The sequence below is a fragment of the Pipistrellus hanaki genome, assembly GCF_964339955.1.
Source record: "Pipistrellus hanaki genome assembly, chromosome: 9".
NCBI lineage: Eukaryota > Metazoa > Chordata > Mammalia > Chiroptera > Vespertilionidae > Pipistrellus > Pipistrellus hanaki.
This window is the reverse complement of record NC_140511.1, coordinates 46,408,032-46,480,120: the sequence shown is the minus strand read 5'-3', so window position 1 is coordinate 46,480,120 and position 72,089 is coordinate 46,408,032. Positions and strand designations below refer to the sequence as shown.

Here is a 72,089-nt window from a genome sequence, read left to right as displayed (position 1 = left end):
GTGGTGAGCTCCACTGCCTCACTACCACCAGGTGTCAGTAAAGAGCTTGGATTTCTCCTCCCAGCCAGCAGTAATAAGGTGCCCTATTTCTTTATGCTAAAGTTATATCAGAAGATGCCTAGTGGAGAGTCAGGACTTTCACCACCATCCAGCAGTAAGAGGCCACCCACAGTGGTGTCAGTACAGGCCACATAATGAGCAGTAATTAAGCACTCTGACTCTCCCCAGGAAGAGCAACAGGGAGCTGGAGTTGATTCCTGCCCAGTTATAATGAGAAGCTCCATGTTTGGATGCCAAATGGAAGGTTAATAATAAACCTAGAGTTCTACCTTCACCTGGCAGTAACCAGGCTGTGGTCCTCCCTTAATATAGGAGAAATATCAAAGAAAATCAGCTAAAGCAGAAGGTTTAAATAACATATAAGTCTCATAAGAGAATATCCAATATATTCTGGTTTCAATAAAAAAATTACCCATCATACCAAGGAAGATCTCAAATTGAATGATAAAAACAACACAGAGATGCCAATATGAGATTATAGAAATGTCACAGTTATGAGTAAATATTTTAAAGGAAACAGCTTAAAGAGAAACTATAAACACACTTAAAATAAAAAAAAGGAAGTCTCAGCAAATAATTAGAACATATAACAAAGATACAAATAAAAATTTTAGAAGTTAAAAACAAAGTAAGAAATTGCCATGGCCAGTTTGGCTCTGTAGTCAGAGCATTGGTTTTTGGACCAAAGGGTCTTGGGTTCAATACCCAGTGAGGGGCACATACCTCAATTACAGTTGCCCTACCCATCCAGTGCCCATGTGGGAGGCAACTAATCGATGTGTCCCTCTCATGTTCATATTTCTCTCTCTTTCCCCATCCTCTATCCCTTCCATCTTTCTCTCCCCTTCTATTATCTCTAGAAATCAATTGAAAAAATGTCCTCCGGTGAGGATTAAAAAATAATAATGATAAGGAAATAAAAAATGTTAAGTTGATGGGCTCAACAGCAGAATGGAGCATACAGAGGAAAGAATAGAGAAAGGAGTTCAATAAGGAGAGGAGCAAGATAGTGGGGCTGAAAAAGTACTCAAAAAGGTAATGTTGGAAAATACCCAAACTTGGCAATAAAACAAAACAAAACAAAACACAGATCTACAGATTCTGGAAACTGAGTGGATCCTAAACAGGATAAGTCCAATGAAACCCAAAAGACATTTCAGAGACAAATTTCTGAAAATTAAAGATAAATTAGAAACCTTGGAGCACAAGTAAGGGGCACACTAGTTTTTAAGCACCAAAGAAAAACAGGCAACTCTGAATCAAATATCCAGTGAAAATATCTTTCAGGAATAAGAAATTTAGCTGTTCTCAGATGAATGGAAAGGGAGAGAATATGTTACCAGAAGACACACTGACAGTTGTCAGAAGGGAGAGAGAAGAGGAGTACTGGATGAAAGTAGGTGAATGGATTAGCCAAAGAACATATATACATAACCCATGGACACAGATAGAGCGTGGTGATGGCCAGAAGGAAGGGGATGGGGAATGGGTGAAGGTGGGTAACGGAGGTAAAAATAGGGACATCTATTAATGCAAGTTAAGCCACAATAAGATACCTCTTCTCTATCAAAAATACTAAAATAAAATAACAGTGAAAATACCAAATGATGGCAAAGATGGGGAGAAACTGTATCACATACATTTGTGGTACTAATGTAAAATATTATATCCACTTTGGGAAAGAGTTTGGCAGTTTCTTTGAAAAACTGAGCATGTAGCCCAGCCAGCATGGCTCAGTGATTGAGTGTCCACCTATGAACCACGAAGTCATGGTTCAATTCCTGATGAGGGCACATGCCCAGGTTCTGGGTTCAATCCCCAGTGTGGAGCACATAGGAGGCAGCTGATCAATGATTCTCTCTTATCACTGATTTTCTATCTCTCTCACTTCCTCTCTCTGAAATCAACAATACTATCCAATAAAAGAGTAATATGCAGATTGACCATCACTCCAACACACAAGATGGCTGCCCCCATGTGGTCAAAGATCCTGCCCCAATATGGTCACAAGATGGCCACCACAAGATGGCCAGCAGGGGAAGGCAGGTGGTGGTGGGGGACCAGGCCTGCAAGGAAGGGCAGTTGTGGGTGGACAAGCAAGCAAGGGAGGCAGTTGGGGGAGATCAACCCTGCGGGGGAGGGCAGTTAGGGTTGACCAGGTCAGCAGAGGAGGGAAATTGGGGATAAACAGGATGGCAGGGAGGCAGTTAGACATCAATCAGGCTGACAAGGGAGTGGTTAGGGGGTAATTAGGCTGGCCCACAGAGACAGTTAGGGGCATTCAGGAAGGCAGGCAGGCGAGCAGTTGGGAGCCAGCAGTCCTGAATTGTGAGAGGGATGTCCCAGATTGGAGAGGGTGCAGGCTTGGCTGAGAGACACCCCTCCCCCATGCAAGAATTTCATGCATTCTGGGAAGGGCCCTGTTTGCACCTGCCTTGGCCGGCCTGGTGTCGCCTACTCTCAGTTCCGCCCTCCACCACTGCTGCCACTGGATGCCTCCCTCTGCAGGGTGACTGGAGGGGTAATCAGGGGGGCCCTGCTGGCAACCGCCTTGGCTGTCCTGGGGCCTGCGGACTGGGGGCAGCTTCTGCATTGAGCGTTTGCACCCTGGTGGTCAGAGCATGTCATAGCGACCAGTCGTTCCTTTATAGATATTCTTTAAGGTCCTTTATAGATATTCTTTTAAGCTCTATCTCTCCTTATTGCTACATAATTTTCTCTGGTGTGGTTACTTCTGCATGACTTCTTAGGTATATTATGTGTATTTTCATTCCTGAAGCACTGAGCTCCTATCATCAGATCAGTGAGGCTTATAAACAGCACAATGATCCAGACAATAATAACTGCCCAATCATACTTATTTAGTTCTGATTATTTAAAATAAGAACTCTTTCTCTACCAATTACTTATGAGAATCCCTCTTAAACTCAGAATATCAAAGATGTCTCTCTTACATCTCCAAATATTCCCACAAATAAATCCTCTCCAGTCTCAATAGATTCATATTCAACAAATATTTCTTGAACATCAGCTAATATTGATTGAGAAATACTCTGTTGCAGATACTGAAATAAGAAACTTTCATCCACATATTCATTCATTCTTTAAACTCTGAGATAGGTATTAGAATTATTCCCATTTTACAGGTAAGAAAACGGAGGCACACAGAGGTTAAATAGTTTTCCCAAGGTTACATGGCTGAACACAAACAGTGTGACTGTGCAGCCCACATTATTAACCTCTACTTACACTGCTTATGGGCTGAGTATGGCGTCAAACCTTTCACAAACTTAATTTTGTTTAATCCTCAAAACACCTGTAATATATTTTATGGAACATAAGCTGATATATAACAAAAACCCTAAATTAAACAAAATACAAATTTCAAACATGGAATTAAAACCCCAAACCCCACCTCTCATTTCAAGTCATTCTTCAATGAAAGCATGGAATTAAGGGATGTTACCCACATGGATTCAGATGATAAAGGAAAAAAATGGTCTAGAATTGTTGAACCCCTATCAGGTTCTAAGCACTATATCTATCTCAGAACATTTACTCCTCTCAGCAATTCTCTGAGGTATATTAATCCTATTTGATAGATTATGAATCTAAGGGTCGAAGAGGTTAAGTAAACTGCCCAAGATTACATGACTGAGCTAGGCTATAACCCATACTGGCCTGGCCCAAAGCCAAAGGCTTCCCTTTGAGCAGGAATGTGGCATGAAGGAAAGAAATGCAGACTAACAAGGAAAGAGAAGGCAAGGGGAGGTCATAAGGACATTGTGACATCTTCTTCTTCGTATAAGTTTCCTAATAAACTTCTATTTCCTAAATGTCCCAAACATGCCCTTTCCCAAAGACTCTGCCCAGTCTTTTTCTCTTTTCTGTTGTATCTCTTTTGGTCTCTTGGGCTCCTGCCTCAGAGCCATCCCAAAGCATCAGAAAGAAGGAGGGGGAAATGGGGACTATCGGAGGGAGGTGCAAGATAAAAGAAACTTTCCTGCTTTGGCAGAGTTCTCTGAATATGGAAGGAAGAGGAAGCAAAATCCCTGCAGCACCTTTCTTTGTCCTGATGCTTCAACTTTCTTACATACACTCCCTAAGCCTTTTCTAACCAACCAGGTCATCTCAGGAGGACCCTGAGTCAAAGATATCTGAATAAAGTGAGTAGATCCTGTTATCTGCTGCATTCCTCTTCAAGTGGACAAATTTCTCATGTTTACTTTCTGTCCAATACATTCATCTTTCTGTTCCTCTCTACACTCAATAAAACCCAAACCCTATACACACATTTTCACATCTGACCTGGCCTATTGATATGAAGATGGATATCACATTCTTCATGTTTTCTACTTATAAGTGGTTTCATTATTTATTCATATTCTGCCTGTCCTCCCTATACCTTCTATGATCTCCCATTCTTAGTTTGTCCTTTCTATGTTATAGTTACTTTGAGCTAATCTTCCTTCATTGGATCTGTTGATATTTAGCCTACCAAATATCATCCATCTTATCCACAGAAGATCCCTTCTTTCTTCATGGACTAACTGGTCCCCATGATCTACTCACTCTTCTATGTTTGATGTTTCATATATTATCCCAACTTTATTAATATATTATTTCATATATTATTATTTCATATGTTTAATATATATTATTTCATATAATATATTATTTCATATGTTTCATATATTATTCCAACTTTATTAATTTTCTTGTAAACCACTTATTCCTTTTTACATTATGCCTTCTTTATATTCAATTCCCATAATCTATTAATCTATTCTGCCCATAATGTATCTTTCTCTGTTTTTCATTTCTATATGTGTCATAAAACTATTATAGTACCTTTATTAATCAGTTATTAAAGCAGACCCTATAACAAGTACTATTGTGAAAAGGAGAAATACCAGTAACTAACCCCTATCTGTAGAAATATATAGAAAGAGCATATTTATATATAGAACTCACCAACAATGAAGAAGAAGGAAAGAAAGAAGAACAGCTACTGTCTTTATAAGTAGATGCCACATGAGCCAAGATGTTAAGACCAACTAGGGGTTAGTCATGCTCATGGAAATTGCAGCATGAGCAAAGTTACAGAGATAATATACATGTTGTATGCTAAGAGCTATGGGGTATAAAATACAATGTAGGCTGTAGTAAGAGGTAAGATTATGGTGATAGCAGTGGCGGGCCATAAAGTACTTATACACCCTGTTTTTATAACTTGAACAATATCATGTAGGCAATGGGGTGCTCTGAAAGGGTTTTAAATAGAGGATTAAAATGGTCAGATTTTATCTTTAGGGGAGAGACTATATAGGAAGTGATACAATTAAGAGTCCAGAAATGAGAGGCTAATCTTTTGTTCAAGTGTGCAGAGCATCAAATGTGAAAGTAGAAAAAATTAGAGGATAAGAAAACAATATGACTATCAAATGCACAATGAATGGAATATAAGGCAGGTATTGAAAGAATCAAGGTTAAGGTATGAATGGCATTGAACTTTTGAGATTGTTATTTATGAAGCTAGTATATAATGTAGGGGTAAGAATGATAGTTTAAACTTTTAAGGATGAGAAAATTAAGATTGTCCTTACCACTAGATTATGAGTTTCCTGAAGACTGAGTATATGTCTTATTTATCTTTTATGTATCACAACTCTTAGCCTGTGGTCTTGAACACAGTTGATCCACCATAAATTTTTAAATAAAGTGTAAGTATATATGGAAAGGATGGAAGTGATAGTAAATGTTAGCCAGGGATATGGGTATTTTGTAGATGCATTGAAGTACTCTAATAAGTGAGATATACTATATTTGTCTTTCTCTGTCTGATTTATTTTACATAGTGGAATGTCCTTAAGATCCACCCATGTCATTACAAATGGCAGGATTTCCTTCCTTTTATGGGTGAATAATATTGCGATATATATAACTTTTAGTTATCGGATGAATAATTTCTGGGGATATAATGTACAGCAGTATAGGTCTTCCCAAATAAGGCAACCATTTAAGCTTTAGCCAGTCACATAATATCCTTGCTTTGCTTCCACATCTTCTCTATAGAAGCCTTACCCCTAACTTCTGCCAGAGGAGGGCACCTAATCACTTTCAGTTTGGCACTGCCTGAGCTGTATTCATGTTTGCTCAAATAAACTCTTGAAAACTCCTAATATAATTTCTAGGTGCATCCCAGATCCTCCTCTTAAATATTATGTTATGTATGACTTTCACTCTAGAGGTGCTGACCTTTCAGAACTTTGTTCCCTTTCAGGAAAGGACCAGCTTCCCTAGCTGAGCCTTAAAGACTCCCTCTCTTGGATATAAATCCAGAGTGTATCTTATAGTTCCTCTTTCTTTCTTTTTAAAAAATATATTTTATTGATTTTTTACAGAGAGGAAAGGAGAGAGATAGAGAGCTAGAAACGTCGATGAGAGAGAAACATCGACCAGCTGCCTCTTGCACACCCCCCACCAGGGATGTGCCCGCAACCAATGTACATGCCCTTGACCGGAATCGAATCTGGGACCTTTCAGTCCGCAGACTGACGCTCTACCACTGAGCCAAACCGGCTTTGGCTATAGTTCCTCTTTCATTTTCCTGAATATTTTGGGAGCTCTGAGGTCCTGACTTCCTGGTTCCACCTCTTACTAGCCGTGTGACCTGGAATAAGTCACTTAACTACGTACTACCTTGAGTTGTGGGGTGCAGCTTAGTATTAAGTGGGGTACAACTCAAGGTTCTTCTGAAGATTAAGTGATTTGCTATCTGCAAAAAATTTAGAGCAATGACTATACTACATAGCAAATACCCAATTGTGTTGCATGTTATTGTTATTCCTCTACATGTAACGTATTTTGTCAAAACAGAGTTGCAATCCAGCTTACAAACTTTTATATTAGGGTATCTCAGACTCTTACTATTCTTGTTTTTATCTATGTTCTCCAGGGATCAGCTAGAGTCATCTTTATCTCGTCCTTATCAATACGTGCTTCTCCACGTGCCAAAACAGACTCCTAGCCTATCCCCAATACAAAGCAATTTATTCTTGTCTGCTTCTGTCCAGATTACAGAAGAGAGCAGCATCCTCAGCTCAGCGATAATTTATACACACCACATGCATTGCATTCTACCAATATAAACCCACCAGGAGAAAGTCTGGGTTCTGCTGATGCCTCCTGAAGACACTCTATTCTCCCTCCTGAAGAACAGTGGGCAAGACCGACCCCATGGACCAGAGGAACCAGAGTGGGAGAGTCAGTGAGTTTGTGTTGCTGGGCTTTCCAGCTCCTGTGCCACTGCGGGCACTATTGTTTGCCTTTTCTCTGCTGACCTACGTGTTGGTGCTGACTGAGAACACACTCATCATTATGGCAATTAGGAACCACCCCACCCTCCACAAACCCATGTACTTCTTTCTGGCTAATATGTCCTTCCTGGAGATCTGGTATGTTACTGTCACTATTCCCAAGATGCTAGCTGGCTTTGTTGGGTCCGAGCAGGGCCACGGACAGCTGATCTCCTTTGAGGGCTGCATGACACAGCTCTACTTTTTCCTGGGTCTGGCCTGCTCTGAGTGTGTCCTTCTTGCTGTTATGGCCTATGATCGCTATGTGGCCATCTGCCATCCTCTCCACTACTTTGTCATTGTCACTGGCCGACTGTGTGTGCAGCTGGCAGCTATCTCCTGGACAGGAGGGTTTGGCATCTCCATGGTCAAAGTTTTTCTCATTTGTCGCCTCTCTTACTGTGGTCCCAACATCATTAACCACTTTTTCTGTGATGTTTCCCCATTGCTCAATCTTTCATGCACAGACACGTCAACAGCAGAGCTTACAGACTTTGTCCTGGCCATTTTTATCCTGCTGGGACCGCTCTCTGTCACTGGGGCCTCCTACATGGCCATCACTGGTGCGGTGATGCGCATCCCCTCGGCTGCTGGGCGCCATAAAGCCTTTTCCACCTGTGCCTCTCACCTGACTGTTGTGGTCATCTTCTATGCAGCCAGTATCTTCATCTATGCCCGGCCAAAGGCACTCTCAGCTTTTGACACCAACAAGCTGGTCTCTGTACTCTATGCTGTCATTGTACCGTTGCTCAACCCTATAATCTACTGCTTGCGCAACCAGGAGGTCAAGAAAGCCCTACGCCATACTCTGCACCTGTACCAGAGCCAGGATACTGAGTCTGGGAAAGCTAATAGAGATGGATAGAAGGGAGATGTTAAGTCTTAGAAAATGTTCTTAAACTTGGGATCTATGTCTTCTATGAAGTCCAGAAGAGATTCTGGGGCTTAGGTTAGTGATTAGAATTTAAAACACACCACCAATGAACTAGTCAAAGAGAAGGTAGATGGATGGTTTGCAAACTAGCAGCTAGAAGGTAGCAGCTGGATTTTTATGTAATTTACATAAAGCAAGATTATGAATTATTCATCCTGGTGGGGTGGGAAGGTTTGACTGAGCAGAAGACATGACTGAATATTAATACAGGGAGTCCCCCTAAAATGTATACATACTTTAACAGCTGATTGCTGTTTTGAAAATAAAATGTATTTTTAATAAATTCTGCCTTTATAATTATTCAACATGTTTGCACACTCTTTTGTGAGACATCCTATATTTAAACGAACAAGCAAATATAGAACTGGCATTTCTCTACATGCCCTTTCCTGGGTTTAGTCTTGGTTTTGGTTCTGAGACAGAAGGTGTAGGAAAGGGAAGCAGAAGGAGGAAGCCACTCAGGGAAGCACAGGCTTCAGAATGGAAAAGCATCATGAGATCTCTTCTAGCCACAGCCTATAAGGTCATGGAGTCCAGGAAGTGATCAACATAGTGTGAATTACAAGTCAAGCAGTCAGGAAACATAGAATTGTGTTGGCAATCTATCGCCTTCTGGGCAACAGGGGTCTAGCTTCCTTTCCTGACTGACTGAGGTCGGAGTACACATTGAACTAGTGGTTGAGTGTAGTTATGTATTTAATCATCTGTCGCCCTAAAGAGATTGTAAGCTCCGTGGAGTGAAGGAACACTTTTTCCTATTCATCATTTTATTACCATGACCCAGCATACTGTTCCAGTGCTTTATGGTTGTGAAGAAACATAATCAATGAATATAATTTGGAGCCACAAAGGAAAGGCACGTGAGTCACACCGACAAATAGGATTGGCAGGTGCAGGAACTAAACCCTTCCAGCTTCACTGGATCATGGGAGGTACAAATTGGCTCAGCTTTGCTGGAAAAAAAATTGGCAAAATATTATCACAAACACTAAAATATTGAAAATATTCTGACTCAGAAAGATTCTTATAGGTAGATAGATATACAATGCATCAGCTGTAAATTATTCAAGCAACTTATCATTTGTAGAAGTTTTGCATATTTCTGTGTTCTCGTTATCATAAAGATAATGCACTGACATGTCCTCTTTGACACCCTTAACTATAGTAGCTTTTTATTCTGAGTGACAAATGTCAGTTTGTTCTTGTCTCCCTGCCCTGTGCATTCTCTTAGTGCAGAAACTAATCTATTCTTGAATCTACATCGGCCAAAGTTCCTGACACTGTAGGCACCTGTGACAGGTTATCCTTTACTTCCCACTCCCCAGTTATCTACTCTCTTCCCTCCTGTACCCCTTTGTGAACCTAATCTCCCAGAGAGTGAGAGCAATTGAACCTATGGACTGTATCTCTCTGGCTCTGTGGGTCTCTGGCTTCCAGTTTGGTTGGGTCAATGGGAGACAGAAAACTAAAGGATGCCAGGAAAGAGGTGACAAGAAATTATTCCCTGCTTCCCTGAGTACTGTGATCTGGCAATGATTACAACTCCTGCAATAGGGCTGCTGCAGGTGTCTCCGGTACCAGCACTGTTAGTCCTTCTGTGGTCTGACACCCTTGTTCGTTATCTTCACCTCACCCAACTTCAGTGAATATTTGTGACATTTAATTCTACTTACAAATTTCAGCCTGGCCGGTATTTCAGTGGTTGAGTGTTGAGCTATGAGATAGATTGCCAACACAAGAGGTCATAGTTGCATTCCCAGTCAGAGCACATGCCTGGGTTGCGGGCTCTATCCCCAGTGTGGGGCATGTGCAGGAGACAATCTGTGATTCTCTCTCAACATTGATGTTTCTATCTCTCACTCCCTCTCCCTTACTCTCTGAAATCAATAAAAATATATTTAAAAAAAATTTTCATCAGAAATTGCCTCATGGTAGTAGGATTCTGATTGTATATGGCCTTTAATAAATATTAGTCAACTTGAAGTAAACCTCAGTAGGAATGCTTATAAGTATGCCGCTTTAAAAACTGACATGGGTTTAGATTTTGAAATAAGTAACATCATCTAAGTAAACCTCATTTTCTACTTAAGTATGATATAGAACATAACTTGAATTAAAATACAAAATCATTTATTCCACATTTAATTTTTCAAGTATTTCTCCATAAATAAATTCCACTTTTCTTCCATCTACATGCCACTGCCATATTGAATTGATTTTGAGATGTCTGAACTAACACACTGAACAAATTTAAACTCAGGTGTTGAAGATATTGTGCCCAGCTTTTCTGCCATTTAATGTAAGACTCTACATGCCACTAGGAAGCCTTAGTTCCTCTCAGAACCAGGGTAAGTTTACTATCTCTTTACTTTTTCCCTATTAGGTTGCATTTATTCCCTATCAGCATAAATCAGGCTATATTTTATGATCTGTAGAATAATTTTCCCAGGGAGTTCTAATCCCCTCACCCATGTGACTATCATCTAATAAATAATATAATCAGACAATTAAATAGTTCACTGTCAAGTGGGAAAATGATGAGAAAGGAGATGTTCTTGGGACACAAATACTTTGCATAAGACTCTGGCATTATTAACTGTTAACTTACTTTTTCATAGGATATTAGAATTTCAGTTTTTTGAGCTTCAGTTTCCAAATTTGTGAAATACCTAACTTCAAATGTTGGTATGAAGGTTAAATGAAAATGAATATATGTGTATGTGTCTGGCATAGCATTTAACACATACAATTCTAAATTATTCAACAAAATACAAGATAAACAGGGTTGATCATAAGATCTTTAAAACTCAATTGGAGTTTCAAGTTTTCCATGATGCTTTTCATTTTTTCCAACCTCCAGCTTGTGCAGATCTTCCCCCTTGCCTATATGGAAGAAGTGATCTCTTGCTGGGCTTAGCTCCTGTTTAGTGTGACAATGATTTAGTTTTAGATATAATACTCTTCCAGACTCCACCTTATATTGATAATTACTCAAATACACACGGCATTTCTCATACTAGATTGTAAGTTTCTCATATCATAGATATGACTTTCATTTACTAAAAATTATTTCTACTTATTATACATTCAATGGTCAATAGATATTTGATGAATAAATCTCTGTCTGAGTGGATGCCATACTTTCAATTGATAGCCATAGTACCCATACCTTCCTAACTCTTTTGGCATAGTTCCCATTTTATTTTATTCTATCTCTTCCACTTTTTAGACTGAGACAAATATGATTAATTTTTAACATCCATTTCAATAATTTCTAACATGCTGAGGCTGGAGAGCTTAGCATTATGATTCTCAGGCTTTCACTTATGCTTAGGTTCCTGTATCATGCACTTTTATGAGACTTTGATTCACACATAAGTCTCAGGTGGAGGAAGGCTGAGTGTGGGATGTTGGTTTAGTTGATGTGGATTATGGCCAAAGTTGGGGAGCCAGCAGATTCTAGTTCATTAGCTCTGAGAGAAAGCAGTAGCCACAGCTGCTTTTTCTATTATTACTGAAACAAGGGGATTTAAGGAATTGTTCCTGGGGTTCAGCCTGAATAAAGCCTCCTACTCCAGCCATCTCTATGATTTTTTAAAAGCCAATGCTCTTTCTGCTTAAACTACGGTGAATTCCATTATTTGAAACAGAACAGACTGATACAATCAGTCTGGGAAATTATTATTCATCCTGAATCACCATTTTTTTTTGTTTAAAAACTGGGAATATTAATAACATTTTATAGAGATGTTGGAAGCATTAAATTAGATAACATGTGAAGTCTTTTACACATAACAGGCATACAACTGATTGTTATTCTCTGTCTTCTGCAAGGAATTGCTCTTATGTATTCACAGTTGTCTTTATGGCATTATGGATGCCAGTCCTCATATTTTTAAAATAGAAATTACCTTAGGCATTTGAATGATTGGGGTGTTTTAGGATAAAAAATTTAAAGTTAATATAATTCAAAGGTTTCAGGCATGAGAGACTGAATGACAGTTTAACTAGTCCTCAAAGTATCTGGAATTAACCTAGAATTCCAGTGTTTCAGCTATACTAATAAAAGGGTAATATGCTAATTAGACCTGATATCTTCAAATGTCCTTCTGGACAAAGCCACAGTGCTGGGGGCCAAAGCAGAGGTGGTTAGGGGCAATCAGACAGGTAGGGGAGCAGTTGGTAGGCAATCAGGCTGGCAGGAGAAAGAGGTTAAGGGCAATCAGGCAGGCAGGCAGGTGAATAGTTAGGAACCAGTGGTCCTGGATTGTGAGAGGGATTGACCTAAACCAGTAGTCAGACATCCCCCAGATTAGAGAGGGTGCAGGCCTGGCTGAGGGACTCCCTCAACCCTGTGCATGAATTTCGTGCACCAGGCCTCTAGTATAATTATAAAATCAGTAAATCTTATTAATATTGAAAAGCAGAGTTCTTTATAAGTGTACATGAAAAAATATCACATAAACCTTTACATTAGATGAATTATGGAAAAACCAGGTAAATATAATAATAACTATTTTTCTGTTGAATTTTATAATTATTTCATCTAATTTTATTTTTAATAAAGGGTATGAATTGAATGAATAAATTGTTGTATTATTTATAACTCTCTTATGTATTTTTATAAAAATAAATTCACAAATAAAAAATTATCTTTGTTCTTACTCATGAATTTTAGTCTAGAAAATAAGTTCACATAAATTCTTTAAAACACCCTACCTATCAATCTTATTTATAAGAGAAAGGTGTTTAATAATTTGTTAATCTTATTTATAATTTGTTAATCTTATTTATAAAAGAAAGGTGTTTAACAGGATACAAAGAAAATCTCCAAATACTGTACAATAACCTTCAGCTGCTGCCACTATACTTGTTGTTTTCAGAAGAAATATATGCAGAAGAGATGTTGCAGGCAAAGACACATTCTGTCACATATTAGATTTGTGTCCTCAGGTCTCTTAATCGGTGAGCAGGCCTGAACCATATTTGAGACACAAGGTCATTTCTTGTTCCACTGGACCAACTCTTTGACTTCTGAAAAATCTGAGCAGTCTCCTTATACTTTCCCCCAACCTACAGTCTAATTATGGCCCTCACAGCCTCATCACTCTGATGATAAAACTCTGATAGGAGACATGGAAAGATTAAATTAGAAGTAAGAGAAGGTTTCAATCTGAGGCTTAGCCATCAGCTACCTCTCCTTTGCCTTGTCTCCTGCCTTCCTTTGCTTTTGATCATTGCGCGTATTTTTTTCTTGGATTGCTAAGCATGAACACTCCTCCTTCTAAACCTCTTTCTCAGGTTATTCTCATCAACTATTTACATGACATGCAAAAGAGAAGAGCCATGCAGAATGACCCAAAAGGAAGAGACAGTTCCCTTAAAAGATAAAAGAGCCAAAATTGACTACATTAAACATTATCAGCCAAAGTTCAATTTCCTAGATTTATGTACAATTGTTTACCTTGGATGCTTAGGATTACTCTTCTCTTGGGTGGAGGGAGTGGAGCGAAAGCTGTGCTTCTTCCTAGAAGTTAGTATGTACTATTAATACTGCTAACTCATCTTTTGTGTATTTTAATCCTCTCACCAGCAACCCCTCTGAATAGCATTAATGCTTTAAAGTAATAGGTTATGAGTTATAGATACTTGTCAAATGACCACAAAGAAGAAGGAAAATCAAGACTTGAGACTAGAATTAAAATCAATCACCAGGGTGATTTGCCATGAGACCATTGCTGTTCTGTTTCTTCATTTGATAATGATATAGTATCATTTCTGTTGACGGTTGGAGATCACTAGGGAAATGTCTCTAACTTCTTTGTCATTGTTGCTATTCAAAATCCTAGAACAAGATCCCCAAGGATGTGTCATTTAAAGAACAGTAGTTGTCTCTACTGAGCAGTGGGCTCATGGCATCTTGGACCTCTCCAGCTCTCTTGTTATTCCTGGTTGAGGACTCTTGTTATTCCTGGTTGAGGACTCTTGTGAGGAGTCAACATAAAATCAGTGGCAGAAAAACAGAGAACGTAAGCAAGAGAGAAGGGAATAGGAAGAGATAACATTAAATAAACACAGAGAAAAAAACTAAAAAAGAAAAGTTTTATCCCATCTTGGGCTTTTATCATCTAAGAGGGGAATCCAACAAGCCAAAAAGTAACTTTTGAATATTGGATTTAATAGTGTAACCATATATATAAATTGAGGTGATGTTTCCTTTAATCAATAGCGAAATAATTTTTCATTTTCCTATAAGCCATCTGGACCCCAGACTTTCCCAGATGATGAGAATCACAAAACCATGGAACTCTTGAGTTTCACAGAGAAGCAATTTTCCAAGACTTAGCTCAGGCTATTTTAATGTCTCTCCTTTCCCTCTTTTCTCTATTGCTTTCTGTCACCTATCTGCAATTCCTTTCAGGTGGAGCTACAAAGACTCATGGGGCAACAAAGGCCATATTCTTCACAACACTCTCCATAGACCTGACCATTGGACAACTGTAACAAGGTCTCTAAGCCAGACTCAACCAAGATGACCTATTTCACTCAGGTGACTAAAGAGAAGTAAAGAGGTGAGACATTTGATATTATTTAAACATCACAAGTAATTTGTTTATTGAGTGCCAACCATGCATCAGGAACTGTACTAGACATTTGATATAAGATAGACAAGCTGAAAACAGGATAAAATTGGTATTGTTCAAGGAATTCACAAATCTAGGAGTGGAGACAGGTAAGCAATGATACATGTTAGCATAATATAGTGCTCCAAGGCCTAAAATTTTATAAGATCAGATAGCCAGGGGTGATAGGCTGGAGAGTGTGCTAATGGGGCTGATTAGAGATAATTTGATAGAGAGGTTACTCTGAGTAGGCATCTGCCAGGTGGCGAGCATTAGAAAGATTTTCAGGTAGGAGACAGAGTATGTGTAAATGCATAGATAGAATCTTGAAGAAAGATGTTATGATGAAGAACTTAAAATTCTTCAGTGTGACTTGAGCTTGGGTTGAGTATCTGACAGGAGAAAAAGATTAGCATGAGGAATGTGATCATGAGGCACCAGCTATGAAATGTAAGTAAGGAGTTTAAATGAACAGTAAACACTGAAGGATTTGAACTGGATACTCAACGGTTCATCTTAATATTTTAGCAAAATCACACAGTCTAGAGACAGGAATAGTATTTCGTATCTCTACTTATTGTCTTAAATTTTAAATGGTCAGCGGGCCTTTTGCCAGTCTCTATACAGGTCCCAGCCTCTTGCAGTGCATGCTTACACTACGAGTATCTTTACTGAGACTTTAGCTTTTGATTTTCCTTTGCATCTTCTTTCTTCCCTAATTACACAAAACCGTTCCCATTATTTGCACTACTCTCTTTGTTCTTTTGAAACTTCCTCTTCCTTCATGATCTCCCTCCAGTAGCATCTTCCGGGGAATACACACAGTTCAGCAGGTGAGCCCCTCCTCTGGCTGAGCCCACAGGCCATAATAAAGACCTTCAGAGGAGTGCCATGGGCAGCACCTGGGTGGAACACACCAGACCAGTGGCGGGATCAGAGGTCAATGTACAGCGGGGAAGGTCATGTAAAGTCAGACTTTAGACACAGACGAGTGTAAAAAGCATCACAAATATCAGGAAGTCTTGACTATAGACTTGGGAAGCAAGTTGCTCCTGGAAAACTAGACAAACCAGGTTTTGGAACTTTAGACTAATCACAAAGGCTCAGGTGGGGTGTAAAGGCTAAATTCAGAAGTGAGGAGTTTGGACATAAGAAGACTGGAATTAAAAGAAAAAATTATTTCAGTATGAGGATGAGAGCCAGGGATCAGGAGAGAAGGCAAGCCAGTAAAGAAACGGAAAGAGCAGACTACGAATACACAGTGGCAATGAGCAGAGAGAGAGGAGGAAAGCAATCCTTAAAGACGGAGGATTATAGCATAGTGAAGACTGACAGTTTTAGGTTATAATACCGTCTCTGCCAATTTTTATTTGTATAAGTATAGCCAAATTATTTATCTTCTTATCTGTAATATGGGACCAATAATATCTGTTTTGATTGTTGTGAGAATTAAGTGAGATAAAGCCAATTCTGCCACATGCTAGGTACTCAGTAAATGATTAATATTTTATTATTGAACAGATTATAGACAAAAGCAGAGATGAGGAGCAAAGATAATAAAGTTACGTAGGAAAACTGGCTAAGTGTTCAAAAGGGAGAAAGTGTAGGACAGTAGTCCTAAGTAGCCCTCAAGTTACAAAGTACTAAGAACTTAAAGTCTGAAGAACAAAAGTATGAATCTTAATGTAAAAGGAAGCGTGGATAAATTAGATAATCCTGTTTTCCACATGTGGTCAGTGTGATAAGAGTAATTGTCAGATATTGCAGGACATATTGTGTTGGAAATGGGAAGAATTGGGAAAAAGTGAGAAGAGGGCTAATTATATAACATCCTTCATCCTTGTCTCGATCCATTCACATCACCCATTCTTTCTAATCAAAATGCAAATCATTCATTCCATCATTACCTTTTATCTCTTTACTGTGTACCTGTGCATTTGCTATTTTCTCTTCTTGATTATTTCTCCCCCTCCAAAACTTGAAATGTTTCATTTCAGTTCAAATGGCACCTCCTTGGTGAAAGGATTCTGGACTACTCTGACAGAAAGAATTATTCTCTACTCTCGGCTTCCGGTACTCAATATTTCCTTTGCAGTGCTTATTATGTTATATTACCCTCCCCCGTACATAAATTTTATGCACTGGGTCTCTAATAAAATATATTAGTTTTAGGTATACAACACAGTCATTCTTAACTTTGTATCTGTTGCAGGTTTATTTTTAGTTCCTGTTCTGACAGCTGATTTTTGTAAAGATCTTGTGGCATCTCGTGACCCCAGAGCCATACCAGAGGACCAGATTATGGCACTAGGGTTAGGTTTAATAATAAAAGACCTGTAGCCTAAGGACTCCTTTCTGCTAATGTTGATCTCACTCTTCAATTTGGTGTTATGTTACTATCAATAACTACTTTGTCTTTTGGTGTTGTAACCATGTGGAAGAAAAACACCACTTCCATTAGTGAGTTCATCCTGCTGGGTTTCCCTACTTCCCTTTGGCTTCAAGTTCTGCTTTTCCTCCTCTTCCTCATCACCTACCTGTTTGTGCTGTTGGAGAATTCAGTCATCATCATCACTGTATGGGTCACTGGAACTCTGCACAAGCCCATGTACTATTTTCTGGGTACCCTGTCCTTTTTGGAGACCTGGTATATATCTGTCACAGTCCCCAAGATGCTTGCTGGATTCCTACTTTGTCCCAATATCATATCCTTCCTGGGATGCATGACCCAGCTCTATTTCTTCATCTCACTTGCCTCTACTGAATGTGTGCTGTTGGCTGCCATGGCCTATGACCGTTTTGTGGCTATACGATGGCCTCTTCGATATCCAGTCCTGATGACCACAGGATTTTGTGTTCAACTAATCATGAGTTCCTGGGTGAGTGGCTTCACCATTTCCATGGTAAAGGTATACTTCATCTCCCAAGTTGCCTTTTGTGGTAATAATACCTTGAACCATTTTTTCTGTGATGTGTCCCCCATCCTCAATCTGGCCTGTGTGGACTTTTCTATGGCTGAGATGGTAGACTTTGTGCTAGCCATAGTCATCCTTGTGTTTCCTCTCTCAGCCACTGTCATTTCTTATGTTTTCATTTTGTCTACCATCCTGCACATTCCCTCAGCCAATGGACAACGAAAAGCCTTCTCCACCTGTGCCTCTCACCTTGCAGTGGTGATCATCTTCTACACAGCTGTGATCTTCATCTATGTTAGACCTCGGGCCATTGCTTCATTCAATTCTAACAAATTGATATCAGCCATATATACAGTCTTCACTCCCATGCTCAACCCTATCATCTACTGCCTGAGGAATAAGGAGGTCAAAGATGCCATCAGAAAAACCATGGCAAATGGTCAAGGCCTTTTCTTGAGAGATTCTCTTTGCTGAAGAGATTCAGATATTCCTCCTCTTCCCGCTGTTTGACTTAACCTCAAAAAACACCTTCAGCCAAAGCCGGTTTGGCTCAGTGGTAGAGCGTCAGTCTGCGGACTGGAAGGTCCCGGGTTCGATTCCGGTCAAGGGCATGTACCTTGGTTGCGGGCACATCCCCAGAAGGGGGTGTGCAAGAGGCAGCTGGTTGATGTTTCTCTCTCATCGACGTTTCTAGCTCTCTATCTCTCTCCCTTCCTCTCTGTAAAAAATCAATAAAATATATTTAAAAAAAAAACAAAAACAAACAAACAAACAAAAAAAAAACCACACCTTCATTTGGTGAAAGTCGGCAATTATAAAAACAGTGATATAGTACAATAATTTAGGGAAATCCCCTTTTCTGCCAGGCCTTAACTAGTGCTTTCTTTTATAACACAGTGAGTAAAATAATCAGAACTCCGAGAGGATTATTAGGTAAATATATATATATATATATCTTATCTAATAAAAGAGAAAGATACAAATTAACCATCATTTTGCTACACCCACAGCCAATCAGAGTGAGTATGCAAATTAACCCAACAAAGATGGAGGTTAATTTGCATATGCAGGAGTGTAGCAGCCTGAAGCCTGCTATGAGGGGAAGGGCAGCTGTGGAGGGAGCTTGGTGTTCCAGACAGAAGCGAGGACTTGCTGGCTCCAGGGCAGTGGGGGAGCAGGGACTTGCTGGCTCCCAGGCAGCTGGGAGGGGAAGCCAGGGGAAGGAAGGCTTATTTTTGCACGAATATCGTGCAACGGGTTATTGATTTATATACCATATTTGATTTGTTTTGACTTTATTTACCTTGTAACTTCATGGTCTTTCCATTTTGTATTGTTTTTATATATGCAGAAGAGATTATTTTAATTTGGCTTTGTATATATTAAGATAATTTACAAAGTGGTAGTTTCCAATTTATCTAAACCTTTTATATCTCCTGGCCTTCACTACTTTTAGCCTAAACACTATGTTTTTAATGATACATAGCATTTTTCTTTAAACAAAAAGTAGTGTTATGGTTTATGACCCTCACATAGGTAAAAATAATACAAATTCTTTTGCATCTTGGGATTTCTATATAAAGATTATTTTTGCAACAAAAGGAAATTGTATTATTTGTACAGTGTCCAAGTGAATAAAGATCATGCCCAAGGCTCAAAACAAATCAACAAAAAATGTTTTACCTTGAATCATGTAATTTCTTACCCCAATGTTATACTTTTCTAGTCTTTTTGTAAAAAATAGCAGTGTTATTAGATATATACTTTGAAACCTTTATTAATCACTAGTGGACAATTAGTTTTTACTATTCAAATGCTTTTTAATTTTAGTTAAGCTGTCTGGAGTCATTTAAAATCAGAACATCAACTATCAACTATATTATAACCTGACAATCTTTTTCTGATTTAAACCATCTGATTTTTAAAAAAATATATATATATTTTAATTTTTTACAGAGAGGAAGGGAGAGAGATAGAGAGTTAGAAACATTGATCAGCTGCCTCCTGCACACCCCTTACTGGGGATGTGCCTGCAACCAAGATACATGCCCTTGACCGGAATCGAACCTGGGACCTTTCAGTTCTCAGGCCGACGCTCTATCCACTGAGCCAAACTGGTTTAGGCAAAACCATCTGATTTTTAATTTTTTTTTTTAATATAGCCATCAAATTGTTTGTTATACAAATCCTCTGAGTCCTACTTACCTTCTATTTTACTAGATAAATTGAAATTCTGAGAGATTTATCTATTGTTTCTATAACCATGCATTTTATCTCTCCTTTTATTGTTATGGGTTTTATTTTTTTTATTTTTAAATACTTTATTGTTTAAAGTATTAGATATGTTTCTTTTATACCCCACTGACCTCTCCCCAGCCACTCCAACCCCCCACCCCCCAGCACATGCCCTTACTCCACTACTGTGTCCATTGATGAGTTCTATTTATGTCTTTTACCTTAATGCTTAAAATATTTTACTTTTAAATGTTTAAAACACACAGAAATGTAGAGGAAAGAGTGTGACAACATTGTCCACAACTCAAATTTTAAAAATTAAAAATTAAAAGCTGTACATAATTCAATTTTATAATTATGTCACATATTTAATATTGTAGTTCAATTATAAGTGTATCATTTTGTTCATAATCAGAGGACTGGCATTCAAGAAGGGAAGATGAAATCACCTATAGATGAATAGAAATCTTTTAAAAAGGAGATGCATAGGTAAAGGTTTTCCTGTACTAGTGGACCAGCAAAAAGTAATAGATAAATTGTCAAAACTGAAAATAGCCTTTGCCAGTTTTTCTCAGTGGTTAGAGCATCGGCCCAAGACTGAAAGGTTGTGGGTTTAATTCTGGTCAAGGCATATATCTTGGTTGCAGACTCTATTTCCGGCCCTGCTAGGATGCATGAGGGAGGCAACCAATAGATGTTTCTGTCTTACAAAGATGTTTCTCTCTCGGTGTGTCTCTCCTCCTCCCTCCCACTCCCTCTAAAAACAAATGGGGGAAAAATATATATCCTTGGGTAAAGGCTAACAAAAAACAAAAAAAACAAAAAAAATTAAAACAACAACAACAACCTGAGAAGTTTCCCAGGTAATTAATTTGGTTAGAAACCATCTTTAGGTAAAATTTACCTTCATATCAGCAAAAAATGTATTGGCTGTATAAGTAAAGATACAACCAGAGAAATGAAGCCTGTTGAATATATATACTGAGTAGCCAGATTATTATGATCTCTGAATGCATAATAATCTGGCCACTCAGTGTATATTCTACATAATAAAAGGCTAATATGCAAATTGTCCTCTCTACTAAGAGTTTGACCAGCAGTCAGGCTGGCCAACCGCCCATGTCCCCTCCCCTTGGCCAGGCTGGCTGGACCGACCCATGCACATTGAGTGGTTTGATTATTATGTGTTCAGAGATCATAATAATCTGGCCACTCAGTGTTTATTAAGAGATTTATTACATGGAACTGGCTTTTGCAATTGTGGGGGTTGGCAAGGTAAATCTGAAATGCATAGGGCTAAACTCTGAATTTCAGAAAGGGTAGCCAAGAACTCTCAGGCATGAACTAAAGCTGCTTCCCACCTGTGGAATTTCTCCTTTCTGAAGGAACCTCAGTTCTGTTGTTAAGATGATAGAATGTTGCCAAGGATAGAATCAGCCTCCTCTGGATTATCTAGATTAATCTCCAATACTTAAAATCAATTTATTAAGGACTTTTATCATGTTGACAATATACCTTCACAGCAACACCTAGATTAGTGTTTCATTGAAAAACTAAGGCTAAAGCCTAGTTGATACATAAAACTGACCATCACTGAGACATGGAAGCATGGAACAGAGTGTGGAATCTTAGAGGGAAGGTGGGTGGAGGGTGGGTGGAAGGTAATCAACCAAAGAACTGTATATGTATATATGCATAACCAATGGACACAAACAATAGGGTGGTGAAGGCCTGGGCCGGGGTAGGGAGTATGGGGGCGGGCTAGAGGGGGTCAATGGGGAAAAAAGGGAAACATATATAATACTTTCAACAATAAAGATTAAAAAAAAAACACAAAAAAACCCAAAAGCACAAAACTGACCATCACAGTCCATCCCTTGACAACTTAATACTTATACACATCTTCAAACATTTTTTGGTAAAAATTTCACTTCATGTCTGTTCTGACATCTTTGTTTTAATGGGAAGTTCTAGGACTAGTCCCTCAATCCTTCTCAGGGATATCAGGCATTTCCCCATGACCCTGCTACCCTCCCCAACTCTTTCTGATCTCCTTCCCTATTAGCTTGGGTCCAGCCATTCTATTCCTCACTTGTTCCTGACATATAGCAATGTAAAGACTTTGAATGGTGTTTCCTGACTGGTTTCAAAGCATTGCACCAGAGAGAGCCTGATTTCCATAGCATGAATGAGCACGAACAATGTTATGCCAGATAAGACACTTTATGCAGGAAGCTATTAGGGCTGCATTTGGTCTCCGTAAAGTGGCCCTCCCTATTTCCACTGTTGGTGGTGTTGCCTAAGTTTGTCCTCATCTCAACTATCTTGGCTCTATGATCATGGGGCTTCATCATGCCTTACTCTTGAGCACTGCTGTCAAGTCTTGATTCTCTGATCCAATGAAGAATTTAGGGAAGGACTCGGATTGTGGCTGTAGTATGATCTAAAATGTTCTCTTAAAATATTCTTACTGCTTGAAAAAAATGATAAAAAATCTCCTGGAAACATAAAAGAAAAGTTAGGTATTGGTTCTGCTTCTTGATGAAAGTGAGTCCGCTGATTGAAAAGTAAACTAGAGCCGAAACCGGTTTGGCTCAGTGGATAGAGCGTCAGCCTGTGGACTGGAAGGTCCCAGGTTCGATTCTGGTCAGGGGCATGTACCTTGGTTGTGGGCACATCCCCAGTGAGGGGTGTGCAGGAGGCAACTGGTCGATGTTTTTCTCTCATCGACGTTTCTAGCTCTCTATCTCTCTCCCTTCCTCTCTGTAAAAAATCAATAAAATATATTTAAAAAAAAAAATAAAAGTGGTCAGAATAGATTTTTTAGTCAGAGAACATATTATGTGAGAAGTAACTCCAGAAGTTGGGTGTTGTTCTGAGGGGTGACATGGCCCTTTTGTTCTTTTCTAATTACCGATATAACCCTTTGTTCTGGTAGAAGCACCACCAGGGACCTACCTGTAGCTTTTCACCAATATTCAGCATATATACTGCCCCTCCCCAACCCCCAATATTTTATTAGTGTTTAGAAATACTACCAATTCCAATTCCTGCTTGCGGGGCCTATAAGCATGAAAAGCATAACTGGGACCATCACTGTCTTGCCCATTTCTGCCCATTTTTCCTAGCAGAAGTCTCATGACACAAATATATTTTATTATTTTGTGCTTCATTACATATATCCCCTGACTTGTCTCACCTCATCTGCCATGGAGCTTTTTGAAGGGATTATGTCATATAAAGATAGTGATGTTTACCACAGCCAAACCCTCCTTCCCCAAAGTGAAAAGAGTATGGGAGCAATTTATTTTTTTCCTGGAACCATCTCAACTTGAAATTCTACTCTTACTTCATGACCTTCTCTTAAGGCATCTGCAAACAGATTGTGGGTGAAGGCATGAGCCAGAGAAAATGAGAAGGCCCCTAGGAAAGTCAGGCTTGCCATGTTGACTTCTGGCTGCTTGTAGCTTCAATGTCCATGGCCTGTTCTGAGGAGCTAATGCTATTAATTCTATGATGATATCCTTGCAAAACTGTATGCCTCATGCATAAGAATGATTCTGCATGGAACTGTGAGCAAAACTAGATTCACTATATACATGTGATGTGTATTGTTTTCAGATTATGTGGACTAGTATGTATCTATACAAGAAAAGAAAAACTGTTCATGCACTAAAGCTTCTTTGAGAAGCTCTATTTTAGACATGCTGCTGCCTCATTGTCACCAGAAAGGGTTCTTTGTGCAGGAAAGATTTCACAACAGCCGTCCAGGCTATTTTGAATAGATGTTTATTAAAGTTGGAGACAGTGAAACAAGGAAGGGCTTAGGAGAGAATCTAAGTGGGGCTGCTTTGGGTTTCTACAAATATTAAGTGAGCTAAGGCAGGGCTGTGGTTAGCTCACTGAGAAGTAAAAGTCACAGTGACAGGAGTGAACCAAGGTGGGACTGTGGTAACCTCATTGAAAAGTCAGAGAAAAGGTTGCCTTGGAGGTTAGCCACAGGTTCAGGAACAAGCTGCTGAGGCCTATTGCTCCCCTGGTTGTAAGTCTCTTGGAGACACTTAGAGTGTAGGAGAAAGTTCACAGGTGGGCTTTCTCCTGAGGCAGCTGTGCTGGTTTTTTTGTGTTTTTGTCTTGAGGCTTTTTTTTTTCTTTTCCTTTTCTCTTTTGCAGATAGAAATCTTAGAGGAAATCTCAGGGGTGGGTTTCAGCAGAATATCCATCAGCTTTCCAGTTTTTTTTATTTATTTTTTGATTTTTTGATTTTTTAAATATTTTATTTTTTTTTTTACAGAGAGGGATAGAGAGTCAGAAACGTTGATGAGAGAGAATCATCGACCAGCTGCCTCTTGCACACTTCCCACTGGGGATGTGCCCGCAACCAAGGTACATGCCCTTGACCGGAGTCGAACCTGGGACCTCTCAGTCCGCAGGCCAACGCTCTATCCACTGAGCCAAACCGGTGCTGGCTCCAGTTTTTTTTAATATGTTGATGTACCAAAATGAGCACATAAAGGAACAAAGGTCATTTTCTGGAAAGCTTTGCCTCTACCTTGCATTTGTTTGGTTCTAATTGTTTTGTTGTTGTTACTTATCTCCCTGACTTCATCCATCCTTCAGTTTGGCTGGCACTAATTGGGTCTCTGTTATATATCTCCCTGACTAAGGTGATTTAAGGAGAAGAGGTGTAAACCTTTTGCTCTTTGGTGTTCTTGGTTGAGGGAGATAAGATCTTGTGATTCACTATCTGGCTGTAAATTGCTTGAATTGTTTGGCCCTATTTGTCTAACCATCTATTTTCCCTTTTCCCACTAGTCAAAAAATTTCCTAACATCTAACTATCCTGTCTCATCACGACAATTCAAACAGAAGCTCACCTTTCCACTTCCTCTTTCCTTGAATTTAAGTAGCAGGGAAGTCATAACACATAATTGGAATGACCTTTGATTTATATAAAAACAATGTAACTGACCTCAATAGGAAAATGGTGGCATCAACAGAGTAAGAAAACCCAGATACTGACAGATATTTGTAAATGACTGGATGCCACACTATATTAATGACTGTGCAGTAGAGGCTAGATGAATTACATCAATAGAGAAACTAACAAGCTCCTGAAGTTACCATATTCTGGGAACAACTTGTTTTCTAAAGCAAATAGTATTCAGTTTTCAAAGGAAATAAATTTTCTTTTTTTTATGCCCAGGTTGTATTACTGTTACTTTGTATTAGATCTACTCATAAGACATTGATTTCAATAGCACAATTTGAGTTCATTTATTAACTAAATATTTACTGGGAACTCTTCTAGATGCTAAATATATATTGCAATGAAAGAAGTTCAAAATTCCTATCCCCGTAGACTTACACTTTAGAAGAAGGTGGTAAATAAATAAATTTATTACATAATATATCTGATAGTAATAAGTGCTATGAGAAAATAAAATCAAGGAAGGGTGGGTTGGCATTTTAAGCAGGTGGTTAGGAAAGTCCTTTCTGCGAAGTTGACATTTAAAGTTGAAAAGAAAGGACCAACCAAGGAGAGCTTTGGGGGAAGAGGGACCAGGCAGAGAGTACAGAGTCTAAATGGCTTGGATCAGAACGAGATTTTTGAGATCAAGATAGAGAAAAGGTCAGATTGGAAGGTGATGAGTGGACTGGGAGAGGGCAATGAATGAGATCACAGAAACAGGCAAAGATCAAAGTGGGATCTTTGCATCCATTTCCTAGGACTGCCATAATAAATTATCACAAACTCTGTGGCTCAAAACAACAGAAATTCATAGTTCTAGATGCCAAAAGTCTAACATCAAGGTATCTGTAGTCTGTGCTCTCTAAGCCTTCCTTGTACCTTCCAGTTTCGTATTCCTTGGCCATGGCAGCACAGTCCAATCTCAACCTCTTTCTTCACAGTGCCTTCTTTCCTCTGTCCTTGTTTCTTCCCCTCATCTTAAAAGGATATCTGTCACTGGGTTGAGGGTCCACCCTCATCCAGGATGATCTTGTCTTGAGATTTCCCTTAATTACATCTCCACAGACCTTTATTCCAAATAAGGTCACATTCTGAGGTTCCAAGTGGACATATATTTTTGGATGATACAATTCAACCTAAGGCTGGAGCCTTAGAAATTCTAAAAAAGAGATTGGTTCTATTTTATGTTCAATAGAAAGCCATTCTGATATTATACTTTTAAAAGGTCACTTTGAGTCATTGTGTGGAGAATGGATAGTAGGTAGAAAAGCATGGAATCAAGAAAAGCAATCAGAAGGTCTCGGTAGTAGCCCAGGGGAGAGATGACCATCTAAACTAGGTAGAGAAGTGGAGAAGCAGAGATGGTAAGACATGTGGGTTGATAGCATGTACAAGATGAAAAAAGAGAGAAAGAAATATTCCTACTAAGTCTTTGAACTGAGCAATTCTGTGGATAATGGGAAAAACTCAAAAAGGGGGTAGTTTGGTGGGAAAATCAAGAATTCTCTTGTGGGCTTGTTCATGTGGCGCTTAGTTCACGCAACACTTAGTATTTGACTCACTACAATAAAGCCCACATTTAAACAGCCCATGTATCTTGAGCAGCATCGTGGATTTCTTGCTTTGTTTGTTTGATTTTCCCCATTAGCAATTAAAGCATTTTGAGTACAATTGCAGACAAGAGTTTTGAAATCCCCTGGCTTCATCCAGGCAATGCAGAATATACTGATGTCAGCTGCCTTTTGTGTTAGCATCATTATTGAAACACTATTTAAAAATTTTTTTTGACAGAGTACCTGGAGACTCCAGAGGTCCTTAGAATGATTTGAGAAATTGTAGTGTAATATCTGGCATCAGGTAACATTCAGGTATTTTAGTTTGTGATAGAAATAAATAAATATTAAAAAAGGCCCCAGGGTATCTCTCATTGTAGAAAGGTTAAGAAAAAGTTAATAGCACTGATTGCCCCAGGGGATTCCCTGTTAACAATGGCTCTTAGGACCTCAGGTTTAAACACTTCCGTCTAGGAAAATCCTCCACCCTGGTTCCTTGGTGAGTGGGGGATTTTAATAAAATGGTGCTCCTTGGCTTGGGATAGACTAAGATTCAGCCCAGGTAATGTCCCAACCATCAGTTTATTTGGTAAACTGTAGTAGAGTTTGCCTATTAGGATATGAATAAGCAAACTGCAGAAACCACACCTTCCTTCATCCATTAACTTACCTCTTCATCACTGACCCCGTGGTACGGTGTTTGTCTCCTGCCAGTCCACCAGGTGAGTGGGTGGGATGATTAGGGGGAATTAATCTTTTGAGAGAGTCTGAAATCTTGATTCCATTAATCTGGAGTAGGCTTTGCCTTTCATTTTCCATTTGGCTTCTATAGAGAATATGTGGGGTTTTATTGTTGTTTGTTTTGTTGCTTCTGAGATAATAGCCTCAGGAATCCTGTTCTGCAGTTCCTCTGGTGAGGATTAAGCTATCGATCAGGGATAGTAGAGTGCCTGCAAGGATTGTGGACACCTATTGCCTTTTCTTTTGCACTAAAAACTAATCTGCCAGATTCTCTTCTGCCTCTTGCTGTTTCAAAGCTCTCCATTCAGGGATTTCTTTCTCATTCCTTTTAGTCACTCGTGTTTGGACACGGAGAATAGGCTGGAATGGATAAAACCTGAACTTTCTGCCCCAGGTTCACAGACATGATCTTCTTGTGGTCAGGAATCCCTGGACGGCCACACAAGGCTGTGTGAGCATGCCAACCTGTGTGATACCAGGCATCTGGCATCTGTCCCCTGTCACACTGAACTCGCCCTTCTTCATTTGGATGCCACTGATAGTCAGATCATTCACTCTCTTTAACCTGGTGATTGATCCTGGGATTTGTTTGTTTGTTAGTTTGTAAGAGATCATTTATTTAGTAAATCACAGAGGTAGAAAAAGTAATTCCCAAAATAAATGGGCTTAGGAAACAAGCTATAGAAGTAAAGGAAAGGCCCTTGGAGCTTGGAAATGAGGAAGCTAATGGTAAGGTGTCTGGGGCAGGGAGGTGGAAGAGAAAGGAGAAGGGAGGGGAAAGGTATGCGCATGCTCCCAGGAGTGAGAGCACCTACAAATAAAGTTTCAATCCTGGGATTTTCTAAACCAAGATCCTTTCAACCTCAGATCAGAATTCATATCTCAATAGCAAACATAGTACCCTTTTCTCACATTTCTCTTGAGAGAATGAATGTGTTGGTGTGAAGTGGTGGCATGAGTCTATTTATTCAACTTACTTGGAAACCCCTTCTATGTGTCAGGTGATATTGCTATACAGATACTAGAGATAAGTGATATACAACTTACTGCCCGAAGAAGCAATTCAATCCAAGGAGACAAATATTTAATCCCATATTTAAAAGACACTGTATTACTTATCACATTTGGTCTTCACATTGAATTTTCCTAGCAACACACTGCTAGTTCCCAAGAATGGACAAAGAGCTAAAGAATGCAAAGGGTAAAAATAGTGAGGATAAGCATTTTCCTAAGCCAAACACAGCAGCCATGTGTTACCATACTTTGTCTTTAACAACTCTTTTCATTATCTTGCTTTTACTTCTAGATCATGATCTCATTATCATATAAAATATTATATAGTATTATGAGCTAGCTTTTCCTGTCCTAAATTCTTTAAGTGGTTTACATTTTATTTAATCTCTAGATAAACACTATAGGAAATGTATTACTTATGTCATTACTTTACAGGTGAGGAAAGCTAGCCATAGAAAAGCTAAGTAATTTGCTGTTGGTTGCCCATTAACTAGAAATCAGGATTCAAGACCTTCAGTTTAGCTGCAGAGTTCCAATCAGTGAGCTATGTATGCTCTCCCCTTATAAATGAGGCAGTCCATGCTCAGTGGACTCTCACTACAGGAGAAATGTCTCTGGAAATACACAGACACTCCAAATACACATGTACACATAAACACCCCCTTCACACTCCATTTAAAAGATTACAGTAACATCACACATAGTCTGATGGTTAGTTTTTCACTTACTAACCTGTCATCAAACTTGATAAGTCATCAAACTTGGGTGAACAGCATTTTAAGTTTCACCTAAAAGGCAAATCAATCTCACTTGTTTTAATGTGCATGTTTTTGTTTCGTGTTTATTATCAGTTTTACTTTTTTTTCTTTTACTTATTTTTTGTGAATTGGATACTTAAATCCTTTGCCCACTTTTTGTAATGTGTTATATGTCTTTCATTATTGATTTTAAGAGGTCTTTATATGTTAGGAATAACTTTTTTTCCTATTAAATATTTTCTTAGATTTATTTCTTTTAATTTTGTTTATGGTGGTATCCACTAAATAGAAGTCTTATTTTTTATTTGTCAATTACTTCATCTTACACCAGATCACATTTCTTATCAGTTATCATAGGCTTGAAATTGGCTCTTTTTAATTTTTAAAAAGATATACAACCAGATTGTCTTCAAATAATCTTTATCACCTTTCTTAATATTTGTTGTTGTTTTTTCTTTTCTCATGGGACAAGACCTCTCAAAAAAGTTTTAAAATATCTGTTAAAATATGCCTGACTGTTATTTTTATGCCTATAGAGAGCTCTGTCATAGCAGATTAGCTTGAAAACCCTTAAAATTGAGAACGTCTTGTCTTCAAGGAGTGAGTGTGGGGAATAAGCATAGAGAATTAGGTGAAAGTTTAACCTCCTCTACAACCAGTTTTTGATTAAGAAAGAAAAAGAATTGCAGGCTACAGAACATGTGAGGAAGGCTTAGAGGAAACAGTTTGAAAATGTCTCCGAGTCTTTGTTTCATCATCTGTATACTGTGAATAATAACTACCTCATATGAACTTAAAGAGGATGTAAAATAAAAAGTAAAGAATGTAAAAATAAATATTAATAACTATTAGCACCAGAAAAGTGTCCAATACATGATATATAGTACTATTATTGCCAAGGGCCTTATACAAGTGTGAAGAATAGATGAGGGCATGTTTAAAAGATGCTACTAAATGCAATGACCAATGAAGCAGTTGTTTTTCTTGATGTTTCTCAGCACCCTCTTCACATTGAAAGCAAATGACAGAATAATTTGGTTAAGGACCGAGATTACAGACTACTATACCTTCCTTTAAATTTTCATTTCTTGCTTAGAGTATTTCTTTAGAATTATTTTGTAAATATGATGAAAAAAAAATCAGCCTCCATAAATGCTATCAGACAGTTTAATGCACAAAAATCTAATTGGCTTAAAGCAACATCCATTTGCGTGACTCTCAAACCTACAAAAAGGAAGGATGCACTGTGAACACATTAGAGTCTTTTCAGGACTATGTGTTAGTCCTACAGCATATGCAGGATAATTTATGCCCCTCTGGTGCTAATAAAAAATTCAGGAAGAGAGAAAATAAAAAATATATTTTAATTGTCATAACAGAGCAAAAAGAGAAGTCTATCTTCTAACATATGATAGCTGTTAAGAATGAAGATCAATAGCCTAGTTTTACATACTGTTTATAAAATATCTAAGTTACACAGATTTTTCAAAAATAACTGAAATGTTTCTTTTCTTGGTGCTTCCTATAAACAGTAATATAAATATTCATGGGAGAAGAAAACCAAACCTATGTGACTGAATTTATCTTCCTGGGCCTTTCACAGGATCCACAGACACAAGTCCTGCTCTTCTGCCTTTTTCTGATCATCTACCTACTGACTGTGCTGGGAAACCTGCTCATCATTGTGCTCACTCACATGGACTCCAGACTCCACACACCCATGTACTTCTTCCTTAGAAACTTGTCTTTTGCTGACCTCTGTTTTTCCACTACTACAGTCCCCCAGGTGCTAATCCACTTCCTGGTAGAGAGGAAAACCATTTCCTTTGTTGGGTGCTCAACACAAATGGCTGTTTTACTTCTGGTTGGGTGTACGGAGTGTGCTCTGCTGGCCGTGATGTCCTATGACCGGTACGTGGCTGTCTGCAAGCCCCTGCACTACTCCACCATCATGACACATTGGATATGTGTCCAGCTGGCTACAGGGTCCTGGGCCAGTGGAGCGTTTGTGTCTCTGGTGGACACCACATTCACATTGCGTCTGCCCTACCGAGGGGACAATATCATCAACCATTTCTTTTGTGAGCCTCCTGCACTCCTGAAGCTGGCTTCAGCAGATACCTACAGCACAGAAATGGCCATCTTTGCAATGGGCGTGGTCATCCTCCTCGCTCCTGTCTCCCTGATCCTTGTCTCCTACTGGCATATCATCTCCACGGTGGTCCAGATGCAGTCTGGGGAGGGGAGGCTCAAGGCTTTCTCTACCTGTGGCTCCCATCTCATTGTTGTTGTCCTATTCTATGGCTCAGCAATATTTGCCTACATGAGGCCAAACTCCAAGATAATGAATGACAGGGATAAAATGATCTCTGTCTTCTATTCTGCAGTGACACCCATGCTGAACCCCATCATTTACAGTCTGAGGAACAAGGATGTCAAAGGGGCTCTCAGGAGAGTGACTGCAAAATAGTCTTTTTGAAGGTAGGGATCTCTGGTTCTGATAACAATTTTAGAAATATGGAGAAAAGTGATTTTGTTGTGAACTTGTCCCATTTCGTTCCATCCCTCCCCTTTTTTTCTCTCTTCTCCTATCTCTTTTTAGATAAATTAAAAAAAAATTACCTATTCAAAACAAGGTGTCTTGATAGACAGGATAAAAAGGGGGGGGGGGAAGAAAGGAAAGGTAGTAAAAAGAAAGGAAGGAAGGAAAAATGGAAAGAAGGAATAAAATGCAGATAAGCAAACAGTCACTCTCTCCAAGCCCATATAAGCTAATGAGCAAATTAAAACAAGCAGACATACAACTATATATAAAAACAAAGCACAAAATAAACAAATAAAAGTATCATAAATATGATAAATGCATTTCTGGCAAATGGAGTCATTTCCTTCATTCTTGCATGAACTTATTAAACATATTTTTAAAAATATATTTTATTGATTTTTTACAGAAAGAAAGGGAGAGAGATAGAGAGCTAGAAACATCAATGAGAGAGAAATATCGACCATCTGCCTCCTATTGGGATGTGCCCACAACCAATGTACATGCCCTTGACTGGAATCGAACCTGGGACCTTTCAGTCCGCAGACTGATGCTTTATCCACTGAGCCAAACCGGTTTTGGCTAAACATATTTTGAATGCTTATTATATACCCCAGCTATATTTCTAGAAACTTGAAATATGAATTAAAAAGTCTTCATGGTATTATGTTTCTAACAACATGCTATTATATTTCAGAAATTTAATAATTTATGAAATTTAAAAGAGAACACATTTAAAGATAGAAAATGGTAGAATTGTTCCAATAGCATAACAATAGGAAAATTGTGAAATACAAGCTGAAAGGGGTTCAATCAAGATGGCAACATAAGTAAATGTGGTGCTCCCATCCTCCCACAACCACATAAAAATTACAACTAAAGTACAAAACAATCATCATTGAGAACTGCATGAAGTCTTATAACTAAAAAATAAAGAAGCAGCCACGTGGAGATTGGTAGGAAGAGCAGAGTTGCAGACTAGGCTGGTCAAATACCCATGTGTAGTAGCTAAAAACTTGGAGGGCTATATCAGTGGTCTAAATGCCCCGTGATAAGCAAGTGGTCCCAGCCCCTCACCGGGCCCCCAGTCCAGGTTTCCAGCCCCTGCAATGAGAAGTCTTCATAACTTCTGGCTGCAAACACCAGCAGAGACTTTTGGCTGAGTGAGACAAAATGCTGCCAGAGTCCCAGGTGTTCCACTTAAAAGGCCCTCACAGACTCATGCACTCTGAGCTCCAGCACTGGGGCAGCAGCTCAAAAGATGCCCAAGTCAGACAGAAAGGAACTGAATTGGGTGGCATCAAAGAGCAAAGTCTGGAGGGATCAGCTTTCTCCCACAGAGAAGTGCTGGTAGAAGCCATTGTTAATTTGCTGAGACCAACCCTGAAGGTACAGGTGGGTGCCATATGCGAGTCTCGATCAACCTGGCTAATGCTGTTTGCCCCATCCTTGGACTGAGACTCCACCCCATTCAATTTTCAGGCCCACCAAAGCTGTTTTCAGTGGCTTTTCCATACAAACAGCCTGTCTTAGCTCATGCTTTGGATTTTCCTAAAATCTCTCAAATAAGCAGCATCTGACCTTTGTGTACCCATACTTCTTGATAAGTGACTCCAGGCTCAGCACTAGTAGTAGCAGCTGGCCTTGGTTCACAGTTTGGCCTCTCCAGGGCACCTCTAAGCCCAGCATAAGTAGAAGTTGCTCTGTAACTAACGGTGGGTGTCCCCAAGCAGGGCACAAGTGGTGGCTGACCTTTGCCTGCACCTCCTGGGAGTGCCCTATTGCTGAAGCACATCCACAAGAAACACACTCAATGGGGAGACATGGTGGGAACCAGAGCCCTGCTAAAGTAAGTCCTGTTCTATGGGGTTGGCCCCCATACAGCAAATCCTTCACAGTTGTCTCTCAGCTGATTGGCCTGGGGATAAATTCATCCCATTGATGCATCAACAACAATTAGGGCTTAACTACTATAGGAGAATGCACACAGCCCATGCCGGTGGAGGCTGGGGGTGCACCTGGAGAACCCAGCTCAAAAGACAGAGCTCTACAGGACACTTACTATATAAGGCCATTCTACCAAGACTGGGAGACATAGCAGCTCTACCTAATATATAGAAACAAATACAAGGGGGCTTCCAAACCGAGGAGCCAAAAAAGAAAACATGTCCCAAATGAAAGAACAGATCAAAACTCTAGGGAAAAAAAAATGGAGATAAGTAATCACCAGGTTGCTTAATGAACTTAGGGGAAGAGTAGATGAAGTACTTCAACAAAGGGCTAGAAAACAGAAACAGAACTAGAAACACACACACACACACACACACACACACACAAAATAGTAAGAAATAAAGAAATGAAATGAAGAATAGATTACAGAGAATCAACAATAGAGTAGATTAACAGAGGATCAAGTCAGCAGTTTGGAAAATAAGGTAGCAGAAAACACTCAATTAGAACATCAAAAGAAAGATAATTTAAGAAAATGAGGATAATATAAGAAGCCTCTATTACAGCATGAAATGTACCAACATTCACATTATGGGGATAGAAGAAGGAGAAGAGAGAGAACAAGGAATTGAAAACCAATTTGCAAAAAATAATGACATATATTTCCCTAACCTGATCAAGGAAATAGATATACAAGTCCCGGAAGTGCAGAGACACAAACAAGATGAGCCCAAAGAGGCCTATACCAGACACATCATAATTACAATGCCAAAGGTTAAAGACAAAGAGAGAATTTCAAAAGTGGCAAGAGAAAAGCAGTTAGTTACCCACAAGGGAGCTCCCATAAGACTGTCAGCTAATTTCTCAACAGTAACTTTGCAGGCCAAAAGGACTGGCAAGAAATAAATTATGAAAAACAAATACCTACAACCAAGATTACTCTATCCGGCAAAGTTATCATTTAGAATAGAAGGGCATATAAAGAGCTTCCCAAATAATAAAAGCTAAAGGAGTTTATCATAATCAAACCAGTATTACAAAAAAATATTAAATGGTTTCTTTAATTACAACAAGAAAAATGATAAAATACATATCTATTAACAATTGCTTTAAATGCAAATGGATTAAATTTTTTGATCAAAAGACATACAGTGGCTGAATGGATAACAAAACACGACCTTTACATATGCTGTCTCCAAGAGACTCACATCAGATTTAAAGAGATACAGACTGAAAGCAAAGGAATGGAAAGAAAACACTTCATGAAAATGAAAACAAGCAAAAAACTCTGGGGTAGCAATACATATATCAGACAAAATAGACTTTAAAATAAAGATTATAACAAGAGACAAAAAAAAAAAAAAAAAAAAAAAAGACCCAGCAATCTCACCTCTGAGTGTTTATCCAAAGAAAGCCAAAAACACTAAAATGAAAGCACACATGCATCCATATGCTCATTGCAATATTGTTTACAATAGCCAGGATATGGAAGCAACCTAAGTGTCAATAGGTGAATGGATAAAGAAGAAGTGGTACATATATACAATGGAATATAACTCAGCCATATAAAAGAATGAAATCTTGCTATCTGCAACAATATGGATAAACTTAGAATGTTTTATGCTGAGTGAGATAAGACAGGCATGAAAAGACAAATGCCATTTGTGGAATATAAAAACAAAACAAAACAGAAAAACAAACAAGCAGAACAGAAACAGTCACATAGGTACAGAGACATACAGTTGCCAGAGAGGAGGGGAATTAGGAGGATGGGTAAAAAAGGTGGAGGGATTAAGAAGTCCAAATCGGTAGTTACAGAATAGTTACGGGGATGGAAAGTATAGCATAGGAAATATAGTAAATAATATTGTAATTACTTGTATGGTGTCAGATAGGCAGTAGACTAATTGAGGTGATCATTTCATAAGGCACATACGTGTCTAATCAATTCGTTGTACACCTGAAACTAATAAAATGGATATTAACTGTAACACAATGCATGCTAACTAATTGAAAAATAAAAAATTATTAACATTTTTAAAAATAAAGCTGAAAAGTCAGAGTCTAAATTGAGAAATGATTTGAATTGAATTCTAAAGAATTGGCCCAGCCTATAATCCTGAAAATGCTGAAGATTGATGAATTTATAGGATAATGATGGAAAATGAGGGGAAATTTTCAGAAAAGGAGGGATGGGACACTGTTTTGTGCTGTAGTAAAGCATTTATGATGTAGACCATAGTTTTGCACACCATGACTTGAAGTGATTCTTGGATTGCTTTGTAGAAAGTATTTCTCAAGACAAGATGGGGTAGGGCAGTTGATCTCAGGAGCCTACATTTGTAACAAGACCCAGATGTTTCTTGAGCACATTAAAAATGTTATACTGCATTTTAGGCAACGGAACGGCTTTTATGTAAACTAATTATGTAATTACCTGCTTAATGTCTGACTCGTCCACTAGACTATAATTCCAAGATGGACTGCTTTGTTGACTTCTGTATTACCACTTGTAGGGAAAGTGCCAGACACTGTTAGAGTTCAAGAAATATAATTTTGAAAAAATGACAAAAACCTAGAGTTTAGAAGAGAGATATTGACTGGAAAAATATATTCAGAAGTTTACTTCAAGTGGAGTTTGACAAACCTAAGGATGCATGCCAAAATTTTTATCCAAGAACTAATTGCATGCATTGCAATCTTGAAAGAATTCTACTAAAAGGCAAGTGCCTCGTCCTGTTGCAGAGCATAAGGGTGGCAAAAATGGAGGAATGAATATGTTTTGTAAAAATATTCTAGGGTAATTCTGAAGTGCAATCCTAGATGAGCTGTGATGTTGGAGAAAGACAATGGGAAAGAATTGATGCCAGAACCTTGGAGTTACGAGTATTTCAAGGTGGATGAAGAGTAGCCAATCAAGGTTGGAGCCGTAAGAATTAGAGAAGCAAAGGAGAACTGAATAAAGATGTGTCAGAGTGGTGAAAGGTGAAGCCTTCCAGGAAAGATTTCTCAAGTGTCTCAGAGTTTTATATATTAATAAAGTGAAGTATGGTAGCAACCATACTTAGGTAAAAACTGCTGTTTGAATTTTAACCCTGCTGTTCTGGCTTGGGCACTTGCTTACTTGCTTAAACAATAGGGTAGTTGCCTCAGCTTCCAGATGGAGACCTAGAGGCTAAGGCAATTTTCCTGTGCCCGTGGACCAGGACCACAGGAGATTGATTCTCACTAACTCAGTTGCTCTAGGAGTTGAAACTGCAGATAACCTTTAGAGATTAAGTTTGCTCAGGTCTGCTTCAGTACTATCTGCTATCGCAAGATAGGTCCACATTCCAACGTCCAGCAGGATGTGGCTGGGAGCCGCCCTGCCGGTTGTTCCCAGCATTTAGAATTTAGAATTTAGAATTTTTTTTTTTTTGGAATTTTTGGAATTTTTTGGAATATTTGGAATTTTTATTTTTTGGAATTTTTAGAATTTTTGGAATTTTTGGAATTTTTAGAATTTTTGGAATCTTTAGAATTTTTGGAATTTTACTTTTTGGAATTTTTGGAATTTTTAGAATTTTTGGAATTTTTATTTTTTGGAATTTTTGGAATTTTTGGAAATTTTATTTTTTGGAATTTTTAGAATTTTTGGAATTTTTATTTTTTGGAATTTTTAGAATTTTTGGAATTTTTATTTTTTGGAATTTTTAGAATTTTTGGAATTTTTGGAATTTTTGGAATTTTTAGAATTTTTATTTTTTGGAATTTTTGAAATTTTTAGAATTTTTGGAATTTTTGGAATTTTTGGAATTTTTAGAATTTTTATTTTTTGGAATTTTTGGAATTTTTAGAATTTTTATTTTTTGCTGTGTTTGAAGCCTGTTTCAGGCAGCCATAACAAAATAACCACTGATGAGGAGGCTTTAACAGACACTTACTTTCTCAGAGTTCTGGGGACTAGAAGTCCAAGATGGCCTCAAGATTGGGTTCTGGTTGAGTTCTGGTGTGCTCACATGGCCTTTCCTCTGTGTGCTTGGAGAGAAAAATACCTCATATGGACACCAGTCCGACTGAGTTAGGACCCCACTTCTGTGACCTTGTTTAATTTTCTCCTACAGGAATTTTTGGAATTTAAAAGTTTTTAGTTTTTGGAATTTTTGGAATTTTTATTTTTTGGAAATTTTTGAATTTTTTGAATTTCTAGAATTTTTAGAATTTTTATTTTTTGGAATTTTTGGAATTTTTACTTTTTGGAATTTTTGGAATTTTTGGAATTTGGAATTTGGAATTTGGAACAAAGGAACATTTTTGTGGTTTGGACCTTTAAAAGGACTGCCTACACCTGAAACTGCGAGGTCCTGTGGACTCCACCTGTGTGTGGTGTTCTCGCAGCCTTCCTGGCCAGTTCAATAAATCCTTACTGATTTTTAAAAATCAATTAGCAGCCTCCGGTGGTCTTATTATTGACTCCAGGGTTCGACCCCACAGCAAAAGGACTATTGAACTTGTCAGCTCAGTTTTTTTTTGGTTTTTTTTACCTTTGCAAAGATTATTACAGCAGAATAATGGAATGACAGTTACAGTCTTTTAGAAAGCATACAGAATGCATTCCTAAGGAAGTGACTTCTGAGTTGAAAACCAAAGGCTGATAGAGCTAACCAGCTAAAGGTGTGCTGGGGTAAGATGCAGGAAAGCAGAGACTAAGCAGGGAGGAATACCAGAGGGTTTTTTTTGTTTGTTTGTTTTACACTAAGAGAGGTTTTCCTCACCCCGACCATAATATATGTTCTCCTATGTTACTTTCTATTTCTAGTTCTCGTTTTCCTTTACATAAGGTAATGCTAGTTGCTATAAAATAGGGATCAGCAAACTTTTTCTTTAAAGGGCCAGGTAATAAATACTTTTGGCTTTGTGGCCATACTGTCTCCATCACAACTACTCATCTCTATCACTGTAGTGGGGAAAATAGCCAGACAATACAAAAATAAGTGTGTTTCAACAAAACTTCATTTGTACAAAAAAAAAAAAAAAAGCATAGCCCCAGGGACATGTTTGCTGACCCTTGCTCTCACAGATAAATCTCAAATCTGGTGGCTTACTCAATCATATAGCCCCACATAAATACAGGGGAACAAGAGGGGCATGAATCTGGAGTAGGGAGCCTGACATTTGGACTTGGTTTTTAACCATTAAAATGTCTGGAATTTATTTTAGGAAATTTTATATACATTTTATATTACATTTCCCCTTAAACATTTAGCTATTCTAATACCATGGCCACTCATTTTCTCCACTAATTTCAAATGATGCACTAATATATATTAAATTTCAATATCATAAAGGCATATTTGTCAATTACATCCCTATTGAAGGATCAGCTTTTTTTTTTTTTTTTTAATATATTTTTTAATTGATTTTTTACAGAGAGGAAGAGAGAGGGATAGAGAGTTAGAAACATCGATGAGAGAGAATCATCGACTGGCTGCCTCTTGCACACCCCCTACCGGGGATGTGCCCGCAACAACGTACATGCCCTTGACCGGAATCGAACCCGGGACCTTTCAGTCCGCAGACGCTCTATCCACTGAGCCAAACCGGTTTCAGTGAGGATCAGCTTTTGATAGACAGTTGTGAAGGGGAGAGCAGGGCATGAATGTGCAGTACATAGAGGGGAGGTTTGAAGAGGTGAAGGTTAGGAGATCGTCTTCTTATTTCCCTTCCTTCCCTCCTCACCATATACTTCACTTTCTATTCCAAGTGAAGCATGGAGCAAGGCCATCAGCTGAGACAAAGGTGTGAATGGTCACTTTAAGAAAGGAACTGAGACTGGATTCAAGAAGTGCAGTAGTGTGCTGTGTTCTGGAAAGCATGGCTGAATATTGGGGGAAAAATGCCCAAATTACACATTAATTTATTATTGTCAAATATATTCACAATCAAATTGCCTGTGAGCTTTTAGGAAGTAGATAATAGAATAAAATATCTTCAGAAAGAGTAAAGAGAAAGGAGCTAGAACTGAATAGCCAAGAAATGTAGCTTAATACTATGTTTATGAGAATATAATATGTGATGAAAGAAATAGAAGAAATTAACAGAAAAGGGGAGGAATATTTTAAAATATTAATAGAAAAGGGACATCTTTGAAAACAAAGTTAAAAACTCACCATATCAAGATAAATGAGAAATTTATTATAAAAGTTAAATGCAAATTGTAAAATGATTAAGAAAAATAAAATATATAAATTGTCATTAAGAGGTAGAATAGAAAATTACATCCTAACAGTAAAATCACTGAAAGAACACAAGATAAGGTGGGTAAGATTTCACAACACAAGCATTTTTAACACTTTTCTGTCCAAAAATCCTTATCATGGAGATACTAAAAATTCAAATAACAAGTAAATTTGAAAAAAGTTTTTACAATAAATATAACAAAGTGTATATGTAAAGAACAACAACTCAATAAGAAATATCTAAATAAATGAATTATGCAAATTAATACAATAGATTTAAATGTTAAACCTAATAAAATAAATGTACTTGTTAAATATAACATGGGAAAGGTGTGGTGGGTTAAAGTACACTTACATATTGCTGGTAAAAATGCAAAAATGTTTAACGTTTTTAAAAAATCAGTATCTTTTTATATTGAGAATATTATATAGATTTGACCTTGATTTGAATAATTCTACTCAAAAATTTATTCTAAGAGGAAAATATTGCTTATACACCTAAGAGATTAACATTGTTTTTATACATACACATACACGCACACCATCACTATTAAATTTGCAATAGTGATGAAATAGCCAATTCTATTATAAAACATCCATATGATGTAATATTTTGTAACTCATGAAAGTGTTCTCAAGGCTATTTATTCATGTAGGAGTTAAGATTTATTAAATGCTCATTATATGCCACATGCAGTTTTATTTTTTTCTATCCTCACCCCGGGATATGTTTTATTGATTTTAGAGAGAGAGGAAAGGGGGGTGGGGAGAGGAGAGAGAGCTGTGAGAGTGCAACATTAACCAGTTGCCTCCTGGATGGGCCCTGTCCAGGATCTAAGCACAATGTAGATACGTGCCCTGACCAGGAATCGAACCTGACACCTTTCGGTGTACAGGACCCCGTCCCAATCAATGAGCCACTCAGCCAGGGCACCAGGTCCAAAAAATGCCTTCCTTTTACGTCTACGAACTTAGTTAACCCTCACAACAACTATGAAGAAGGTCTTACTATTACTGCCCAGTTACAGTATGTAGATGTGCGGACTACGGTCCAGAGAGCTTAAGTAACTTGCTCAAGATTATATTCAGTGTCCCCCCTTATTCTCAGGGGATAGGACCCCTCAGTGGGCGTCTGAAAGTGTGGGTGATACCAAACCCTGCAAATTAGGCACCGCCCGAGATTCACAACAACAACAACAACAATGACCTGTAATGGAAGTTATGTGAATGTGGTCTCTCTTTCCAAACATATTGTGCTGTACTCACCCTGCTTCCTGTGATGATGTGAGAACATAATAAGCCTTACCTGGAGAACGTCCACCTTTTCTCTTAGAGGAAGCAGTTTACAGCTTCTCTTCCGCTTATGCAAACTGCCAGCTCCGCTCCAATGTGCTTTGGGGCCATAACGAATAACATGAGGATTTCTTGAGCACAAGCATCGCGATATCACGAGGTCGATCTGACCACAGGGAGGGCTACTCAGGGAAGAGGTGGTGGAGCCTCTGCAGGAGGCGCTGGGAGAGACTGCGCTGATTTCATCGTGCTCCTCACCGTGGGGTGCCATTTCAAACTGATGAATTGTTCCTGGGGTTTTCCGTTTAAATATTTTTAGGCCAGGATTGACCCTGGGAAACTGAAACCGCAGAAAGCCAAACTGCAGATAAGGGGTGGTGGGGACGGCTGTATAAGTTAAGTGTGGGGTGTATTGAATTCAAAGCTCGGTACTCTGACCTCTGACCTCGGGGTTCTTTGTCACTGCTCTATGCTGCCACCGTATAATGTAGGGGGAGAAATCACTAGATATTAATAAATATCACACACAAATCAACTCAGTAAAATGTATGCCAGCATTAAAAAGGGAAGGAAATGCATCTAAAATATGTGTAGAGATGATCTCTCCGTAAGGAGATTTTAGTTGGCTTTTGCCTACTTCTAGTATTCTTAATGTTATTACTATTTGAAAGAGAACTTCTTTTAGTGTTAAAGATAGACTAATGGTTTACAATTGAAAAAAGAAAATGTTAGCAAATTTGCAAAAAAAAAAAAAATTCTGCCACTCGCAGGAGCCATGTTATTTTGAAGCTTCAAAACAACTCACAGCTTTTGTTTAAATGTTTTCAAACCTATAAACAAATAGTAATAGCAAGCGTACTTAAGCTACTAGGAAATGAATATAAATTCATTATGTTGACCCATTGTTTTTCAGAACAAACACGCAGACACGCCCACACACATTAAGCACATGAGCCCTTTGCAATTGTAGGGACATTTCAAGACAACCTTAAGGAAATGGAAAAGCAGTTTTGTTTTGAGTCTGTGTTAAAGCAAAGTTATTTACCATGGACCTTGCTGATGAGCTGCCTTAACTTTTTATTTTATTCATTTCAGTAATATTTGGATTTAGAACAATATAAGAACATTTCCATGCCAAAAACAAACAAAAAAGGCAAACAAAAATCACCTGTTGGAGGGCCCAGGTGGGGAAGTTTCCATAATAGCTGATGTTTGGAAAAGGGAATGACACGAATCAAATACATACAAACTACTACTAGTTTGGGCATTAAACAAGGCTGCCTACATGGATCTTTAACAAGGTCAGTTAGTCTAAAATTTGCATAAATCCTAAGGTTCCCTCCCCTGATGTATGGGTCTTGCTTAGGCCTCCACTTGAAACTCCCTTTTCTTTGGGGCTAATGTTGGTCTGTTTGGACTCCCAAGGTTAGATGTCACGTCCCAGTTGGCAAAGGCCCCTAGGTCTGTTAAAAGCAGTAGTTAACTGGGAAAACACCGAGTGCATTTTTAATAGGATGTACCTCATACCTTCTAAGTAGCCTCATGGAAAGATTTAAAAGAGCAGTTGATAAGTTATACTCTGCACTCTGGTGTTTCTGTCGTGATTATCTGACTCTCTCAGAAATCTTCTGACTTTGAGGACGAATAAATTTCAGAATCAAGCCATGATCTATCCCTAGAAGGTGGGGTGTGTCCGCAGCGCGTATTTCCCCATGACCCTCCTCAAGGCCCCCATGACCTCCTTGTTCCTCAGGCTGTAGATGAGGGGGTTCAGGGCTGGAGTGACAATTGTGTAGAAAACAGAGATGATGTTGTCCTGCTTGGTGCTGTGCAGGGAACTGGGCAAGACATACATGAACGTGGCAGCTCCATAGAACATCCCGACTACAGTCAGGTGCAAGGAACAGGTGACTAGGGCCTTCTGCCTCCCCTCATTGGAGGGCATGCGGAGTACAGTCCATAGGATTAGTGTGTAGGAGGCAAGGATAGCAACAAGAGGGGGGATCAGGAAGGTCACACCCATCACGTACACCATGAGCTCATAGCTGGAGGTGTCTGCACAGGCCAACTTCAGCAGCGGTGGGATCTCACAGAGCAGGTGCCTGATCGTCCGGGCTTTGCAGAAGGGATAGTGCATGGTGTACATGGTATATACAAAGGCGCTCAGGGATGCAAGGATCCAGGATGTGGCCACCATGAGCCAGCAGACCCTTGTACTCATGAGGACCATGTAGTTCAGAGGATGACAAATGGCCACATACCTGTCATAAGCCATGAAGGCCAGCAGGAGGTCCTCTGCACCACCCAGCGTCAGAGCCAGAAACATCTGAAGGGCACAGCCCCCAAAGGAGATGGTGTTTTCACTGCGAAGAAAATCCGCTAGGGCCTTGGGCGCGACCACGGACGTGAAGAGGAGGTCCATGAGTGAGAGCTGCCCGAGCAGGAGGTACATGGGCAAGTGCAGCCGGGCGTCCACTGTGATGACCAGGAGCAGCAGGCCATTGCTGATCAGAGCCAACAGGTACAGGATTGTGATTAAGGCACAGAGCAGCTCAGGAGACTCACTGTCCTTCAGGATCCCCATCAACATGAAGCCACTTCCCAGGGTGGAGTTCCAGTGCTCCATTCTGTGTTGTTTCTTCCGTTTCCTGGAACCAAATAGATTCGTGGAGAAATTTTGCTAAAATGATTCTTTAGTTTTTTTTGTGCTTTTTGTTTGTTTGTTTGTTTTGTTATTTATCCCTTAGTTTTGTAATATCAAAGGCTTCTTAGATGGCCAACATGAATCCAATGAGATGATACCTTTCCCACTGGTAACTGACTTTACAGCTGGATCTCTCAGTTTCTGGCTCTTTTCATTGTATTTTGATAAAGAACCATCTAATAGGTATAACAGCAATAGCCAAACATTAAGAGATCCCTGCATAAATATATTGTTCAGTCATCAAACATGAACATATATCTTTCCAGAAGGATTAAATCATCTTCCTCTTAATAGAAAGCTATCATATGTTCCCCCATGCCCTGATTATCCTTGGACCTATCTTACAAGGTCAGACTAATGATTGAAGTACCCAGTTAGTGTTCTGTCTAGACCTGCTATGAATATGAAATTCTAAAACAGGTACAAAAATCGGTTTGAATAAAGCACTTTCACTTCTTTTTTGCATATAATTTTGGCAATTTTTGCCCATTTATTTTTATCACTCAGGCTATAGGTACAAACCTCACTGGAAGAGCTAATGTGTTTCTACTTTAGTCACCTCTCCTGACTGAGAGAGAACACTTCAAGATTATCCCAGACTAGGAGATGGTGTGTTTGAGTTGCTGTTGCTTTTAGAGTTAATCCTTTAAGATCAATGCAAGCATAGGTTCTTTTTAAAAACAAGTCATGATATATATATATTTTTTTATATTTTATTGATTTTTTACAGAGAGGAAGGGAGAGGGATAGAGAGCTAGAAATGTCGATGAGAGAGAAATATCGACCAGCTGCCTCTAGCACATCCCCCACTGGGGATGTGCCCGCAACCAATGTACATGCCCTTGACCGGAATTGAACCCGGGACCTTTCAGTCCGCAGACTCGCAACTGGTTTGGCTCTACCACTGAGCCAAACTGGTTGCGGCAAAAACAAGTCATGATAAAAATGTGATCTGGGAGAACTCAGAAATATGATAACAGATGAGGCCCTGCCAAGGAAGATCAGAGTGTTTGTGTTGGAAAAAGCTGGTGAAAGGTATAGGCTATAAGACAGTATGTAATTATTTTGACATTTTGCTTGTTTCTATTGCCTCTTCTGAGTCCACAATATTTTAATGCTTAAAAAGGTGTTTGAGCATATGACAGGCATGTCATCTGCTCTTAGATGGACCTTTGGAGGCATGTGTTATCAGGTAGGTGCAAGTATACCTTATCAGAGGCAAGCAAAGACCATGGGATCTAAAGACAGGTCCTGATACTTTGTCAGGAAACAGATACCCAAGCCTGGCATGTAGCACAGACTCATCATCCCCATTGATTCCACTTCCTGGTTAGAACACCAAGAATAGAGGGTATGGGAAAGGAATACAGAGCCACACACACTAGAGGCCCAGTGCATTTTCAAAGAAAATGAAAGACAGAATAGCTTAGTTCTTGGATTTTGTTTTGCAACAACCTAACTGGAGGCTGCCCCCTTTCCTGAGAAAAGAATCTTTGCTCTTACCTCAGGCTGTGAGAAACCCAGCTGGCTGACCATGCAGACTGCCCTGTGGTTGTTCTAAGGTCAGGAATGTTCCTGTAGAAGTGGGAAAGGAAGAGAGGGATTTTCTGTCAGCATCCAATTGGTTTCATTTTTGCTAAGTTTTCATAAGATCTGAGGAGTCTGACCAATATAAGCATCACCAGGCCTTTCTGTGCCTCCTGTTCCTCGGCAGGTCTTTTCTAGTGACGCAGGAGCCACAGACAGAGAGCTGATACAGTCCTCAAGTAGTTCCTATGGAGCAAGAAGACGGCGTTCCTGCTTTCACATCTGTGGAGAATTAGGAGAAACTGCTTCTGTCATGCAGTTTACCAGGGAGCAGTTGTCAGACTGAGTTCTTGGGTCTAGATGCTCAGATGTTCATTTACTGGTGCTACAATCTGAGAGCAAAGATGAAGGCAGCAGGGATCTGGAGGAAGTACATATTGTGAGCTGCCTAAGGGAGACCCTGCCAGGCCTGGCCTCCTTGTCTCTGGAGCCCACAGGAAGCCTGAGCCCTGTCCTGGGGGAGGCTGCTCTGTCTCCTTACCCCGTGACCCAACCTCCTCTACTCTATTCTACCCCTACCTTCAGAGGGACTTATTTTCTCAGATGAAATGGCCTCCCCTGGAAATGCTGGTCCAGGAAACAGAATATTAATGAATCCTCTTGGGCATGTATCCCTGCACTCTCTTCTCACTAAATTTGTCTTTATCCAAATCACCAATTTATGTGCTTTATCTAAGATATTTAAGATAAAAGTTAATAAAGGATTTTGTAAAGCCTTTGTAAAGTTTAAAACCAAGTTATTTGTATTTAATTATTTTACAGAGGGGTTGAAATGAAGGGCTTAGGGAATATAGCAATAAATGAAAAATATCTTTATGATCTTTGGGCAGAGAAGAATCTTGAACAAGACACAAAAAAACACTAAATTGAAAGGAAAAATTAATGAATTAGACTACATTAACATTTGAATGTTTGTGAAAGTAAGTGAAATGACAAGATATAAACTACAAGAATACATTTGCAACATGTATAATCAACAAAGATTTTGTATAAAAAATGCACATAAAATGCCTGTAAATAGATTTTTAAAAGATACAAAGCAACAGAAAAATGGAGAATAGCATGAAATAGAAATTTTACAGAAAATAGGACCAGATTGGGAATAAAATTATTAAAATTCTTTATAATTAATTAAATAATGTTAAAGTCCTTGGTAAGAGCATTTCTGCTCACCAGATTGGTAAAAATGAAGGTGTTTGATAATAACTACTGGTAGTAAGGATGTGGAGTCTTGGGAATACACAGATACTTGTGATGGGAGTAAAACTTGATGCAACCATGTTGGGAAATATTTTGGCCCCAGTTTCTGAATCTGAACATTTGCATGTCTTATGGGCCAGCAGTTCCACGTCTATTTATATTGATTTAGAGAAACTTTTGCTCATGAGTCCCAAAATAGATAGATAGATAGATAGATAGATAGATATCATAGAAGCATTGAATATAAAAATAAAAACCTGGGAACAAATCCAGTGTCCTTCAACAAGAAAATGTATGTTATAGACTAAATTGTGTCCCAGCAAAATCTGTATGTTGAAGCCTTAACCCTCAATATGTCTATATTTGGAGATAAGGTCCTTAGGAGGATATTATTGTTAAATAAGGTTGTATGGGGCTCTAATCCTGCAGGACTGCTGTCCTTATAAGAAGAGGAAGAGCTATCAGGGTGTGCTTACACAGTCAAAACCCTAGTGAAGGCAGAGAGTGAGAAGCCAGCCATCTGTTTGCCAGGAGGAAAGGTTTCACCAGGAACCAACCCTACTAGCACCTTGATCTTGAACTTCCAGCTTTCAGAACTGTTAGAAGATAAGTTTCTGTTGTTTAAGCACCCTGATCTATTCTATGGTATGTTGTATGGCAACCCAAGCAGACTAATACATAAACCATCTGTGATTATATATATATGTGTGTGTGTGTGTGTGTGTGTGTGTGTGTGTGTGTGTGTGTATTAGTGACCTGTTGCAGGAATATTCCTGCAGGACTTCTGGCGGGCTTCCTTCCCACCACCACCTCTCCCGCCCCCCACCTCTCCTGCTGCAGCTGATAGAGCTGTGCCCATTCTGCCCGCCCCACTGAACCGAAGCCACCACTGCAGTCTCCGCGGCCTCGTGAGCTGCCTCGCGAGGCTGCGAGCCTCGCCCTGCATGCCTGAGCCGCACTCGCTGCATATTGCTACCCTGTTTCCCCGAAAATAAGACAGTGTCTTATATTAATTTTTGCTCCCAAAGATGCACTAGGTCTTATTTTCAGAGGATGTCTTATTTTTCCATGAAGAAGAATACGGTACACATTTATTGTTAAATGAAAATAAAGGAAATTTATTACCTGTATACGGTACGGTAGTACGGTAGTTGTCAACACAAACCAGACAAACTGTGAATCCTACAGTATCAAGAATTTACTCATTTATTCAATGACAATCATGTCATCATCTTCTGGAACATCATCATAACAATCCAATTCCTGAATTTCCTGGTGAATTTCTTGTGACTCCATTTCTTTCAGAATCAGTGGACCAAATCTCTCATGTTTAGCTTGGGGGGGACTTATTTTCGGGGGATGCCTTATATTTCACTCAGAAGGAAACCTGTAAGTAGGTCTTATTTTCAGAGGATGTCTTATTTTGGGGGAAACACGGTATATTATTAGGTAGGATACACACACAAACACACACACACACACACACACACACACACACACACACACTAGAGGCCCAGTGCATGAAATTCATGCACGCAGGGGAAGGAGTAGTCAGGCTTACCTGCCTCTGTAGCTCTGCACAGTGCTGCCAGGATCTGTCTCCCCAATTCTGCATGGTGCCGCCAGGACTTGCCTCTGCCCACTCATGCGTGCCTGCTGCACACACAGCCTCCTGGTGATGAATTGTTAGAATGTGAAGTCATCTTGAAGTGAGGGTGTGACAACTTTTATTAGTATTGATGCAATCAAACATTCTACAGCAACAAAAATGAATAAACAACAACTATATCCCACAAGGGAATGAATCATAAGAAACGTATTTCTTGATAATGTCAAATAAAAAAAGAACTTTATTCACACTATATCGTTTTTATAAATATTAAAAATAAAAGATAATTAACAATGTAGTATTTAGGGACATATGCATATAGGTTAAGACTAATTATTTTTAAGCAAGGGAATAATGAACATATAATTCAGGATAGTGGAATGACTAAAGAATAAGATGAAGACACTCATTAAGAAACAATGGCATTGCTGAGACCAGTTTGGCTCAATGGATAGAGTGTCGGCTTGGGGACTGAAAGGTCCCGGGTTCGATTCCGGTCAAGGGCATGTACCTTGGTTGCGGGCACATCCCCGGTAGGGGGTGTGCAAGAGGCAGCTGATTGATGACTCTCCCTCATCGATGTTTCTAACTCTCTATCTCTCTCCCTTCCTCTCTGTAAAAAATCAATAAAATATATTAAAAAAAAGAAAAAAAGAAAAAGAAACAATGGCATTGTTGCCAAAACTGGTTTGGCTCAGCGGTAGAGCGTCGGTCTACGGACTGAAAGGTCCCAGGTTCCATTCCGATCAAGGGCATGTACCTTGGTTGCAGGCACATCCCCAATGGTGGGTGTGCAGGAGGCAGCTGGTTAATGTTTTTCTCTCATCGATGTTTCTAGCTCTCTAACCCTCTCCTTTCCTCTCTGTCAAAAATCAATAAAATATTTTTAAAAGAAGAAAGAAAGAAAGAAAGAAAGAAAGAAAGAAAGAAAGAAAGAAAGAAAGAAAGAAAGAAACAATGGCCTTGTCAATGTCTAGTTTTTAAGTCAGGTAATGTCCTCTCACTAAATTAGCTCGGAGACCCTACATGTCTAACCCACCTTAGGAGAGGCACTGAGGGCCCATTTCTAAGTTGCTGACAACAAACCAGGTAGCAAGGACCCCTTTCATGATCTGCCCTCTACCCCAGACCTTAAACTAGATTTTGTGGCACCTGTGAACCGTGCTTTCCACCTCCTCCCCTTCCCATGGCCTCCTTTGTGATCCTCTCAGCCTAAACTAGTTCCAGTTTAATATGCCTGCATTCTATGGAGTCTGTAACTACAGGATCTTCCCTTCATTGACCTTTCATAACCCGGTGTGGCCTGTACATGAGTATGGGTTCCTGGTGCTATTGTTGTCCGCCACCAGTGATACTTGAAGAGAGAGTGGACAATTTTATGCGTATTGAGCAGGAAAAAAATAAAAATAAATACACACAATACTGAAGCTTAATGTCAACATTAGAGAAGATATTTTAAATCTTCCTAAGATAAAAGAGAGATTAACCACTAAAAAAGACAATTAGATGTTAGTGGACTTTTCAATGGTAGTAATAAGATAAGAGAAAAAATCTTCTAAAGTGCTGAGGTAATATAATTGCACACCTAGAATTTTATGCACTGGTAATCATCATTAAAAAGTAAGGACAGCCGAAACCGGTTTGGCTCAGCGGTAGAGCATCGGTCTGCGGACTGAAAGGTCCCGGGTTCGATTCCGGTCAAGGGCATGTACGTTGGTTGCGGGCTCATCCCCGGTAGGGGGTGTGCAAGAGGCAGCTGGTTGATGTTTCTCTCCCATCGACGTTTCTAGCTCTCTATCTCTCTCCCTTTCTCTCTGTAAGAAAAATCAATAAAAATATATTTTAAAAGTGAGGACAGCCCTGGGTGTTGTTGTTAAGTGGTTAGAGCGTTGGCCCACACATTGACGGGTCTCAGGTTCGATTCCTAGTCCAGGGCACATACCTGAGTTGCAGGTTCAATCCTGGCCCCAGTTAGGGCATGTGCAGGAGGAAACCAATTGATGTGTCTCTCTCACATCAATGTTTTTTCTTTCTCTCCCTCTTTCTCCTTTCCTTCCACTCTATAAAAATCAGTGGGAAAAAATATCTTCAGGGGAGGAACAACAACAAAAAGTGAGGACACATTAAAAATAAAAACTGAAAGAATTTATTGCTAACAACCCTGGGTAAGTATTTCAGCAAGAAGAAAAGTGATGCCTATGGGATGTATGGGATGTATATTATACAGGGAACAATGATAGAGAAATTGGTTCAGTGAATAAGTTGACAAGTTTAATTGAGAAAGAATAAACATATTTGCATTGTAGAAGATTAAAATTAAATTCTTGACAAAAATAACAAGGTGGAAATGGGATTTTCCTCTGGGTATTTAAAGAAGGCTTCAGAAACAGCATCTTAAAGTCTCCATGCTCATTTATCTAAAATGATCATTTCCTATATTTTTATTATTTATTAAGGTATAATATACCCATATCAAAACCAACTTTTTAAGATTACAGTTCAAGTTATTACAAAAGTATTAAGTCATGTAACCACCACCAAAATCAATATATAGAAGTTCCAACAAAGCCGAAATTTCTCTGGTATCTTTTTGTAATCTTCTCCTGTCTTCAACCAAGAGGATGTTTATTGTCACGGTTATTTTGGTCTTTTCCAGGATGCCATATAAATGGTATCATACATTTTGAGTCTAGCTTATTTCACTTAGAATAATATTTTTTGAGATTCATCCACATTCTGGTGTCTATTAGTAGTCTGTTCCCATTTATTGCTGAGTAGTATCCAATTGTATGAATGTATCGTAGTTTGTTTATCCACTCACCAATTGAAGGACATTTGTGTGTTCTCCAGTTTTTGTTGATTATGAAAAAAGCCATTATAAACATTCATGAGGAAGTTTTTAAGTGAACATAAATTGTCCATTCACTTAGGTAAACACCTCAGAATAGACTTGCTCAGTTGTATGGTAAGTGTATGTTTAATGTGATTGAAATTGCCAAACTTTTCCATAGAGACTAAACCATTTTTCTTTTCCAATTTCATTCTCATTTTGCATTTTATTAAGCTGTAAGATATAGTCTCTTTAAATTCTGATTCAAAATGAATTAGTATTGCCTGAAGCCTTAAGTTTCAAGTCTTCACAATTAGCATTTAAGTAAAGAAGAGGACTTTTGGTAAATGAGCAAGATCATTTATGCAAATAATGAAGGAGGTGCAATTCCAGACAAAATGTCATGTAGGCACATATATGCACTCATGCTAAGAATTGGATACTAAAAATATTAATTACAATTAAATCCTGTCTAGTTAGCAATGCTGAAAGTATTCTCACCAAATTGTTTAAAATATTTTTGAGATGCATGGTTCATAAATATTACTGTATCTCCTATGGAATGCACCAAGAACTTTATGCTCTTTGGTCATCAGAGGCAATGCCATTAAGATTCACATTTGTTATGTTATAAAATATATAAACCATTTTTTTCAGCAAAATAATGTACATTCTCCTAGAAAATTACAAAACCATGGGTGAGCCCACCAAATTCTGTTCCCATTTATTGCTAACTGGCAGACACGAGGATGCATTCCCAGCTCCTCCTCTAAGGAAGCACTTGTGATCCAGTTCATGGGAATGTAGTCAACAACTTCCAACTCTTAGGGTGTGTCTTAGCTGCAGAGAGCATCTCCCCTGGGTCCGTCAGTATCCCATGACCACACTAGGTGATGACATTGTAGAAATTCAGCCTGGTGCATTATAAAAATTCTGACTGACAAATCTCTTTCTAGAGTGTTCCACCAAGTTGGCCATGCTTTGCTGAGCTTACATTGCAATGTTTAATTTTCTATATGCCCAATCCTGTTTCCTCCCCCTTATTAGACAGATATTAATTCCTAATAAACATCTCAAACACACCATAAATCCCATCTCAGTGTGTGCTTCTGGAGAATCAACTTGTAACAAGCTATGTTTCAATATGACTGGCTTGGATTTTGCCACTCAAAAGATCCAGCAAAACTGATGATTACGCCCTAGCCAGTGTGGCTCAATTTGTCAGAGCTTTGACCCATGCATCCAAAGGTCGATTCTCTGTCAGGGCACATGCCCAAGTTATGGGTTTGATCCCCTGTCAGGGTGTGAACAGGAGGCAACTAATCAATGTTTTTTTCTCACATCAAGGTTTCTCTCTCTCCCTCTCTTTCTTTCTCTCTTTCTCAATGGGATTTGTTTTGACACTTAGCAGATGATTCAAAAGTTCATCAGATAAAGTAAACAGATAATCAAAGTTAAGAAAAGGTTGGTGAGAAAAAAGGGGAGAGAAGAGTCCTTATAGACTGGTGGAACTAGAGAACTAGCCCAGAAATACTCCCTATTGCTATAGTTATAAGAACATAGTATATAGTCAAGAAATGTAAAAATAACAATAATAAATAATATAGAAGGATTATTAAGGATTCTAATAGGAAAGTCTGCTATTTGGAAACACAACTTAAAGTCTTAACAGATATATATTATACCATAATAATTTGCAGGGAGATTAACAAGTTATGTTTAAACACTTATTTAAAATTAAATGGCACTTACTGCTAAATGACTAAGCAAATCTAAAATATATATATGTAGATATTTCCTGAACTAAAATGGGAATTATAAGGGTAGAATCACCTGAAAAAATTCAAAGGAAAAGATGGATAGATCTAACTATATAAATATGGAAACACTTTCCTAACCAACAAATCCTATCACATAGCTAATAATAACTGAAAATAAATGTTGCTACATATATAACTGTCAAATTATGTCTCTTGTCTATGAGAGCGACAAAAAATCATTAGGATCAGAAAAAATAAGTAATATAAATGAAAACATCTGTTATATTTTATTAATACATTGATATATTAGCAAATAGAGTTCATAAGATTACTCAGCACTAGAAAGAGTATAGTGAGGCAGGAACAGCCACATACGTTAAAATGTTTTTAACTTTGTGATAAGCAATTTGGCTCTTTATGACAGGATTTTTAAAAAATCTTTTTTTATTTTTTATTCCAGAGAGGACAGGAGAGGGAGAAAGAGATAGAAACATCAATGATAAGAGAGAATCATTGGTCGGCTGCCTCCTGCATGCCCCTTACTGGGGATCAAGCCTGCAATCTAGGCATGTGCCCTTGAGTGGAATCAAACCTGAGACCCTTCAGTCTGCAGGCCAAGGCTCTATCTACTGAGCCAAACCAGCTAGGGCTTGTGACAAGAATTTTAAATTGTGATTATGTTTAACTCATAGGCAAAGAAACTATCAGCAAATTCAGTTCTAGAAATCTAAAATAAAATCAAACACTCGTTTAAGAAAATTGATGGGGTACTAAGTTTAATAAATGCCTAAATATAGTACAGAGAACTCATGTAATGACATATCATGCAGTCGTTTAAAATTGTTCTTTCCTTCCAGTTATAAAATAATGAAATCATGGGAATGTAATGGACAGCAAAGGAACTATAGTTAGTAATAATGTGTTATACAATATATTTGGAGTTGTTAAGAAAGTAAATCTTAAATTCTTATCACAAGAAAAAAATTGTAAATATGTATGGTGATAGAAACTGATTAGACTTACTGTGGTGATCATTTTGTAATATAGACAAATATAGAATCATTATAATATATAATGTTACTAGAGGCCAGATACATGAAATTTGAACACTTGGGGGTGGGGGTGGGGTAGGGGGGGATTCTCAGCCCAGCTGTGCCTTGCAATCCGGAAGCCCTTGGGGTATCTGACTGATGCCTTAGGCCCGCTCTCCAAGGGCAGCGGGCCTAAGCCGTCAGTCAGAAATCCTTAGCGCTGCTGTGGAGGCAGTAGAGGCTCCTGCCACTGCTTCTGCATTTGCCTGCTATGAGCCCGGCTTATGGCGGAGCAGTGTACCCCCTATGGGAGTACAGTGACCACCAGGGGACAGCTTCTGAGTTAAGCATCTGCCCCCTAGTGGTCAGTGCTTGTCATAGTGACTAGTTGTTCCACCATTCGGTCACTTTGTATATTAGCCTTTTATTATATAGGATATGTCGATTATATCTCAACTTTAAAAATTAAGTGTTTAAAACTATTTAGTATTTATTTATATAGTAGTCAGCATGTTTTAAGCATTATTTCCGAGGCTCTCATCTATGCACTTGACATTTATTATCTTACTCAGCTATCCTAAAAACATTATGACATCATCAAGAGTCCTATTATTATCACCACTTTTAAGATGAGCAACTAAAGCACAAAGTTCAGTCTAACATCCAAAGACACACAGATGATAAAGGGGGAGCAGAGATTCACACTCAGCACTCTGGGACACCCGCCCCTCCACTGACTCCCTAACCCAGACTTTAGTGGTTCCTCTTAACAAAGAAAAAGGTTCACCAGATTTTAAATAATAAAAAAGCAAGACTTTAATTAACATGTACATAAAAATTCTGTAAAATACATATATGGATACTCTCTCCTTCCCCACCCCACCCCCACAAAAATAAATAAATAAATAAATAAATAAATAAATAAATAAATAAATAAAAATTAAAAAAAAAACTTTACAGGTGATTTTTGCTTCTGTCTAAATTTCTGAATTTTCTTAGTTTTGATAATGAACTTGGCTTAATTTTATAGAATAGCTTTAGCTTATACATAATGATTTAGCTTTATAGTTTAAGCAATTGAGATGACTTCTGTCAAGAAAAGAGTATTTGAGATTTAACAGAGCTCTGTCTTAACAATGATTCCTACTATGTAAGCCAGGATATTTTGGAGCTTCTGAACAGATTTAAGTCCCCAGCTTTTGTTCTAAAATTTTCAACACCAGTAAATCAAATGGTAAAATAAACCACATGTAAGTGAACTAAAAAATGATTTGCATATCTGACTCCATTCCTGTGGATACAGATTAATACATATACTCACCTCAAGAATATAAAATTCTCTTTAAATTTAATTTTTAGGTTTAGGCAGTATACAAATGGCCCAATTAGCCTTTTTGTCTATTTCAACATAAGTATTACCTATATTTCTAAATTTATGTATTCAATATGTATTCCTACTTAAATCTGGAGTATAAATCTATTATTGTTTCTAATTGCTAAAACAACCATTTACCTAGTAACCAAGAAGCCTATTATATCTTCTTAGAATATTTCTCTTTATTAATTGTCCTAGAATCTAATTCAAAGGAAAGATGTCCTGTGCCAGAGGCTAAAGCACATGTGTCAAACACAAGGCCCGCGGGCCAAATCCAGCCCACCAGGCCTTGCAATGTGGCTCGCACCGCGCTGTCATCACTGCACTCCGCTGTCAGTTTATGACATTGTCAGTTTATGACTGTTCAGTAAACCATTCGGCCCGCAATTTAGGCTGGATTTTAGATTTTGGCCCCTTCTCTGATTGAGTTCGACACCCCTAGGCTAAAGCAAACAGCAGTTAGCTTCAAAAAGAGACACTGGAAGGCCAATGTACTCTGGTATTCAGCAAGGCTGAATATCAGCATAAGTTTTGCTTCTACTGTGATTTTAATGGCTTGAGGCAACTTCCTGGCTTGATAATCCTTACATTGTTTATCAAACTTTACCTTTGATCTGCCTGTATGCATTGCTAAAGGGAAAATGTGTATTCAGAGTGAATTAAAAGCAAATGGGATCCAGTTTCGAAGTGCCTCTTCAGGAAAAGAGGTTTCCACCTGGCCCCTCATGCCTTCCAAACTCATATTTCTTGTATAACATTTTCATTTGGCCCCTCCTTCAGATCCTAAACCTCACCATGCAGGTTGGGGCAGTCCTCCACTGATGTTAACAGGCTATTGGAGTTTAGGCAGCCTAAAACTATTGCTGCTTGTCACTGAATTTAAGACGTAATTCCCTGTCATAAACATGGTTATTATGTCAGAAAAGTCCGACCACCGAGGGAGTCTAGGATATCCCCATCCCATGCTTTTCTTCTTTTACTCCTTGTATGACATGGGCTTCCAAGATCAGGGTACATATCTCATCTGAGTGCAGTTTAAGTTTCTATACTGACCAGTTCTACAGTAGAATGGAAATGAAAAAATATGTTAAATATTTGTATCATCTCACACAGAGTATCATATAGAAACTGGCTGTGTATAAAATTTTGATTTGGAGAAGGTAAGTTCGAGAGACAAGCCTTGATCCCTCTCTAGAAAGTGGGGTGTGTCCGCAGCGCGTATTTCCCCATGACCCTCCTCAAGGCCCCCATGACCTCCTTATTCCTCAGGCTGTAGATGAGGGGGTTCAGGGCTGGAGTGACAATTGTGTAGAAAACAGAGATGATGTTGTCCTGCTTGGTGCTGTGCAGGGAACTGGGCAAGACATACATGAACGTGGCAGCTCCATAGAACATCCCGACCACAGTCAGGTGCGAGGAACAGGTGACTAGGGCCTTCTGCCTCCCCTCATTGGAGGGCATGCGGAGTACAGTCCATAGGATTAGTGTGTAGGAGGCAACAATGGCAGAAAGAGGGAGCAAAAGGAAAGTCACACCTGTCACGTACACCATGAGCTCATAGCTGGAGGTATCTGCACAGGCCAACTTCAGCAAAGGAGGGATCTCACAAAGCAGATGACTTATTTTCCGGGACATGCAGAAGGAGAAGTGCATGGTATACAAGGTATGCCCTAGAGCATTCAGGGATGCAAGGATCCAGGATGTGGCCACCATGAGCCAGCAGACCCTTGTACTCATGAGGACCATGTAGTTCAGAGGATGACAAATGGCCACATACCTGTCATAGGCCATGAAGGCCAGCAGGAGGTCCTCTGCACCACCCAGTGTCAGAGCCAGAAACATCTGAAGGGCACAGCCCCCAAAGGAGATGGTGTTTTCACTGCGAAGAAAATCCGCTAGGGCCTTGGGCGCGACCACGGACGTGAAGAGGAGGTCCATGAGTGAGAGCTGCCCGAGCAGGAGGTACATGGGCAAGTGCAGCCGGGCGTCCACTGTGATGACCAGGAGCAGCAGGCCATTGCTGATCAGAGCCAACGTGTACAGGATTGTGATTAAGACACAGAGCAGCTCAGGAGACTCACTGTCCTTCAGGATCCCCATCAACATGAAGCCACTTCCCAGGGTGGAGTTCCAGTGCTCCATTCTCTTCAGTTGCCTAGAACCAAATGGATTTTCAGTGAAACCTTTTCTCAGGGAGTTCACCCTCATTATCTATGGGGTGGCCAACAGGAATCCCATGACGTGGTACCTCTTCCTCCTCGTACCTATGTTTGCTTTATGACTTCTGACTTTTTGAATCTTATTATTTAATTATGATAAAGCGTGTTGCTAATAGCTGATCATTAAGAATTCCCTTTAGCTGAAACCGGTTTGGCTCAGTGGATAGAGTGTCGGCCTGCGGACTGAAAAGTCCCAGGTTCAATTCCAGTCAAGGGCATGTATCTTGGTTGCAGGCACATCCCTAGTAGGGGATTTGCAGGAGGCAGCTGATCAATGTTTCTCTCTGATTGATGTTTCTAACTCTCTATCCCTCTCTCTTCCTCTCTGTAAAAAAACATCAAAAAATTTATTATATTAAAAGTATTCCCTTTAAATAAGATATCCAAAAGGATGAGCTCAGACAAGCATTCTTTGTAGATAGATAAAAATATATCTGTCTGCATAATAAAGAAATCCAGTGGGCATTGCTTTAAAATCTAGCTGGTTTTCTGCTCAAAATATACTTGGATTCCAATTCAGTGTTGAAGTTTTCTCATTATAAAGCTCTGTGACATCTTCTCCTCACATGTGACATCTACTTTACAGATGTGACATCTGCCTTCCCTTTCCAGTCTCTCTGTCATTGACAGCTTCCTGAACAGAGGACTTTCATCTCTTGGAAAACTTGCTCTCTTGTGTTCTTGAACTGTGCACACTGCTACCTTCTGGAGGAAAAAAAAAATCTGGGCTGAATTGAATGGCCAGGTTGGTATAGATTTTGGAAGGAAATCTGCAGGAAAAGAACAGAAGGTGTTTGCTACTTTGCAGATAGTAACACGATATTTCCCCAGGATGTATCAGGGGAAAATGTAATATATGCTATTTGCAAAGGTGTTTGTGTTTAGGGCATTTGATAGAGGAGGACAGCGATAAAAGAGGCAACTTTTTAGAGAAGGCCCCAAACCTTCCCATCACTTGAGAGTAAAAGCAAGACACTGATCAGGAAAATCAGATTGCTCTATCTTACAAATCTGACTAAATGATGAAGGATGCCAATCCTGCTGAACCCTGAAATATATGATAGTGCTGATGGGTGGGATTAAGGTGGAGAGAAAATGGAGAGAGTGGGGTCTGTGGGTTAGTGTTCACTTAGCTTGCTCTTTATGACTGTAGATCTTTCACACTTGGATGAAGGACTTAGGAGTCACTCTAAAAGAGAAAAACTCAGGACCAAATTCTTCATTTTTCCCTTGTATCATCTGCTCTTAATCTTCTTATCTTCTATTATGTCATCATCCTGATCATCTTAGAGTTGGGACCTTTTTAAGGGATAGAATGATATAATCCTAAAATAAGAAGCCCCAATCTGATATACCTCTTTTTATTCATTCCAAAAATATTTACAAAGGACCTATAATGTATCAGGCACTATAACTGTGAAAAACAGTTATTTAAGCACCAACACACATCCACTGGTAATGACTAATACGTGAAGGAAAAGAAAACATACTCTGAGTCCATATAAGTGAGGTTTCAGGAAAAGATTCCCTGAGGAAGAGGCATATAAACTACAGGCTGGGAATGAATAGGAGGCTGCTAAGAAAGAAAGGGTCAGGGTGTAATAGAGAAAGAGAATAACATTGTAAAGACCAGGACACTGAATCATAATTCAAGAATATCCTGCCTGCCCTTTTACTACAATAAAGTCTGGGCAAGAAGCCCGTCAGAAAAACACCCTCTGTAAATCTGTCCTTTCGTTTCTTTGGATCTGAGATCTTGACTTTGCATCACAAAGCCAAAACGGTAGGTTTAACCTAAGAAACATTGGTTGGACTACTTTCTTTGCCTATTGACATCAACAAAAAGACAAAAATCGAAGATAAGTGCTAGCAATGTTCCTGATAAATATTTGTCTTGAAATACTTTTGCTTTTGTTTAATTAAAAAGATACACAGATAGAGTAATAAAGGGGAAAAAATAATTAGGTAGGCACAATTATCCTTATTTCTGCACCTGGAGTATAGACAGAGTTTTAAAGAGCAGGGGGAAAAAAGGGGCTTAGGTGATGTGGTGATCCTTAGACCTCTGGGTTTTACCTTTCTCCCTTCTTCCCCTTGAATCTGACACCTGCTCCATCTCTCTCCTTTCCTGTTCTCAGGTCCTTTGCTTTAGGGACACCTAAAAATAAAGGCCAGAGGACACGCTCTGGGTCTACAGAGGAAGAGCTCCCTGGAAAACTGCTGGTGGTGTGAACTTCAGATCAGGAAAGTCAGCAAGACTAAGATTAACAGATGGGGAACTATTATACTTCATAGGAAGTGGTCAGACCGAGCCAATTAACCAGACGGAGCTAAGAATTTGTAAGCATATTTTAATGTTATTTTTTATGTATCATAGATCAGTATATTTTTAAATTTTTATTATTTCAATTGGCTTATTTCCCCTGTGACTTTAGACTTTAGTGTCACACAGACATATAGGGAAGAGCCACTTTAAATTATCTTTTTTTTTTTTTTTTTTTTTTTTTTTTTTTTAAGGGCATACCTCAGACTATTAGAGGCCAGGATAATTCAGGTCCAGAAGGAAGTACTAAGACTTTTACCAGGACTCATAGGATCCCAGGTCTGGTCAGTGGGACAGAGAGATTGTGGGTGTACCCACATGGACAGGGTACCTAGGGTGTAGAAGGGAGTGGGTGAGCTATACACCATGTGTGGCTAAAAAGTCTGAGAAGCAAAGCAAGACTTCCAGGCTCCACATAATTTCATTGAAACAGAGACAGAGTCCATACCTGAGAGGAGCAAGGGCTCAGCTGCCAGACCACACCTACTGCCCTGTGACTTACTTGAGGGATGAAGATGTTTTCTAAAAGTCAGAGGAAGAGGAGGTGGTTCTCCTGGCAGAGTGGAGTGCAGGTGTGCATATGGCTGCGTCTGAGATTGAGGTCAGCAATTCTTTAAGTTACCGGTACAGCACATTCTCTCGCAGGGTAGAGATGGATGCAGACAGGAAGCTGAAAACCTAGATTAGCTTCCTGGGGAAGCAAGGAGTGGAGTTGCTGCAGACTTCTCTCATCTACTCTCCCTGCGTGAAAGCCTCACAGCCTTGGTGTGGTTCTGGCTGAGTTCTGGCTTGAGGTTCTCAGATTTTCATGTGTTCCCATTCTGGTGGGGTTCGTAATCAAAGATGAACACAGCAGAGATTTGGTAAAGAGGGCATGGGGAGGAGCTGCCCAAAGGAGGCCCTCTGGTGCCCAGCATCTCTGTCCCTCGGGCAACAGTGAGCTAGGACCCTGTCCGAGGGGAGCCATTTGGCCTCATCCCATCAGCTGACATAACCTTCCCTGAAAATGCTGCTCTAAGAAACAAGATTTTAATGAATTCCCTGGGCAGGTCTCCTGGCCTCCCATGCCTGCAAACGTCACCTGTTAAATGAACTCTGAGGCCTGAAGCCTTGTTTTGTCCCATATGAATTTGCTAAGGCTGTTTCCAAAACCCTAACTATATATACAGACCCAAGAATTGAGCCCCCCACCCCCCAGATAGCCTTATAAAGTATGTCTATGGGTCCTATAAATGCTGCCACTCCCCATGTCACTCTTTGTGCCTCTAGGCTTGGCTATTACCAACTAGAGGGAACTGAACTCTTCAGTGGGTCTATATCAGATCTTCCTTCATTGACCTTTAATTAGCATCAAAGCAGTGACATATTAAACCTTCTATGCTTTTAGGTTAGTTGTTTCTCTTTCCTACTCCCTCTCATTCACGTGCATGAATGTGTAGTAGGTCCTTGCTCTGTGTCCAGTGGGCTCAGTTGCTTCCGGCTCTGGGATGATGACACAACCCTGCCTCTACCCATCACAGCTTTAGTCAAGCCATTCTCATCTCTCCCCAATATTTTGCCATTCTTCAGTCTCTCTTTAATCATGCATTTTGCCAGTGAATGCTGAAACTGATGCTGGAGTTGCATCTTTTTCTTTCAACTTTAAGAAAATTAATAACAAGTTTTTATTTTCTGACTAGAGGCCCCGTGTAGGATCGAGCCTAAACCAGCAGTCAGACATCCCTCTTGCAAGCTGGGACCACTGGCTCCTGACCACTTGCCTGCATGCCCTAACTACCTCTGCCTGCCAACCTGATCATCCCTAACTGCCTCTGCCTTGGCCCCTACACCTTAGACCCAGGCTTCCCTCCCTCTGGCCGGCCACAGGCACCAGGGACCTGGATGGGCTTCATCTGGGGCTGGCCACAGCTGCTGGTGCTGGGACTCCGGGCAGCTTCACTGGGGCCCGGCTTTGTCAGGAAGGATGTCCAGAATGTCATCTGGAAGACATCAGTCTAATTAGCATATTATCCTTTTATTAGTATAGACTATAAAAAGAAAACCCAAGAAAATTCTTGCACAAATAAAAGATATATAATACAAGATCTTTTTTGTTTTCTCAGTATAAAAGGAACATATCCCAAAGAAAGTTTTACACATGTAAAATGTAAGAGCAGCACTATTCACAATAGAGTAAAAACTGGAAACCGCACTTATGTCCATCAACAATGAAGTGGATAAATATTCACAGAAAGGGACTTTACCCAGCAATCAAAAAAAGCAATCAGAAGGACATACAACACAAAGGATAACTCAGCAATCTAATAGTAAGTGATAAAAGAGAGTCCTAAGATTACATATCATGATATTCCTTTCTAACATTTAAAAACTCAAATAAAAAGAAACATTTTAGGAATTCTTGTAGATTAATACAACTATATAATTTAGAGAAAAAGAGAATGCTGGACATAAGATTTGAGATAACAGTTACTACAATAAAAGGAGACACAGAGAAGGACTGGTGGTGACCTAGCGTTTAGATGAAAGACATTGTGAAGGCCCTGGCTCTCATTTTGGGTGGTGAATTTATGATAATGATGAATTAAGTCCCTACTTATAATCCTGTTTTCTACTTCATGATAACATAAAGATCACAGGTGAGTAAATTCATCAGATGCTTACTTTATACACCTCTTTATTACTCCTTGGCAGTTTGTTTCAGAGGTTAGAGTGCCTCCTCCACTTTAGCATTGATTTCAGTTATTACTGAGATTCTTCCTCCCATCACTGCCTGCTCTATCTGCTTCTCCATTTACACGTTCTTTTTGTATCATGAGTTCTCTCAGTCTTCTGATGTAGCTTCCAAATATGGTCAAGACTTTCTTGTTAAAAAAAACAATTCTTGGGCTTTCTTTAAGTGTTTTCAGACTATTTCTCAAAATGCCTCATATTTTTGTCAAGAAAATTGTTGAAAAGCATTTCTAATAACTAGGTCTACTTCTACTTTGAATTGCTTACTCATTATTTATGAAGTAATCCTCAATATCTGCTATCTCAGAAGACTCAGAAACTATAATAGCACAATCCAATAAAATAATAGTTGTCCTTACCTTCTCTCCTCTAAGGCATGGTGAGTTTACTCAACTAAAAGGGCATTTCCCTTCGAGAAGAACTGCAGAAAGAGACCATAAGATAACAGAAGGATATATATTATACATCCCCTGAGGAGAGAGCATGGCTTTCTCTTATCCCAGAGATAATAAAGCCTATTGAAGTTTCACTCACTTTTTAGCTGATTAAATCCAGTATCACCATCTCCTACTCCATCTCAACTGATTAGCTTTTCACCAGGCTCACCAATGCCCTAATAATACATTCAATGACAATTGAATAAATATTCAATATTAATTCAACCATCCTTTCTGAATTATTAAAAAACCATATGGGTCTAATATTAATTAGGACTGGGAGGAAATTTAAATATCATCTAATTTAATTGCTTATTGACTTTATAAATCAGGATTTTTATTCCCAAGAAAATTGACTGGAAGAACAAAATTATTGTATCAAATTTAATATCTCTTCTTTTTTTGCCAAATAATCTACTTTTAGTCCTCAGCCTTATTCTTTTAAAAAATATATATTTTTATTGATTTCAGAGAGGAAGGGAAAGAGATGGAAATATCAGTGATGAGAGAGAATCATTGATCAGCTGCCTTCTGCAAGCCCCCCACTGAGGATCAAATCATAACCTCTTAGTTCATAGATCTATGCTCAACCACTGAGCAACATTGGTCAGGCTTTCTGAATATTCTTTCACACTTGTTACTATTGAATACTCCTTATTTTTTCAATATTTTGTATTTTTATGACATACCACTATGGCCAGATTTCCTTGATAGACCTTGGATAATCTTTTATTAACTTTATCATTTCATCTTAATTTAATTTTAGGTTTAAATTTGGCTTTAATCAAGATGTTTCCTAATGAGTAAAAGTAATTTCAGAGATATGTCCTATAAACACAATAAAACTCAGAAATGGAGATAGTGACTGTAAAGAGTATTGCCAAAGATTAGATGTTTGGAAAAGGCCTCTGGAGAGCTGACAATTGTTTTGAGAATGAGCTCACACTGTTGAGGATGAGTTGGGTGTGCCAAGAATAATTGGCAAGCATTTCAGACAAAGTGAACAGCAGAGTTCTTCTAATGTCTTGGATGTGAGGATGAGCTTTACATTTTTGAGGAAGAAAAAGTAATTGTGGCTGGAATATAATGACTATAGATTTTAATACAATGGACTCCGTGTATGTTAATTAAGAAAATTACAGAGATTAAAGCATGAAATAGTTAAATAATATGGTAAATAAGACCCCTTCAGTCTTAAAAATTTTAAATAAGATGAAAATTTTTATTTAGATATTGAACATCACAAATTTAATAGATAAATCTAACAGAATATCTAGGATACAAATCCTCTGAAGAATAGTGATTCTGTGATCATATAAATTGTCAAGATTACTTTTCCATTCAGTCATTGTCTCTCAGAATGAAGCTCCTCAAATTTCCCATGGAGAAGCACAGCATCTATTAAAAAAATGAATGGAAATGTATAAATAAATATTAGGTGTTTAAAATAAGGTATTTGGTTCCATCTCATCCATATGACGCACTCTGTCTCACTCAACAGTTGATTGAATAACCATGAAATTGTGTCACAAACACCTTATATCTCTTCTTTGATGTAAAATTAGGGAGTGTGGCCGGACTTTTTAGAATTTGTTTTTCTGTGCGGCCTGCTTCTTCAGTGTGCCAACTGATGGTCAAGAGCTTCACTGAAGCTACTCTTTATTTCAGACAACAGGTAAGATCTATTCATGAGGTATGTGTGTCTTCTCCCTAAGTCCTTGGATATGCTCCTTCAAACTTTCCCTCTCTCCCTGTTTATTAGATCTGTTATCTCACTTCGGGAGCCAAATCTTGCTTGCTGATCATGACAATTTCTGTTCTGTTCTATCCAGGCCTGTTCTTCCTCTGTCTGCTAATGAGGCTCTGTTCTTTTAACTCCCTCATTTGGGTCAGATAGTCTCTCAGTTTTTCTGGGTTTTCCATGTTGGCCACTTCATATCCATTCTCAGCCTCTCTTTTTTTTTTTCTCTAACTTACAGGAAGCTGACTCCTATGGGCTATATCACCCAGGATCTTTTATCCTCTGAACAGGAACAACATTAGCTTGGAAAATGAGAAATCTTGGCAGTTTTATAAGGAAAGATTCCATAGGAGATGTTGAAGATAGATTGATATTCCTCATCCACAAGTAAGTAAAGAGCTTGTGTTTAAGCTACAGGTCTTGTTTGGTAATCTTGCATATCACTTTGAAATATGATACTCATTGCTTGAGGCATCAGCCAAAATAGACAAAAATATTTAATAAAAATCCTGTAATGACTCAATCAACACACATATATTGAGGGTCTGTTCTGAGTAAGACACTGCTATGCTAGAAATACTGTAATAAATAGAATGTAATCCTTATTCTTAAAGAACTCATAATCTAGTGGGGGAAATAGACACATGGGTGAGCTGTTGCTACAATGTAATAAGCACTCTGTAGAACAAGCATAGTGGATTTCGGCAGTTCTGAGAAGTACCCAACCCATTGAGAAGGAACTGGGGGAATTTCTACAGGAGGTAGAGTTTGGTTGAGTTCTTGACTGGGAATTAGCTTTATGGAAAATTGGAGAAGAACAATTCAGAAAAGGGAAAGTAAAAAATACAGAATTGTAAAACAAACCGAAGAACTGCAAGAAGTACATTTGGAATGAGAAAAAATGGTGGAAGGTAAGTGGGAATGGTAAGACATGAGATTAGAATCTGCAATGGATAGATCATGGAGGGTCTTGTATTACTTTGGAGATAATGGGAAATAATTGGAGGGTTTTAAGCAGGAAAGCTTTTATTTTATAATACTCTGAGAAATAAATATGGAGTTGCTCTGGGCAATAAGATAGACAATTTGATTAAAGGAATGAATGGTTCCATTGAGGAATACATGAGTCAAAGATTCTGATTTTTTCTGTATATGGTATTGTTCTGAATTCCATTCTTAAGTTTAATGAACTGAAAAAACAATTTTATCTTTAGTTCATCCTGGGATATCTCTTTTTCACCCATGTTTATGCTACTGTACCATGCCACTACAGCAGGAAAGAGAAAGTATGCCTTGATTTGTGGTCCCACAGATTTCCAGTGAGATATTAATCTCTATGATGCTTCCATTGTAACATGTTGGAAAGATGGAAGGAATCTTTTACAAGGCTACTTGTAATCCTTTGTAATCAGGTGCATCACACAGTCGTTTCTCTCCAGAGTCTTACAGCTAGGATGACAAAAATCAGGGTACCTATTTCCTCTTTTATGGGACCATAAAATAGGTACCTCTTTATCTTCCTTTCTCTCTGCTTTCCTCAGGGTGAATCTTTCTTTAGTTTGGGAGAAATACATAATATATCTCCAAGATTCTTTAATTTATGGCAATCAATGCCCTAAATTTATATTAAAATGTATAGTTGACTATTGAATGATGTGGGAGTTAGGGGTGCCAACCTCTCATGCAGTAAAAACTCTGCATATAACTTTTTATTCCCTCCCAAGTTTAACTACTAATAGTATACTGTTGATCAGTATAATATAACCAGTTGATTAACACAAATATGTATTATAGACTGTACACCTGTAGTATCTTAAAGTAATGTAAGCTAGAGAAAAAAAATGTTAAGAAAAGCATAAAGAAGAGAAAATACTTTTATTTTATTTATTGGGAAAAATTCATAAATTCATATGTAAGTGGACCCCGGCAGTTCAAACTTGTGTTGTTCAAGGGTCAACTGTATTTTTTTAATGCATTGTCATGCTTTTTCTGAGATTGCTATTCATAGATGCAATGAAATCTTTGAAGGGAGGGAAGAAATGGATTGGAAGGAAATACATGGAGCAAATAAGTTAACATCTCAAACTATTATCAAACCATAAGCTCAGAGGAAGGGCTTCCAAGAAAACTGGCCAAGGCCCTTCCAATTAACACTCTTTCCCTTGATATTGGAGGCAGAGGCAGGGGGTGGGGTAGCGGGGAAGTGGGTCCTCCAGTGCTGCTGGGAACTGAAGACTGAAGAGATGGGCACAAGATGATTCCAGAACAGGCAGGAAGAAAAGGATTTCTCAAGGCCAGGTCAGTAGTGAGTTGGGTTTCTCAGTTTCCAGGAAGGCGAAGCACTGGCCATGCCTGTGAGATTCTCCTTGCTGGGTAGTGGAGGGCAGTAGCATCTGCCAGCACTGGGCCTTTTCATAATGGGTCTGTGGCGCAGACTGCTGCTTAGCAAGTGTGCAGGCAAAACCCTACAATGTTATACTTTTTAAAACCGAATCTTTATTGTTCATGTTATAACAATTTTTCCTCTCCCCCCTCCCCCCACTTTGCTCCCTTCCACCCGGTTTCCATCTCTTAGCCCCCACCCACCCACACACACACCATTATCCTCATCCATAGGTGTGTGATTTTTGTCCAGTCTCTTTCCGCACCCCCACTCATCTTTTCCCATGAGAGTTATCAGTCCACTCCCTTTCTATGCCCCTGTTCTATTATATTCACCAGTTAATACTTTTCATCTGATTTTTTATTCCCTTGGTTTTTAGATTCACTTGTTGATAGATATGCATTTGTTGTTCATAATTTTTATCTTTATCTTTTTCTCTTCTTCCTCTTCCTAAAGAATACATTTCAGCATTTCATATAATTCTGGTTTGGTGGTGAAGGAATCCTTTAGCTTTTTCTTATCTGTGAAGCTCTTTTTCTGACCTTCAATTCTGAATGATAGCTTTGCTGGGTAGAATAATCTTGGCTATAGTTTCTTGCTATTCATCACTTGGAATATTTCTTGCTATTCCAATCTGGCTTGCATAGTTTCTGTTGAGAAATCAGCTGACGATCATATGGGTGCTCCCTTGTAGGTAACTAACTGTATTTCTCTTGCTGCTTTTAATATTCTCTCTATTTCTTTTGCTCTTGGCATTTTAATTATGATGTGTCTTGGTGTGGTCCTCTTGGATTCCTTTTGTTTGGGGTTATGTGTGCTTCCTGGACTTATAAGTCTATTTCTTTCACCAAGAGGGATAAGTTTTTGGTCACTATTTCTTTAAATAGGTTTTCAGTATCTTGCTCTCTCTCTTCTTTGGGGTACACTTGAAGTTGTCTCACAGGCTCCTTACACTATCTTCATATTTTTGGATTCTTTTCTCTTTTTGCTTTTCCAGAGGAGTGTTTTTTGCTGCCTTGTATTCCAAATATTTGACTTGATTCTTTCAATCCTCTAGTCTGCTGTTGGGTCTCTGTATATTATTTTTTATTTCAGTCAGTGTATGCTTAATTTCTAGTTGATCCCTTTTCATATCCTTGAGGTTCTCATTAAATTTATCGGCATTTTCTAGGAAATTCTTGAAAAACCTTATAATCGTGGTTTTGTACTCTATATCCAGTTGTTTGCTTTTCTCCATTTCCTTTATTTGTGACCTGCCTCTTTGTCTCCACATTTTAGCTGCTTTCCTGAGTTGATGGAATGGCTTTGTGTGCTAGGTGTTCTAGCAGGGCCCAGTGGCTCAGCCTCCCCAGTTAACTGAAGTGGACACTCTTGGTGCACCTTTGGGCTTTGTGTTGCAGTCTTGCAGTTAAGTCTAGATTGTTGTTAGTATCATGCGGGGGAGGGAGGGAGTTGACCTCCAAGCCAATTGGCTGTGAGGATCAGCTGTGTCTCCGCTGGGAGAGCTTCTGTGCTCAGCTTGGATGGGGTGGAGTCTCAGGGTGGAGCAGGCAGCCTTGGTTTTCCATCAGCTCCACCCTAAGAGTCCCCTGTGTCTCAGTGTCCTGTGGCAATGGCTGCACACACGTCTGAGAGAAGGCTGCCCTCAAGTTTCGTCTGCTGCCAGACAGTCCAGTTTCTCCCTGGATGAGTCTGGGTACCCAAAGTCTCACCCAGAACTAAAGTTCAGTGGAGTTGGAAGGTTTTGTTTCCCTCCCAAATAAGAAAGAAAGCCACACTTGCTGCCCGCCCTCTCCATGTGCCACTCCTCCGCACCTCTGCCTTCTGGAGCTCACAAGTCTCAGTGTGCTTTTTCCTGACAGTCCAGTTTCACCCCATATGAGTCTGGGTTCCCTGAATCTTACCCGGAACTTGAGTTCAGCATAGAGGGGAGCCTTTGTAGCCCTCCCATTTGAGTAAGCCAGCCACATATTCAGCTGCCCGCCCTTCTGCATGCACAAGGGCCTCCACACCTTTGTCCTCCACTGAGTCTCAGTGTCCTTTTCTCTTTCCTTCTAGTTGTAGAATTTTCACTTGGCCAATTTTCTGGTCATTCTGGATGATGTCTGCTCTGTCTTCCAGTTGCAGTTTGGTAATTGTTGTGCGAGGCAGCAGTATAGGTGTTTACCTATGCCACAATATTGGTTTCTCCTACAATGTTATACTTTACATGGCTAGCTTTGTCAGTTAATATGTACTAATACTGCTCAAGATTGCTAGACCCATTCTGTTCCTAGTGTCCACTGTCTCAAGGGTCCAGAAATATCATAACTAATGAAACTAATTTTCTTTTTAGACTGAGGTAAGGAATGGTGAAGGTTTTCTTTTAAACTCTCAAAACCAGAATGATATTACCCATCTGAGAATAAATGGTGCTGATAGCTACAATTCCTAATGAAGCCAGCTAGTATCAACAAATTCAAGGTAAATGTCTGACATTTCTCTCCCTCTTAAGGAGTCCTTCAGTAGGGCTCCCCACTATAAGAAAAATAATAGCTAATTATTGTTGAGCAGTAATTAAAAGCCAAACACTATGTTATGTGATTGACATGGTTATTTCATTTAACTTTCAAAGCAACTCTAGGATATAAGTACTGTTATTATTCCCATTTCACAAATGAGAAGACAAAAGCTTTAAAAAGCAAAGTCACATGTCCTATTTCAATTAGCAAGTGATCACACAGGGTTTTAAACTTAGACTATTCTGACTAATATCCAAAATTTATTAATAACTCAGATAACTCAACACACACACACACACACACACACACACACACACAATACAAAAAAACCCCCACACATAATTAAAAGGTGGGCAGAAAGCCTGAATAGACATTTCTACAAACAGGTCTTGCAGATGTCCAATAGATATATTAAAAGATGCTCAACATCATTAATTATCAGAGAAATTCAAATTAAAACCACAATAAGACATCATCTCACACCTGCCAGAATGGCTATCAACAATAAGTTAACAAACAAAAAATGTCAGCCAGGATTTAGAGAAAAAGGAACCCTTGTGCACTGTTGGTGGGAATGCAAACTGGTAACACCACTATGGAAAACAGTATGGTGTTTCCTCAAAATATTAAAAAATGGAATTGTCTTATAATCCAGAGATTCCACTTCTGGGTCTAAATACAAAGAAATGCAAAATAGTAATTTGAAAGAATATATTCACCTCCATGTTCTTTGCAGCATTATTTACAATAGCCAAGCTATGGAAACAACCCAAGTGCTCATCAGCAGACAAGTGGATAAAAAAAGCTGAGGTACATACATACAATAGAATATTAACCATAAAAAAAAAAAAAGAAATCTTACCATTTGTGACAGCATGGCTGAATGTAGAAGATATTATGCTAAGTGAAATAAGCCAGATGAAGATAAGTACCATGTGATTTCATTTATATGTGTAATCTAAAGAACAAAATAAACAAACAAAAGGGAAACAGACTTGTAGATACAAAGAACAGAATGATGGCTGACAGAGGGGAGAGGGGTTAGGGGGCTGGGTGGAAAGGGTGAAGGGATTCAAAGTACTAATTAGTAGTCACAAAATAGTCACAGGGATATAAAGTAAAGCCTAGAAAATATCAACAATGTTGTAATACTAGTTAACTTTCAGGTGCTAGGTGGGCACTTGAAATATTGGGGTGGAAACATTTTGTTAAGTATATGATTGTTTAACCATTGTGCTGTGCACTTGAAATTAATACTATCTAATAAAAGAGTAATATGAAAATTGACTGTCACTCCAACATACAAGGTGGCTACCCCCATGTGGTCAAAGATGGCTGCCCCCATGTGGACACAAGATGGCTGCCACAAGATGATCAGTAGGGGAGGTCAGTTGAGAGGGACCAGGCAGGCAAGGGAGGGCAGTTAGGAGTGACCAGACCAGCAGAGGAGGAAAGATGGAGGCGACCAGGCCCACAGGGAAGGGCAGTTCGGGGGAGGGACTATACCAGCAGGGGAGAGCAGTTAGGGGTGATGAGGCTGGCAGGGGAGGGCTATTAGGGGTAATCGGGTTGAGAGGGAGGGTAATTAGAGGTGACCAGGCCTGCAGGGGAGGGCAGTTAGGGGCAATTTGGCTGGCAGGGGGGGCGATCAGGCTGGCAGGCAGAAATGGTTAGGAGCAATCAGGAATACAGACAGGCATTAGAGCACTTGGGAGCCAGCAGTCCTGGATTGTGAGAGGAATCCCAGATTGGAGAGGGTGCAGCCTAAGGGACACTCCCCTTCCCCATGCACAAATTTCATGTACTGGGCCTCTAGTACAAAATAATGTTAAATGCAAATTGTAATTAAAAACACTTAGATCAGTCTGTATCCAATCCATGCTCTTGCCACTAACTAGGTGGTGAAGATCTTAAATTCCAAAAAATTGACTTAATTCAATAAATAATGAGATGCACTTGAAAAAGTTTTAAATCAGGGATGAGATAACACTTTCATCCTTTTCCTGGTTCACATTTTTCTCTCATTAGGTGTGGGCTGGAAATTCCCTTGCAGCTGGTATCACCACACCCCACATTACTCAATCACTTAGGAAAAAAAAAAAGTCAAACTAGTTTTTTACTGTACAACCGCAATCCCTAAAGACAGGTATATTTCTTCTACTTGACGGAGCAAATTTCCATCTCCGTGTAGGACAAAATTGGAAGAAAGATCTAGGATTCATACTGGTGAGTATACTCTTTTTGCAGGGGCCCATGGTGGAGTGAGAGTCTCTTCCCTTAAATGGGACATAGGACTGAGAGATCAGGGAGGCCCCAGTCCTCTTTTTCTCCTGTAGTAGGTAAGGAAGTCGACATGTTTCTTCTCTTTGCTTTCCTTTTCCATTTGTCTCCCCTCCCCCTTTTCCATTTGTCTCCCCTCCTCTCCCTCCCATCTCCTTCCTTTCTGCCTGCTCCCCTTCTCGTCTCCCCACTACCCCACCGTGATCTTCTATG

At 39.1% G+C, this 72,089-nt stretch overlaps 4 protein-coding genes across 4 annotated transcripts; 2 read left to right on the top strand and 2 right to left on the bottom strand.

The window, feature by feature from the left end:
• Positions 1 to 7,299: 7,299 nt before the first annotated feature.
• OR6A2 (olfactory receptor family 6 subfamily A member 2) lies at positions 7,300 to 8,283 on the top strand (the record flags this gene model as incomplete). The annotated part of the gene is made up of 1 exon (XM_084894261.1): positions 7,300 to 8,283. One exon carries the CDS (start codon positions 7,300 to 7,302, stop codon positions 8,281 to 8,283), a length of 984 nt encoding a protein of 327 aa, XP_084750387.1.
• A 9,124-nt stretch (positions 8,284 to 17,407) lies between these two features.
• LOC311627544 (olfactory receptor 6B9-like) lies at positions 17,408 to 31,633 on the top strand (the record flags this gene model as incomplete). Its single annotated transcript, XM_084894053.1, has 2 exons — positions 17,408 to 18,359; positions 30,705 to 31,633. The coding sequence occupies 2 exons, from the start codon at positions 17,408 to 17,410 to the stop codon at positions 31,631 to 31,633; spliced, it is 1,881 nt and encodes a 626-aa protein (XP_084750179.1).
• Positions 31,634 to 42,841: 11,208 nt separating this feature from the next.
• Positions 42,842 to 43,819, bottom strand: LOC311627810 (olfactory receptor 2AG1; the record flags this gene model as incomplete). The annotated part of the gene is made up of 1 exon (XM_084894418.1): positions 42,842 to 43,819. The coding sequence occupies exon 1, from the start codon at positions 43,790 to 43,792 to the stop codon at positions 42,842 to 42,844; it is 951 nt and encodes a 316-aa protein (XP_084750544.1). The 5' UTR covers positions 43,793 to 43,819.
• Positions 43,820 to 56,453: 12,634 nt separating this feature from the next.
• On the bottom strand, positions 56,454 to 57,431 carry LOC311627809 (olfactory receptor 2AG2-like; the record flags this gene model as incomplete). Its single annotated transcript, XM_084894417.1, has 1 exon — positions 56,454 to 57,431. Exon 1 carries the CDS (start codon positions 57,402 to 57,404, stop codon positions 56,454 to 56,456), a length of 951 nt encoding a protein of 316 aa, XP_084750543.1. The 5' UTR covers positions 57,405 to 57,431.
• Positions 57,432 to 72,089: the final 14,658 nt, after the last annotated feature.